We start from the raw sequence: 72,089 nt of genomic DNA on the forward strand, positions 1-72,089 counted from the left end.
TGACACGCTGATACTTAAATAAAGCCTAAATGATCAACTGTAGTTACCTACATGGCTTAAGCCCTAAGAATACAAAATCCTTTGAAGTTAATGGCAAAGTATCATTTGACTTCAAGAAAGTTTAAGTTTTCTTTCCTCCTGTTGAGACACAACGCAGCAGTATAGCCTGATGTCAGTGAAAGCAGTAGGACGCTAAGGGAATGCAACCAGCTCATGCCCAGACTTCCCCTTCTGGAGGTCTGGAATTAATCACTGATTGTGGCCAGAACCAAAAATGAAATGTCACTCCAGAGAAATTCAGGTTCAGACTAACAATGGAGTTTACAGGTTTGGGAAATAGCTCCTCACAATATCAGCTTCGTAGTACGGATTTCATCTAAATATATGGAAAGTAACTCAGTAAATAGTTCTCTCATTTAAACGCTACTCAGAAAGTTAACATTTTAAAAACAACATCAAAAAAATTGCTTTAGAAATGTCAGAACCCCTTTTCAATGTGTGTACCTAGAGCAAATGGAATCAGACACAAAGAAATTTGAAACTAACTTTTTATTGGCAACCTAAGGCAGTACTAATCTATATTTATATACTGCTCTCCAATCTGATCTTGATGAACAGTTTCCTAGGTACAACAGAATAAGCTACAGGGAAAAAAAAAAAATTGTATATACCTGAAGATGTTGTTGGGAATGTCTTCTTTGAAAGCAAGAAGCACTTTTATCGAAAGCATTTTGAATTGCTAGGCTCATCCTTTTTTTACCAAGATGCTTCTCCCTTAGTTATGCCTGTGACCCTGAGTTCAGTAGTCCACAGATCTCTATACTTATTTTCAAGCAAGCATCGTAAAAACCACCAAAGATACAAACAGCAGTTTCATATCGTAGGCTGCAAATGTGATCCAGTTCTGGAACTCTATGTGTTATCTTGATGTTACAAGGAAAGTCCATTTCTTAACAACGAAGCATGGAGTTTATTTATTGTGTTGTTAATGTGATACATGGTTCAAATGATAAAAATCTGACTTCACAAAATATCTTAAGGAAAGAGGAAAATTGGAGTTCAGTCCCACAAACTCCATATATTTCCTACTTATTTTAGGAAGTGATTTGACTGTTAAAAAACTACATGTGAATCAGGATTTCAAAGAATCTCTCCTTATTTGTTCCTTTTATGTCATTTGGAGTATCTGTATGTTATTAGAAACTTTCAATCACATTTATACTAGGCTACATGTGACAAATTAGTTTTATAGTGGCTGAAACTTGTAAACACAATTCCATAGTTTTAATGCAAAGAATGAGAGACAATACATTTCAGAACTTTCATGTTTTAGCAGCAAACACTCTTTATGCGATCTGTGTGATTTAATTTTCATTTTCTTGCTATTAGATGTAACATGTCACCAGATCCAAGATGTTCAAATGTAACCACATTAGACGTGCATCAAACATATATCATTAAGAAAAGATTTTGATTGAACAAGTCCTAAGTGAAAGCAGGGGTAAATCAAAAGTTTTGAAGAAGCTGTTGTTGAAATATAATCTTTGTTCGCTCTAAACAGATAAATTTATTGTGGCATACATAATTTCAGGATGGATTTTTACCTCTTGTTTCTGTATTGCAGTTACGTTACTGACCACACCAGCTTATTTTCATTTTTTAAACCGTAACACCACTTAGGATAAAAGAAACCTCAGATTCTTACCAGATAAATGTGTCTTCTGTTCTCAGCTTTATGCATTTCTGCATTGATCTTATTTTACAGCAGCAAAAGAAACAACACATTTTAAGAGTCATGATCTCAGAAAGAACCAAGTAGTACAGTATTTCCAAGCTTATCTCCACAAAACCATAGTTTCTTCTAAATTATTTCTAATAATTAGCTAAATGTGTGAACCTAAAAAATCTTCATGAACTTCTGAACCTTTCAAAACTGGAACAAATGCTAGTCATGTCGTCAAATCACTAACATCTGCTCTGTTGTCATCTAAGCAATTTTTAAGGAGAATCCAATGAAGCTTCTACCCGTTTTCTGGAAATAAAACAGTAGGAATATAAACATAATTTGGAAACCTGTGCAGTTCACAACGTAAACATTTCCAAATGTCATGTCCTCCCAGGATCTGTAGCTGGATTGGGGAGCAAGCATCATGTTTCTATGAGTAATGCATACAAAATCTAAAGATTTCCAGCTATTTTCGGATACATTATCTTCCACTACAGCTCACAGGAAAAACAGGTCCAGGTTTTGCTGGAATTGCTGAGAGGTATGCTTTTATGAAACATTGGCTTTGACTTATTGGTGTTTTCTCTCAAACATCTGCTCATCTGAAAACTCAGAGCCAACTGTAGCCACTTCATCAGCCCTGGTGCCCTCAGTCCTATTACTCTGTACTGGTTCACTCAGTACTGAGTACTAATTGTCTCCTCCAACGATGAGTGCTCAGGGCAAATTTTCTGAGAGGGATAACAGCCACCAAAAAGCAGTCTAGTAACTGACAGAAAATTTATCATGAAAGCATACTATAGTTTTTATTAGGGCTGTGTGCTTCAAGACAAGGGACTTCAAGCACTCACCTGCCTACAGAGACTTTATCTGCACTTTCTGTTTTGCAGAGGCTTCAGCAGATAGGATATCCTTACATTATAGTATCAGTGTTTAACCTGAGCTAGCAATATAATCATGATAGCCAATTGCTCACTTCCCCTCTTCCACTCCTGAATATGGGAGAGAATCGAAAAGGAAGAGAGAAATTTGTGTTTTGAGATAAACACAGTTTAATAAAATAAGAAAATAAGACCAATATACTACTAGTAAGAATCATATATATATAAATAGAAATAGAATATAAAATAAAAGAACGCAATTCCTCATGAACTCCATCCACACTGAGCATCCAGTTCCAGGAAGCAGCAGCCTGATCCACAACAGCTGATCCTGGAGAAAGAAGAGAGAAAAAGGCAAAAAGGCCCAGACATCACTGCAAAATGGTAGGATGGCAAAATAACAAATTACAGAAACTGCTGAACAGAACTCCCCCAAACAGGTCTCTGTCCCAACTCCTTCCATAGCCAGAAGATCCTCTAATATGACACATAACACTAATGATATGGAATATTCTTATTGATCAGTCTGCTCCATCTATGCCCTTCTTCCTGGCTGTCTCACACCTGTGGGCAGAAAACTCAGAAGGTCCTTGGTTCCCAGACAACAGCAATTAAAAGCTTTAACTCTGTCCCAGGATGTTATCTTCCTATTCTCAAACTAAATCCAAACAATGACCGTGCTAGCTATGAAAAAAAAAGGTTTCTAAATGCGTGAAGAAAATTAACTCATTTTTAGTCAAACCCGCACACATAGAAATTTTGAACATTTGTAAAACCTAACATTAGTCTTAACAGCTATACTGGGAAAACATGCTGAACTTTATCTCTGACCATGGCAGGAGAGTTGGAACCTTTTAGAGCCTTTTCTACCCAAACAATTCTGTGACTACATGATTCTAACTTACTGTTTTCCCAGTAATGTTACAAACCCCTGTGCATCATTTACATTTTTGGTAACCATTGTCCTGCAATAGCTTGGATCAATCAGTTTGAGTGATATGTTGAATTATTTTGACAGAGAACTGGTCTGTCTTCTGAGCTCATGGGCAAGATGGTGAAAAAGATTTGGGGTTCTCAAAGTACACCTGTAACCTTACAGCAAAGCATTTACCACAGAATACATACTAAGAGTCAGCACCCAATCTCTGGTATCTGTATTTAAGTGTGTCAGTGTCAGTTAGCCTGCACTGAAAACACCACTAAACCTGAAGAGCAGCTAAAAGTGTGTCAGCAAGTGAGGAAGGGAGGGGAAGGGAAGGGAAGGGAGGGGAAGGGAAGGGAGGGGAAGGGAAGGGAGGGGAAGGGAGGGGAAGGGAAGGGAAGGGAAGGGAAGGGAAGGGAAGGGAAGGGAAGGGAAGGGAAGGGAAGGGAAGGGAAGGGAAGGGAAGGGAAGGGAAGGGAAGGGAAAGGGAAGGGAAAGGGAAGGGAAAGGGAAGGGAAAGGGAAGGGAAAGGGAAGGGAAAGGGAAGGGAAAGGGAAGGGAAAGGGAAGGGAAAGGGAAGGGAAAGGGAAGGGAAAGGGAAGGGAAAGGGAAGGGAAAGGGAAGGGAAAGGGAAGGGAAAGGGAAGGGAAAGGGAAGGGAAAGGGAAGGGAAAGGGAAGGGAAAGGGAAGGGAAAGGGAAGGGAAAGGGAAGGGAAAGGGAAGGGAAAGGGAAGGGAAAGGGAAGGGAAAGGGAAGGGAAAGGGAAGGGAAAGGGAAGGGAAAGGGAAGGGAAAGGGAAGGGAAAGGGAAGGGAAAGGGAAGGGAAAGGGAAGGGAAAGGGAAGGGAAAGGGAAGGGAAAGGGAAGGGAAAGGGAAGGGAAAGGGAAGGGAAAGGGAAGGGAAAGGGAAGGGAAAGGGAAGGGAAAGGGAAGGGAAAGGGAAGGGAAAGGGAAGGGAAAGGGAAGGGAAAGGGAAGGGAAAGGGAAGGGAAAGGGAAGGGAAAGGGAAGGGAAAGGGAAGGGAAAGGGAAGGGAAAGGGAAGGGAAAGGGAAGGGAAAGGGAAGGGAAAGGGAAGGGAAAGGGAAGGGAAAGGGAAGGGAAAGGGAAGGGAAAGGGAAGGGAAAGGGAAGGGAAAGGGAAGGGAAAGGGAAGGGAAAGGGAAGGGAAAGGGAAGGGAAAGGGGCTCAGAGTGTGCACAGCCTGAATTGTTGGCCTGAATATTTCACTCAATTTTATTTTACCTGAGGTGAGTATGTACTGATGTTAATTCTGGCTTGATGACATTAGCGTCATGCTTCATATTTAAGGAGAGTCTGGATCTTCTGGTGTGTTGCTCTCCAGCTTTTCTCTTTGCTCTCAGAAACCTGTTCAGAGGAGTTCTGTTTGCGGCATTTAGTTTGGCGTTTTTGCCATCCTGATGTTTTGCAAAGACCTCTGAGCCTTTTTGCCTTTTTCCTCTTTTCTTTCTCTGGGATAGGCTGTTTGGGACCAGGGTGCTTCTCCCTGGGACTGGATGCTCAGTGTGGACGGAGTTTGTGAGGAATTGCCTTGAGTATCTTTTATTTTCTATTTATATTTCTATATATATTTCTATATATATATATATTTAATATATATATATTTATATATTTGTTTGTTTGTCTTAGTTATATATTTATATTTATATATATATGCATATATATATAACTAGTATTTTGTTATTTTATTAAACTGTGTTTATCTCAATCCAAGTTTCTCCCTTCCCTTTTAATTCTCTCCCCTATTTGGGGGGTGGGAAGGGGCGGTGAGTGAGTAGCTATTGTGGTTATATTGCTAGCTCAGGTTAAACCATGACAGTAATAAGTTATTTCATACTCTTGCAAAGGTGCATCAACGTATCTTTTTCACAGATGGTCATGAACAGAAAATTTTGCATTTACATATATATCCTTCAGACTTTTAGAACTATTTTAAAACTAAATCTATTCTCCATTAACTGTTTTCAGGCAGCAGTGATGGCTCATCTGTCCTTACACATTGTATAGTCTGGTCCATAATTTGCCCAGCATTAAAATCCTTTCAGTTATGGCAGCATTCAACTGCCAAAACTCTCTTTCCAGGATCCCCACCTGTGAAGAAAATGGACAGAGGATAAAGGAACAGTCTGTAGCACTTTCAGTCATTGTTTTCATTGATTATGTCTAGGCTAAATAATTGGAAGTATACCTATGCCGACACAAAATACAACCAATAGCTTTGCATTTCACTCACACCCTTAGAATACACCAGTACACCCAGGCGTCTCAACATCATTAACCTTTGCAACATGTGATAGCAAAAAGTGGCCTAAACAAACAAAATGTTGATCTGCCTTTTATTAATTTCATTTTTTATCTTCTTGTATACAGACGTTTGACAGCTGTGACATTCATGGGCAATGCTTTTGAAAAAGAAGACATAAATATTCAGAGACATATTAGAATGCTGCTCAATGTAAACACCTGTCTACTTAGTGTTGACAGAAAGTCATTTACTTTGCTTTATGCATGTTCTCTCCCGAGACTACAGAGGTCCTCTTTTATTTAAAGAGCTGGTCCCAACATCAGTACTAGTTCTTGAAAATGCAATAAATACAGCTAATTATATTTATTAAGGAAACAATTTTGGTTTATATTTTCAATAATACTTAAACAATTTTTTCAACCTCTACTTCCGAATTTCCTTCCCTTGGGGAAATGAAAGAAGAAAGGGAAAAAGGAATGAGGAGTAGAAAAGGTATGACCCCAAGATGCCTTTATTTATGACATCAGAAAATATTATATAGAAAGCACAATATAATGAAAATAATACAAAATATGCATGATCAAAAAAGGGTGACTGCCCATTCTTCTTTCAGTGGACAATGCTCATATAAATAGTTCCACTAACGTTAAGAACTGGCATAAATATAGCTCATTTAAGTATAAAAAATAAGGAAAATGGGTCCTCCATGGGAGGGTATTAAAAAAAAAAAAAAACCCACAACAAAAAAAAACCCACTACGTAAAAGACTACTTAAAACATTACGAAATGTAGATATTTCCCTGCTTTTTGATATTGTGTCAAAAGACCAGTGGAAAAAAAATCATCTGATGACTGGGACTGCTACAGTTCTCAAAACAAACAAACAAACAAGAAACAAAGAAACAAAAAGAAACCCTCACAACCCTCTGTCCTGAGCAAAATAAGCACACACATAAAAACTTTGGAAGTCATGAGTCTTAAGCCTGAGAGAGTATGACTTCCACAGCATGTTCTGCCCCAAGGAGGGAAGAACATTTTGCAAAATAGTTGCATTTACCAAAACACAACTCAGAGTATGATGATTGCATGCAATGTTTGTACAGATGCACTGTGTCACTTAATCTTGTGTTTTTCTATTTCTTATGAAGATGTGGAGGTTCTGGTGTATTCACATGAAAATTATCTTGAAAGCCCAGTATCCAGACTCACAGGCTAGAATAATAACTGTATTGTGTTGAAAAATAAGGGAAGGGAAGGGAAGGGAAGGGAAGGGAAGGGAAGGGAAGGGAAGGGAAGGGAAGGGAAGGGAAGGGAAGGGAAGGGAAGGGAAGGGAAGGGAAGGGAAGGGAAGGGAAGGGAAGGGAAGGGAAGGGAAGGGAAGGGAAGGGAAGGGAAGGGAAGGGAAGGGAAGGGGAGAGGGGAGAGGGGAGAGGGGCTCAGAATGCGCACAGCCTAATTGTTGGCCTGAACATTTCACTCCATTTTATTTTACCTGAGGTGAGTATGTAACGGTGCTAACGCAGCCCTGATCACATCGCGTGGGTGAGTGGGGGAAGTTTGAGAAGAGCATGAAATTCCGGAGAGGCGGCTCAGACGCCACTAACCCGCCAATGCTGCCACCTACGGACCGACGACGACAACATCAGCTCCGCAGGGTCCGTCAGAGGGCCACTCACAGCAAACAAACGCGGGATAAAAGGAGCGGGAACGTACGGACAAATTCAGACTCCCGCACGTGGTTATTTCACCTGGTGAACTGACAGAGCAGCTACTTTGGTTTTTCTAGTTCAGTGCTTTAACATAATTTAATTAGGATCATCACAGAGCAACCTAACCTGTCTACAGAAATTATGAGCTGCAAGTCCAGACCCCATTTGAATCCTTTTGCTCAATTAAAGCTAAGTAGCTTTTTATAGAAAGATTTTTTTTTTCCTTAAAGTGCACACAAGGAGCAATGGAGCATGATATGCCTTTTTTTTTTTCACATGAAGGCAATTATGTAAAGGCAGTAACATTGAAAATATTCCCTGAAATCAAGTATTTGCACTCCTATTGCAGATATTCAAACCTGTCATTTTTAAAATATTGGCACAATTTTGCTATGCTATGAAGAAACATGGGTGATTAGACCTAGTGCCTTCAGACATCTTCATGACACTTTCTTAATATTAGCACTTACTACTAAAATACTGTTAATAGTCTAGAAAATTAATTTCTAAAATATGTTTGGAAATAACCATCTGTATTTACACCTATGATTTTCAACAGTGTTTCCATTTATACAGTATATATTTTTCATATAATAAATCAATATTGCCATTTTATTGTCACTTCCTTACTAAGAAGCTAATTCACTCAGTTGGAGAAAAGTAGCCTTTTGAGTGTTTTACTTCTCAACTGTGTAAAATAAAATAAAATAAAATAAAATAAAATAAAATAAAATAAAATAAAATAAAATAAAATAAAATAAAATATTCCTCAGCCAATCTGCTAGTGCTGTACTGTTACACAGCAAACAAAGCAAGATATATAGAGCAGAGTGGAGGGCAAGTGGGTAGGTTGTTATCTATGTAGATGTGAAAGGGCTGCAAATCACAGAAGGGTGAGAAAATCCTATGTGCTACTCTACTCCAAAAGCTATCTCTGCATTTTGCAATACAGTCACTGAATAAAAGGCAGAAGCAGCTCCCTGACAGCATTCAAAGTAGATGGAAATACTGCTGGCACCCAGGCTCCAGAAAAAGGTAGGATTTCTGACAGCCTTTAAGCTATTTGCTATCTGTAGCTCCTTGGAGAAACTACAGGGTTTTTTGGAGCATCTTTCCAAATCAGCTGATATTCCTCACATGTTGTATAGGAACATTAAGGTGAGTCAAGATGCTATTTGCCACGTCCATGTGAGGCCCTTTAAAAATTTGCACCTGTGGAGAGGGGAGGAGAAACAACATGAAAGGAAAGGAGGATAAAGCCAGGTCCCATGGCTGTGGCACACCACACCACTCACCATCTGTGCTTTGGGTCTTCACTTCCACGAAAGCCTGGCCAGCACACAGCTGGCCCCAGGGAGGCACTGTGAAGATGAGGCTTGAGATGAAACTTCAAGAAGAAAACTTCGGTAGACCATGGATGGCATACACGTTTCTGCGATTTAGGTTGTCTCCTCCATGCATTTGGAATGAAATTGTCTGTATTTTTTCAGACCTTCCTCTCTATATCATGTCCTTATTTCAATGTTTTCTGTCTAACTGCGTATCTCAAGCATCAGTCTATGAAACAGTCAGTTCTACAATTTCCCACATTTTCCTTCTTTACCATCTGAGCACTACTGAGCTAGCTTTCTATGGAACTATTAAATCTTCAGTACCTGGGTAAAACATTAATTAAAGGAAATTTTCTTCTCAATTATTTTCAGACAGCCCATGTACCAAAGGAAAGGTCCTGATATAGCTAACAGAAAGAAGTTGATATTGGTAGACGATGTGGACTGGAGGATCAGTCCTACAAACTGAGTAAGAAGTACTTAAGAAAGTTCGAAGATCTTCTTTTATATTTTCTTGAAATTTATATCAGAGTTATTTTTAAACATATTCATTAGTAGCTTCTTATTTACTATGCACATGCATAAATGTGAGAATAAGAGTTATCCTATTAAAGTCAATAGGAGTACTCCCATGATTAAAGTTTCATTTATTCTGAAAGAGGGCCTTATATTCTACATACACTTCTATTCAATATGTGCATGTTGTGAATATTAAATAATGTTAAATTACTCCCTTTTTCATAATAGAATCATCTTGACAGTTACAATGTACTAAGCAGCACATATTATGATGGCAGATCCCTATCATTCAGTAATTTTCTTGCTTTTAATATTCTTGAATTTTATCTCTCACAAGGAGAGGAAATGATCCTGTCTTTGAGAAGGGATTTGGTATTTTCCTTAAGACTTTAAATCTAGTCAATAAGACTATACTTTCTGATGTTTTGTTGTCTTTGAGTAATGTGAGTTTGTTGAGATTTGCTACTTCTTGCTTCTCTTTCGGAGCACAGTGAGTTTGGAGATATTAATTCATCCTAGACTCCCCTTTGAGAACAATGAACAAAGCCATTGTCTCCACCTTGGCCATCAGCATGGAACCATTATGTTTGCTTCCACTGCAATGGAGCAGATGGCTGGAATGAGTTCAAGAGAACAAGGAGTCTTGTCTTTCACTTCCTATTAAATACTGGATGCTCTGCTTTTCTTCTCAGTCTTCAAGAGCACAAAAGGTGAGGCAGAACATATAAGGAGAGATTTTTACTGCATTCTTCTTTGGCCCCAAGACAGCACTAATGTCTCCTTAAGCATTTTATGAAGTTAGGAATCCATAGATTTAACAGCAGAATTAAAGAATTCCACAAATGGTGATAGAGCTAGTAGATTCAGAATATGAACACACCTTTCTTTGATGAAATTTCATTAGCATGAAAGGCAAAGAAAAGGAGAACCATGCCAGCTCCTGTACAACCCTCCTTTAGGAAGCACCCGTTTGGGCACACAGTGAGGCCAGAAAATCGAGGGCAGGGTCAGACCTTGTGCCTTTTTGCTGGAGATGGCAGGATCTGTGCGCAGCCTTTCAGGAGCACAGATTTCTATGGGTGTCCTATAGCTAATTTAAAAATCCCTGTTCCACAAGGTATAGTTAGAAACTTCTGCCTTTCTGAATGACAAAATGCAAAGATGAAATTATTGCATTCCTTCCACCTGAGGGCTAGTACAGTATTTCTGTGACTCAGCAATAGATCTTATCTCTAAACAATCTGAATTTGGAAAGAAACATGCATTACAAAGAGAAAAAAGAATAGACAAATAAGAAAGATGGGGTCGGACTTAGCAGGGCTTGCTGTGATAGTACAAGGTATAATGGTTTTAAACTAAAGGAGTGGAGATTCACACTAGACATGAGGAAGAAATTTTTTGTTACAGTGAGGGTGGTAAAATACTGGAACAGGTTGTCCAGAGAGGTGGTAGATGCCCCATCCCTGGAAACACTCAAGGCCAGGCTGGACAAGGCTCTGAGCAACTTGATGTTGTTGAAGATGGCAGGGGGGTCGGACTAGATGACTTTTGAAGGTCCTTTCCAACCCAAACTATTCTATGATTCTATGGTCCCTGTGTGACTTCATCTGATGACTCATGGGAATTTCACAATAAACAACAATCCAAAGAGAGCAGTATATTCATAAACATTAAAGATAGAGAAGTCTATTTCTTAATAACCATTTCTTTGGAGTGTATGATTATACTCTTCACATAATAGGCAAGCGATTACTTCTTATTTTAACTTTTTCTCCAAAACTTCATTCTTCATAGATTTTAGTCTAACAAACCTAAGTTAATTCAACCTAATTAATAATATAATAATTCTGTCATTATCATCTTTATCAGAAAAGATTACTTCATTGGATTCCAGAAATGTATAACTATATCAGACTTAGATTAAGCTAAAAATACAGAATGATCAAAAGGAAACATTCTTTATTAAAACCTGAACACTGTGTTTAGGAAATATGGAAAAAGTAAATTCTTCCAGTTATGACTTGTTTGTAGGATTAACAACTCCTTTAAATACTAGTTCGATTTAGCTGTACCATGTGTGTTGATGTAAATACAATATGATATTCCTAAGGGGAATTGCAATTTAAAAATAAAATAAAAAAAATCCATATTTACTACAGTAAATGATATGCTAAGAAATTTTATAGCTACCAGAAACATAGAAAATACTACACCCAAAGCTAGGAAACTGCTCCAGTACAAAGCATGCCTAATATATAGCCTCCCAAATACATAGTATATCCCTAGTAAAGCTGTAAATTATGGTTGCAAATGAGGCCACAAACAAAATTTGCTCAAGGCATGAATCATAAATTCAAACAATAATAATCTCCTGCATGAGGCAGAACTACTTTGTTTACTTCTTATACCCTGTTTCCTAAACATGAAGATGAAAGTAGGTCAAGTAAATTTAGCATCTTTTCACATGAAGTATGTTATGATAGCGGGTGGCACAGCCTAAATTACAATTACATGAGTTTACATGAATATTAAAGTATGTGTTTTCACTGTGCTGTGTCATTACACATATTGACATTTTACCTAACAATGACAGAGAATCATAGAAAACAGTCAGGACTTGGAGAATGGTGGGAGCAGAAAAGAAGAGAAATATTTACTACAATTGTAGCCTGAATTAGATTTTGACATGTTAGGAAAGAGCTTCATACGATGTTGAATTATATTTTTAAAATTAATTTTTACTATTTTTTTTGAGGGGGAGGGTATACAGGCATATTTATATGATGAGTTGCAAGGGGAGAAGAAGAAAACTGGGAAAAAACACTGGTTTCTATTACTTCTAAAATGCATCCATTTTATTGAAACTGTTAATCAACGAAGAGCTTTTCCGAGACTATTTCAAAATGCAACAGCTGTAGACCTTCTTAACATTGGATGGAAATGTAAAAGAAACTTAAAATCAGAGGCTGGAATCAGAAATGTTGTTGTTCGCCATTCTACCATGAAGTTTTAAATACAATTCACTTAGGAAACTTCCTTGAAATAAATAAGTGGTTGGTTTTATTACAACTACTTTATTTGATGAAAAGCAGAAGGATTTTGGTATAGCCCCTTTTCCAACAAACTATGGATTTTCAATTAAACTTCCAAAACCTCTGAGATCGCATACAAAGAGTATGTAAGAACATTATTTCTGGAACAAATAGGGTCAAAAAAAGTTTTTCATCAGTTGAGGCCGAATATGTTGTTGAGAGATTGTCTGTCAAGATCAGAATCTGAAGGTTTTGCTAAATTAAACCTGCTTATTTATCCATCTTTGTTTAATGAAACAAAAGTAACTTCAAGCAAAATAAATTCTGTTTCCAAAGTAGCATGCACATATGCACATATATGAGGTTGCATACACATACAAAATTGATAAAGTAGAGCAGAAAAAGGGAAGAAGGTCACATATCAGGTAGAAGTTCCTCCCACATAAATCAATAATCTTACCATATTTGTTGTAGAAAATATTTAACAAAAATGATGGGTTCTAATACACATTCATACAATCACAAGTCTAGCAGAAACTGAATAGAGAGTGGATTTCCTCTTGAGCTACAGAGCTTAAAGCTTCAATTCAACAAGCTACTTTGAAACTAACGCATGACCCAGGGACTAAGTTCCATGTCTGAGCTAAGCATGTGGTTAAACACTTTACTGAGGTACATTCTGGATGAGGGCAGAATTTGGTTTGTCATCTTTCCAAGAGTTCAAAGATTACAAGACTACTTTGAGGCTATGGATACAGACTCTAAGAGTTATTTATACTTCAAATAACACAGCCCTGACAGTCAGAAGTGACTGAAATAGTCTAGTATTTTTAATTAAATACAAGAAGCCAAAATTTGGAACACCAAGAATAGAAGGCAGAGCACTTACTAAGAGGAGAGGAGTTAAATTATCCAGTTATTTAGTCTAACATTTCACATTGCCTGTTGTGTTGTTAGAAAGTATATTTGTACTGCATGGTAAAAAAAAAGGAAAATTAAAAAGGTGATATCCATATGTAGAAAGAAATCTCTCATACTTATACTTAAATATATACAAATATAAAGCTGCCAACATTTATTCATGACCCAGCCACAGTAATTAAAAGTCAAAAAATAGTGAGGAATGGAAGAGTCATAATGTGAAAGAGTTGAAGTTTTTAAATAACTGAATAATCTTAGCTGTAATGAGATTCGAAATAACAAGAGTACAAAAAGCAGACCAAGATAGAAATTAAATATAAAACAAATTATTTTGAAAAATATTGACCAGGAGTAGAGATTATGGGCACTGCTATCCATAGGCTGTAGACTAGAAGAGAGCAGAATAACATTTGATACAAACTGCTCTATTTCCAGCTGCAATTTAAACTCAGAGTATTAGGATTAACAGTTTTAAACTGTTCACTCTTCCATCCTCAAAAATTGTTTAGACACATACTACTTTGCTTACAAGAGGAGAATATACCCAAACAAATGCAATTTTTTTATTAACCCCAGAAAGGAATAAATTTCCACTGGCAAATTAAAACAGAGTTGAGGGAAAAATGGTATAGAATTATGGAGCTGTCCAAAGATGGGATTTGAACATAACAGAGCAAAAATTCTTGCTTTAACATGAATGTAAAACATGAATATGATGTCAAGAGGGAAGTAAAGAAAAACTGAGACAGAGACAACCTAGTTTCAATTTTCAGCAGCATACAGTTTACTAACTATGGCATAAAGGTCTAAGTTCCATTTCTTTGGCCAAATTAAGACTTCGTGTATATCAAATGCGTATGTTGAGTACTCAGGTACAACTTTCAACAACATAACTAGCACACCATAATAACTAGTTTTCACTATTACTGCCAGACAGGAGTTTCAAAAGTCTTTTCATTCTCCTGAGAAAGAAAAAAGAATTATAGTTAATATTTACTCTATGTTTAGTAGATACGAGGGGAATCTTCATTATCTCAAATTCAAGGAAATCCTGTAGCAAATAAAAGTGTAAGCAAGTTTATAAACAATAGATTACCTGCAACAGCTACTCAATGAGGGTTGTAATGTTTACTTCAATAGAAAACACATTATGGTTTTAAGTTCACAAAACCTTTTTTTTGACCAGGCAGTGGCAGCTTCCAATATTAACACAGCCTATCTGTTAAACAGCGCCAAATTGCTGAAGAAACTTGTCAGTATGAAGAGGTATCCCATTCTAATTAGGCTTCATCACAATTTATAGCAGTATTTGAATATGATACAGCTATCTGTGTGTTTTGAAATCTGGAGTGAAACATTTTCTCGCAGGCTGAGACCTTGTCTATAATTTCAACCCAGAGCATTTTCTTTTTAAGTCAAGTTATAAAACACTGAAATGAGGGAATTATAATTAAAGGAATCACACACACACACACACACACACGACTCTATTTTTTTCTTATTTCAATAAAATAATGACAAATAGCTAGTGAGAAAAATAACCATATGTTTACTGTGTTTACCACTGCAGATGCACCAACACGAATTAGAATCAAGGAAGTTTTGCTGTCTTTAAGACCTACCCAAAGACTACGAGCCAGAATTTAGAGTTGGAGGGAGTAAAGAAGCTCTGCTATAAAGTTAAATAATATTACACAATTGCTTCATCTTGCCAGTGTCCAAGTGAACTTCAGTTTGTAAATTAAAAGTTGCTGAAATCAGACATGTAGTATTTCGTAATACCTATCTTAATCAAGAGATTATATGATGGGCTCCTTCTTTTTCCATTTGCAATTGTTTTACATGTCTGTGGCCACTTCAACAATTACTTACTAAAAAAAAATGCACCATTAGAATGTTGTAGTTTTACTTTTTGTGGCAACAAAACAGCTGAAAACAAGGAGAAGCATCAATGTAAGCTGAGCAGCCACTGCCTTTTTGGACATGTTCTTTGCAAATCACTGTTTGAAACTCATAAATCCTAGTGATTTTTAAAAATCGTCAAAGAATGTACACAACATGTACAACACTAGACTGGCAGAAATAAATCATACTTTCTAAGTAGGAGAATAAGATCACTAAACAGTGAATAAAGTCATTCTAAATAAGTGTATCAAAAAGCTGCAGAACTCTATGTTGAAAAATTATAGGGCATAGTTGTTCATCAGCTGCAGTTTATCCCAAGTTATTTTAAGGGTAGAGAAAAAACAAATCTCAGTTTTCTTGGCAGTATGTTGAAACACGTATGCACTCCCCCAGGCAGTCTCACTGTATTAAAGGGGATGTATATATGCTAAGTACCTTGACAGCCAAATTCCTTTTGAGCTTTTGCATGCAACAATACACTCAAATCTACAGCCAAACCTGGCCCTGGTCAGTAATCCAGGAGGACAGATTGTTTGCTGCAAAAATCTGCTAGTCTGGGCTAACCTGCTACTGGTTATGGTGTAATGTCATTCTGGAAAAAGTAATATACTCCTTCAGTCAGCTTTCAGGTACTTAGAGAGATTGATATCAGACCTCGGTAAGATTGTGTACCAGAGGGATCCTTTCCTACTGGTAGAAATTTTCCTTTTTCTTCATTTAATTCACCGAAAGTAAGAAGGATCTAGATCTCCACCTTTAAAAACCAAACAACTTCAAGAAGACTTTGTTCCTCACAGCAGATTAATGTTGTACAGCTAGCAGCAGATCCTAAAACCAGAATCTATAGTGTCAATTGTAAAGAATGTTTCATTTTGTTCATATGAAATATAACTGCCAAATTCCATCTGGCTTTTTCAAAACAGGTAAGTATCTTCCCATAGAATGAAATACAGAAGAACAGATTATTACTTGACATTTCCATAAGAATCCACTTAAGGATCTCAAAACACTTGCAAACTCCTTTTGTTAGAAATAATATCTCTAGGCATGCATTCATCAAGAGTGTTGTTTTAATTTTAGGGGACTAATCCAGAAAATTCTTCCTGGTCAGGAAGTTACACAATGTGAATATGAAAGTTCCATCAAATGTTACTTTCTGCTGTCTTCCCCACATCTACTTTTTTCTTCTTTTTTTTTTTTTTTTTTTTTTTTGTAAAGACCAGGGTCTCCCCGTGCATTTTGTTGTAAAGACCAGAGTCAAGATATTCTTTTGCAGAGCTACATATGAGTAACTGGCAAGCAGAGGAAAAACTAACAAGCAAATATTACATACCCCAACTTTATTATTTCCAAGCAGAATCTTTATTGATTTTAAACCAGAATAACAGGTTGGGTTTTTTAATTAATATGCTTAAACTCCTAGAGTTTTCTGCATTTCTCATAATCAGGACACATAACAACATTGCAGTTCCTTCTAGTCAAACAGAAGGGTCAGGTAGACAGTGATGCCCTGTGCTAGTGTAGTCACAGACCCAGCTAAGACCGAAGTATTTTTAGGTCGAACTATCAGAGAAAGCTGATGTTGTAGTATAGTTATTTAATATGTTTTTTGATTAAAGCATGTCCTTAAAATCAACATTTAGATCACTTATTGATGTGTAAGAAGTTATCATTCATGACCTGGCTCCTTTCTAAGAGTGTAAGAATTGCCATCTCATGCCAGCACAGCTTTGTAAGGAGAAATAATGAAAGGATAAAAGGAAAATAGAGATGAAATGTACAAGACTTCAGTCATGACATATCTAAGGTTTTGTTATTTGTAAAAAACAAGGAGGTACATTTTCAGTGTTTTCAGAAATGTTTAAGAGATGGGAATCAAATCAACATAATTTCTGAAAGAAGCATAGTTAGAAAATTTCTCGAGACAGGCGTTTGCTAACAAACTTTTGTAATTACTCATTTTGAAAGTAAACCAGTAGAGTCATCTAGTTCTTCTTCTTTTGCCCATTAAACTGTTCTACTTACTTTAGTAAAATAAAATGTTGGTAAAGTGCTAAGTCTCACTACTACCTTCAGGTAAGTTTTGAGCTTTGAAGATTGCATTTACCTAAATAATAGCAAGCGAAAATTGTAACATACTGAGAATTAAAGTGGATTTTGTAACCCTACAGCTAAAGGGCTTGAAAAAGGCTGAGTGATCAAGCCCTTGTCATGACTCTGCAGAGGAATGAAAGCAGTTTTTCCCACAACAAAAGCAGTTGTTACACCCTAATATCTTTAAAGCTTGTATTCAATTTTTTTTTTTACTCTTCCCTGTTTTTACAGAAAACCCTATGAATTCAATGAATCTGATTGCAATGAGAAATCAAAATTGTCTGAATATCACATATTTTAAATAGCAGGTCAGCTTTTGTCACACACCAGTCACCCTCATTACCTGTGTCACCAGCAATTTACACATCATTCACACACCTGAAGCATAATATATCATGTGTGGTGTCTTTTAATGCAAATCTGTCTTCAGTGTAAAACCAAGGCTTCTGTGCTGTAGGTGGAAAAAAGGGTGAAAAACACTCTACCAACAGATAACCATCTGGCATATTCTCTTTCTCTCTCTGCTATCTCCATGTGATTTTTAGCACTTTACAAAATGTCATTAAGCAAACAGAGAAGACCACAAGCAAACCTCTAGTGTCACAAAATCATGTTTTATAAACTGTTGAGAAACACTGACATGTAATGAAACCCTAATCCCTATATGCCTTCCTCTGTAAATTATTTCCTTCTCTCTGTTCATATATAAATAAACAGAAATAGGTCTGTATATTCACTGGTGGTTTTTTTATTTGGTGGTTTTGTTTGGTTTTGGTTTGGTTTTGTTTGGTTTGGTTTTTTTGTTGTTTTGTTTGTGGTGATTTTTTTTCTTCCTTTCGTCATCAAAATCAAGGGCTATTACAGCAATAGATCTTATCTCTAGAATGGCAGTACCCTTGCACCTTCAGTTCAGATTTTTGTTTATGCTTGGCTGCAATTGTGGCTGTTCCTGATAGTTTTAGGTCAGCCATGACAGACTACGGGTGACACTAAATAAACAAACTGGGAGTCTGGGACCAGGAAGGAATGATACTGTTGTTTCAAGTTTGATTTTCTCTGGATAACCAACATTTTTATACAGAATAACCCACTGTGTAAAATAACTATCTGAGTATGCATATTATATTGTAAGGCTTAAAAAAATAAAAAAAAAAAAAGTAAAAAAGCCCACATCTCACATAGGTAAGCAGAAAGAACAAATCATGCTCAGTCTTGTTTTGGGCTACATTGGACTACGAAGATTGGTTTGTTTCATTTATGTTCAGCCATTTCTTCCTGCTTCCTCCCTTCCTTCTCTCTGCTAAATTCCACGGCAATAAGTTGATCTGAGTACAGTCTGGCATGGAGTAGATAGGACACTTCCTTACAGCATGCTCAAGGGAAATAAAAAATTCAACGACAAATTTACTAACTATACTCAAGGAAGAAGGGGTAGAATAAGATCCCACGAGAAGGGGTAAAAGATCACATCCAAGTAGATAACTGTTACAGCTCTCTTGATTTTACTGTCAGTCTTTGAAGATTTTAAGCATTTCTTAGAACCCCTTTTTCTATAGTAATATCATTATATCAGTGCTTAAACTCAGTTTTCATGTGTTTATTTTAACTGTATCGTTTGCTCTCATGGTCATCGAGGAAACCTTAAAAAATGTGTACCCTATGGCTGAAATGTCAAAGTAATAATAAAAACCCTTTCTTTTTATGCATTTATTTTTAAATGTCATGAATTTTAAATCAGTTTTGTGATTAGGAAGAATATGAGAACAGAATCTTTTAAAGCTTGAGCTACCCGCGAACATTAAAGAGCCACCAAACCAAAGCATCTGAGTGCCCTTTCAAATGTATCTGAGTAGAACGAATATATTATAAATTCAAATTTCAATATGGTGCTTTTACTGCACACTTGGAATAATAAAGATTCTTAAAAATCCATGTGAATTACCAGAATAATAAATTATTTTCATGTAAACTTCCACTTGTTTAAAATTTGACTCTGAAAGTGAATAGCAGCTGACAGTTAATCACTGACCTACCCAGGGCTAAGGAGTGTCTCATTGCAGTTTCTAGTGCACTGACATTCCTTTCATAAAACAAAACAAAATATCACAGTGCCCATCTTGGAAAAGCCCCACAGAGAAGCAAATGGTTAGAAAACTTACTGTGCCTTTACTTCGATAGAGGTGGACATTCTGAAACTAGATTACTCATGTTATGTACTGGTTAATAAGAAGAAACTGTTGTGAACAGACCCTTCAATAGCATCTTGAAAGATGTCTGGGTCTTGTTTACTGTGTGAGCAACTAATGTGGCTCACTAAACTACCAACTAAGCTAATTTTTAAGATCACATTTGTCACAGCAATGCAGCCCAACGCAATGTCTAGTAGCTATCTAAACTAAAACATGGAAGTGTATGGAAATACTAGTGTATGATTTTCTTGAGCTATGCTATGCCTCCTGCCAGAGTCAATCCTGATCTCTCTGAAAATAATCAGGTTACCAAAGTGTCCAAGTTTAACACTGCCTAGGGTTATTTTATTTTCAAATTGCTTCTAGATCCACCAAATTCATCTCAGCTAAGTCTATGACAACCCAGGCCTTTAGAATCAAACCTTTGCCAGCACTGCTACAGTTTAATTAGCTGCACATTTGCCTCTTGGCCAGATTCAAAAAATATGCATGTATTGGCATAGCTGCATCTCAGCATGCATACCTAATTAAAAATATTTCTTTTGATGCTCTGTCAATCTTGGCATTCGTTCACTTTGCCAGAAGCTGCAACAAATCATGTAATACTTGTCCAGTCTTCATCAAAATGTACAATCATGAAAATATGCTACTGGATTAGCTCCTCACATTACATGTGTAGTAACTTAAAATTCATCGTGTTTGCTCTGCAGTTACAGAGAAGGATGCTCCTATGTTCCTCATGACTTCCCATATGCCAAAAAAAGCTGAATTTGGTCAAAACAACATGTAAGTCTTCTATTGATATTAGTTGCTTTCTTAAGTCCATACGTAAAGTGCTATTTTCATAACTACAGCTGCATTTTTTAGTTACAAGTTGCAGAATGAATTTGTTTTGTTTTCTCCACTTGATATCAACAGCTTTATGGAACAAAGACCTCACTAGTCACTGATGATTAATTATTAGCTATTTTTACTAAATGAAGGGAAATTGGAATGTTATACAGACTTTTTAAAGGACACAGTGTGAGGCTGAGAAATAGTACACATTTTTCTCACTATTGACCTCTCAACGCTAAACCCCAGTCTAGTCAAAGGAGCAGAGGAGAGAATACCTATAGATGGACATGCATCCTTGTCATATCAATAGGAATTTCAAGCACCTTGAAATGCTTGAAAGAGCAGAAGCCATGAAGGTAGGACTCATGTTTCTGTTTTACGGACAGCCTGACCCACTGATGATCAACATCGGAGAAAAGACTCACTGGCTTCAGTAATGAGTGGATCAAATGATTCTTATCCTGTTCTTTTTTCAGACAGTATATTGGTACCAGATGAACAACCCCAATTCTCTCAGCTTATCTTCATAGGAGAGGTGCTTCAGTCCACTGATCATCTTCGTGGCCCTCCTCTGGACCCACTCCAACAGGTCCATGTCCTTCTTATGTAGGGGGCCCCAGAGTTGAACACAGTACTCCAGGTGGGTGTCACGATAGCAGAGCAGAGGAGAACAACCACCTTGCTCAACGTGTTGGTCACACTTCTTTTAATGCAGCCCAGGATATGGTCCATTGGGTCACTGAAAGAAGGCGGCAAGCCTTCTCATTATGATAGTTTTCCATTGAACATTGAGAAATGGCCAGATAGCTGTGACAGCTTCTTCCCTTGCTTTAGTGGATTTCTGTATTAAGCAACACATTTAGGAATCTCACAGTGTGTGTGGGTGGTGAGAGGTAAGCTGAAGAATATTAGGGAAAATGATCAGAGCAGGTGTTGCACTGGAATTCAAAGCACTTTCTCTTTTCCTACTGAGATACCATGGGAATTCAAAACATCTCTGCTTTAAGTGACTGACTATGCTTCAAGTCTATGCTGGAAATGTACCAGCTGAAAAGTCCTCACAATGTGTGCTATTAGAGAGCATGCAGAGTAAGCAGATAAAATCATCCTTTCAGTAGAAGGTTCAGGTATCATGTTATTCTTTCTGAAGTCTGCAGTGGTGGGTTGGTCTGTGGTTTTTCTGTTGGAAAAGCAGAAATTCAGTTCCTATTTTCTTTCACCTCCATCTAGTGTGAGCTATTTAGGAAAGATCTTCCCAGGGCAAATATCACTGATATTTCTTTGAAACTTGAACCAAAGTCCTTTCCAATCATGGTTTTCTTGAAATTAGGGTTTGTATTAGTATTTTGGGGTTTTTTTTGTCAATTATTTCCTTTTAATGAACACACAAAACTCTCTTCCAGAAACATTTGCATATCAAGCCATCAAAATATGTCATTTTCTAAATCAAATAGGGTCCAAATGGCTGAATATGCATATTAAAATCCTTTAAGTTTATTTTTATGCAAACACCAAAAGTAGACAAAATTTCTACAAGGCTTATCAGGAATTCTACTTGCAGATTGGGGAACAAAAAATCTTTATTGAAACCATTAGCTGCTTGTTTGTTTTTTTAATCAGAACACAAACAGAAACGAGAAATAAAATCTTTCATTTCATAGCAGAATTTTCAGTCTACAAAGAAACAATCCCAGAACTCAAACCAATTTTATGAAGCAAGATCTGCTGAGGTAAAATCAGAAGACAGAAACTTTCATTGGTCACCACATTAATTAGAAATTATAATCAAGATATGTTCAAACATATTTTTAAAAAATCTGTTGTAGCACTCTGAGAATACAGCCTCTATTAAGTAACCTTTGCTTTAAATCTTGGGTGTCAACATAATGAATGGTTTGCTGTACTCTTAAACAACAACTCTTTCAAATTTAAATTCTACTTGAGAGAAAATATTTCACAGTAAGACAAGTAGAGACTTAGAAATATCAAGGCGGAATTCTCAACACCAAATTTTCCTCTGAAAATTAAAGTCTATTATGAGGAAGAAAATGATCCACTTGTATAATGGCCAGAATGTTATTTTCTGAGAAGCACAGTTGGATTAATTACTACAGACTGAACTTGATTTTTCAGAGTAGTTAAGCTTAGAGAAGAACTCTTCCAAACAATAGAATAGGAGTATTTCATATGTGCTGTGTATAACTGTGAACCTAGAACATATATTTTTAAAATGTTCAATGCTTCTCTACATGTGGTGAAATACTAAATTATGATGGTGGAAAAACAAGCTATCAGCTTCAAGGGAAACACCAGGATTTCATGGCAGTTTTTCTGCTCCAAATTAGAACAAAATTCCCCAAATTTAAAATTTTTATAGAAAATACAATTCCAATTCAGGATCATTTTATTATTATAAGATTGTTTGTTTCTCATTAATACAAACACAGTGTAATCATAAATTCTTGACAGTATTTTCTCTAACACACAACACACATCAAATGGATGAAAAATACTAATTTTTTTAAAGATAAAATAGTAAAGGGCAAAAATACTGGCTTCATCCAAAGAGAACTTATGTGAAGGAGGTACGTTCCTCTGAAATTACTTGAAATGGGTTGAGCAGCATTTTCCATTGGAAATCTTCCACAGAAAATTTCTCAACCAAGGCTACAACAGGTATTTTCTCTCAACTATTCTTTCCATGTTTGGGTTGATTTTGCTTTTTTGGTTTTGTTCCTGAAACTACAAAATAATAAAAGTAATCATGCGTTCTTCAAGAATCCTCAGGAGGGTATTCAGTTAAACTGACAGCATTGATACCGCTATTCATGTTGAAATAATTAGCAATTCCAAGGCTATTAATGGAGTATTGTATCACTATTTTAAACTGGCTAGGACGGAAGTAAAAACCTTTTGGTGACTTTTGCTCCTACTAAAATTTAATTAGCCTTACTTACTGACCTCATGTTTTATGTGACAGTACACTCCAAAATGACCTCATAAATGGCTACCAATATAAAGGTAAAGTCTTCCTTTTTTCTAAAAAACTAGTATATCATAAAAGATGATTTTTTTAAAGTTTTTTAACTACTATTTCAAAGTATTCTTATAATTGCTAACATTATACATTTCAGCATTACCTGGGGGACCAACTGACTTTGAATTTAATTGAAACAAGAATGTCTCATTTTGACAAGGTCACTTTTTAAACTATAGCATTGCAGAGGCTTTTTGATTTTTCCATTCTGAACTAGCTTTAACCTGTAAAATCATTGATAAATAATTATATCTTTGCCATGAAATATTAGTAATGATTAAAAGTGAAAATGTTACCATTAATGGACATAAAATTAATGGATTATGATGATCTGTACTAAATCCGGAAGGCTGTACCTCATTAGTGAAAAAATGTAACTGTGGCCAATGAACACCAGTGTGCAGAAGCTACTTAACACTAGGTTTTTGATTCTGCAAATTTAGACCTGTAGGGTCAAATTGACTCTTGATTTGACTGTAATCGGAATAGCTGAATGTGCGCTGTTGGTTTACCTTCACAAAAGAAGGAGGGAAAACTAATCAGATGAAAAGTTCTAATCAAACAATTTGAATCTCAAAATAAAGATAAAACATATTCCCTTCATTTAAACACACTAAGACAAATATAAAAACTAACAAATACGCATTGAAACCAAAGGTCTCAAGAAGGAAATGAGAAGGACATTTTTAGCAATAAAGCATTTAGCTGTTCAAACATATTATCAAGGATGAAGTGAATTTTCATCACCTTAAACAAATATTACCAAACTCCATCTGACAGAAGCATAGCATCTGTGGAAGTATCTTACAGTCTTAGAAACTGGGAAAATAGAACATTTTACAATAATATAAATGACTGTTTCTAAAAGCTTGTTTCGTAATGGAATCTGGAACAACCCTCCATCTAATATGTAAATAGAAGCTTAAAGATGTTTTTAATTTTTGTATGCATTTTTTCACAGTTCTCTCTTTTTATATTACTGCTTTTGTTCATTTTGACATTATAAAGAAAAAGGATAACGAACAAAGAAAAATCACTGGAAAAAACATAAATCAAATTTAAACCTGTAGGGAAATGTTTTGCATACAATCACTTTTCTGAAAATGTGGCATACATTGTCACATTTTTCAAAATGAAATTTTTAGGAGGATTTAAAAATAGAATGATATTTCAGAATTACAGTGAGTGGCAAACACAGAAACAAATTTTCTAGTTATTTTACTAGAAGATATATCATGGAGAGATTTTAATCCCTTGGGAAGGTGTTTTCTTAAAGTCAAAGAGTTTATTTCACTTAATAAATGGCAACTGAAATGCAGCTTCTGAAAACATGCAACTAAAACCTATTCTTTTGCTAATTCTTACATGTAAAAATAGAAGAGCAACAAGGCAAACAATGCCTTCAACAACAAAAACCTCAGTCTTTAAACACACATCAGTAGCATTTTTCATTCTTTCCTGGAGCACATATATTTCAATATAGCTCATCTTCTATGCATTTAAATCAGAGGAAGGCATGACTACTTTTTTACCTTAAGGGAAAGAATTTTCTGTTGAAAAGATAGAAATAGCAAACATCAGACATTCAAAACTTTTTCGGGGCAATATTTTTTTTCTCTGGACCTTTTACTGTGTTTAGCATGTCACTGCATGTTTCTGATGTATGTATGTTTGTCAGCAAGACAGGAACATTTTAAATCAAACAAATCAGAGGACATAACTAGTTTTTGACACATATTGCAAGCTATTACATTCCAGCACAGGACTTCTGTATTCATGAATCTTTGAGTCATATTTTCATAGATAAAACAGTTTTCTGTGCATTAATATATGTTTTTGGGCTAGTACCCATTAGCGTGTTTACAAATGCATGTTTTGCCCCACACAAAACTTTGGTATGCATTGATACTTCTCTTGAACAATATGTGGACATTAATGTCTACCATATCTCTATGGTATGACTAATGATCAGAACATATTCTGTAAAAGATGGTCTACAGACACTTTTTGTAGAATGAGTAAATGTTTGGGGGTTTTTTTTGATTGGTTGGTTTTGAGGTTTTTTACACAACTGCCCAAAGGCATTTAAATATTTCTGAAGGGAAAAACAACAGAGCAAACCTAAATATTCCCACAATGAGCTACACACACACACACACACAAAAATCCCAAACTTTCCAAGGTATCTTAATGAGGGTTAAAGGTCACTGCTAAATAAAACTGAGAAACAGAAAGGACCAGGATCCTGTTTCCATTTTAATGTGCCTCATGTTTATGTTTTGCTTTCAGCAGGGGAAAGGCTGAAACAATTCCACTTACAAGAAGGTTACAAACAGGCTGAGTATTGCAGCTGGCTAGAAGAAAAAGATTGTGCTCCACAGGGCCTAAGGTGAATATGAGTTCACACAGAACCGACACATGTTAAGCACACAGCTTATAGCTGACACTTCTGCTCAAACCCTTGCCTAAAAATTACAATCTAGGCTGTGGTCTGAATTCCAGTTCCTTTAAATTTTGTCCCAAACACCAAAACCAATAACATTAACTTTTAATTTTCATTTCTTTGTCACTATTAAAACTTGTTTTTTATGGAAAAAAGTTCAATTCTAAAATGTGTGATGCCTGCAATTAGCATAACATTAAACAGAGGAAGATCTTAAATTCAAAGATCCCTGGAATAGGGAACAATTGCCAAGGCTACTCATCAAAGCAATATGGTGAACCCTAACCTTTGTTTGATAGCTTCTGAATTCTAAGTCTTAGAAAAAAGCTTGCTACTTTTCTGAATTTCGTTTTAGTGGCTTGAAAACAGTGTTATAGTTCTAAGGAATTATTTTCATCTTAAAAACACATATACTGCTCTGCTAAGAATATTCTGTTCCTACTCTCCACAAAAGTACGTGCATGACTAAAAGAATGTGTTGTATAATAATTTTTGGATTCTGTCTTTAAACAACATGTTCACCTCAAAGGTATAAAAACCACCAAAAATTCTTATGTGACATACAGGATGCTTTGGCATACTAGTTCTCAGTATAGAATAATTCTTGGCTGAGATCTGGATGAGTTTGAACTCAGCTTCTACAGTGATGGCCACCCTTAGGGATGAAAGTCCAGATATTTTGCTGAAACATGCAATAACAATTACATTATTTGACATGACAGTTACATCCTCTTGAGATGAGAATAGGACAGACTTTCCTAAACTGACTGATATACATCAACAATAGAAGAGAGTTCAGTGATCACTTTTCCAAGGCCAAAAGTTTTAAAATGCATTTCAAAATGGAAGAGGTAAAATATGACACCACCCAACTGTAATTCTTACAGTTGCAACTCAAGAAAGCCCATATCCCCAAATGTTCCATAACTACTTGCTATTATTGTAGTTAATGAACGAAAAAATTACTTGTTCTGAAGGATAGTGTAAAACTCTATTTATGCAAGCAGGTTATAATCTTCAAAGACTACTAAATAAGGTGTCTTTGGATTTAGGAAATAATATTTTACTAGAGAGAGATTGCCCTACTAACTACAAAAACTTAAATCACGGGAGCAGTATTTTTGTCACCAACCATGAATGTTTTTATTCATAAAAGAAATATATTAATCAAGGGATACCCATGTCAGTTTATTTCTCATTATGTTAGTGAATCACAGTAAGTAGCTTGTGGGAACTTTGGAACACTAATTTACAATTCAGACATTCCCTTATTTTTTTTCCCTAGGAGACTGTAGGTGAAACTCATGTAAGCTGCACTGTACTTAGTGTTCTGAAGTCATCCTGGGAGAGGGATAGACACAACTACCTTGTCTGACATAAAACTAAATTGCTTTATATATCACAGAGAAAAATTTCAGTAGACTAGTGGATAAAAGAGCCACCAGAATTTTTATTTACACAGACAATGTGTCTCAACAAGATGATAAACTCAGGCACCACCTATTTCTAGAGAAAGGTTCTTATGTTCCTGTTTTACCTTGTTTCTGTCTTGTCTAGCCTGAATTTAAGTTAGTGTGTTCTTACGATTCTACCGATATTTTCCAGGATCGGCAAGTGTCTACTCATAAACAGAATGGTCTTGAACTGCTCTCCTAGGTTAAATAACCTTTCAGTCTAGCAGATTGTCAGAGCCCCAAGCACACCAACCCTTCCTCCGTGTTTAACTCTGTGCACTCAAGGGCAGCTATTGGGGCAGCTCTGAAAGCAGAGATCTGTCTGAGAGGTCTCAGCTGGCCTTGGAAATCTTTGAGGAAAAAGATGACAGAAGCTGCAGCAGGAGTTCCTATGTCCTTTGGCTGGGAGATGGCTTTAAGCAGAGGTTTTCATGATTGGTTCATGACAGAGCTGCCTTACAGCTATTGATCTGGACCTTGTGGATTTGGATTCTGAGCCTGACCCATGGACTGACTTCCTGGCTTGACCTCGGACATGCCTCATTACAGTAGACTTGTCTGGAGATCTGGACTCCTGTCTGAGCCTGCTTACTGTCACTGGGCCTGCCCCGTTTGCCTCACTCAAGTGCTGTGGGACAGGACCTTTGTCAGTGAGGCAACTGCCTCTGCTGGCCTCGTTATCTTGCTGGGCCGCTGGGCACCCTCCTTTAGAGAGCAGCACCTGCCTTTGGTGCTCCCTAACACAGATGTCCTTTATCAGAAATACAGACCTATATTTAAATAAAGGCAAAATCCAGGCAGAATGATGTAGACAGGATACACAAATGAGAAGTTTGAGTCATATTTACAGCATTGAATTATATCTGACTGTGCATTTGTATTAGCTTTTGAAAGGACACACTCAAGGTCAGATTTGCTGTTTGTTCAAACATCAAGGCCAAGCTAAGTGAGTTGTGTGGTGCTGGTATCTCTGTGCTGTGTCTAGTATCCAGACAGGCTGCCTGCAGTATGCCAGTGACAGCTCTTGTGGAAGACAGAAAATAATGTAGACATATTCAGTGACACAGTTATTTAGTTGATGTAAAACTGTCATAGCCATTGATTTCAATAAATCTTTGACAATACACCAAATCCAGGAACTTCCCAGTGTTGTTTTTGGTATCCTGTTTTGTGGTCATCACATGTTCACCACAAAATCCTGTGAACAACCGGGAGATAATTTCTCTTTTCTTCATCAAACATGTCATTCTTTTGTTCCATGATTTTCACAGTTCTCAATGAAAAAACACCCTCTGGATCAAGTTCTAAATTCCTGAAGAAATAACTAACAATGGAAAGGACCATAGTCACCACAGTGAAAAAGCACTTTTGCTCACACTCCTAAAAGTCCCTTTACCATGTACTCCTACTTACTTTGTAATGATTGCATGTTTTCCCTTCAGGCCCACTAAAGTATTTAATTGCAATTACACTCATTTACATAGCAGATGAGGCTAATTGCTGGTATTAGTTACCAAATGTATGCTTGTATTGTGAGAGTAAAAAAATGCCCTACAGAAATGAAAACGACTATGCCTCTAATTAAGGAGCTATGAGTCAAAGTGAGCTTGTTCGGAGATGTAAATATAGAATCAAGGGCTTTGAGAGTTCTGCAGTGCATTTTATTATACCACTAGTTCCCATATTCCAGAGATAACACTGGCAGACCTCGTAGTACATACAATGAACTATTCTCATTTTCTCAGAAGCAGGGATGATGGGCACCACATAAAAGCTCAGACAGAGATTTAGACTTCTAAAATTTTTAATTAGAAATAAATGTCAATGTCGTATTAGGAAGGCTCTTTGTGTATAGTAGATACACCGAAATTATTTTAAGCAGTCCCATCACCTATCCTTTTGGGCTAATTCCCAGGAAAAGCTTTTTTTATTTTATTCAGAGTGCAAACTGTTCTGCATCAATGGGCTTCATTTTGCATGCAATTCTACACAAGGAGTTTTAAGATAATATGCTGCTAAAGTGAATGTAAGAAGCATCAGGCCAAGTAGCAATCCAGATGAATAACAATGACAGGATTTGGAGCTAGATAACTTTCCTAATATAAAAATTCGTATAAGATTTGCATCTATACATCTATGTATCTATCCATACACAGAAAGAGAGGGCTAGTACTGGCTGGTGGAATGCAGATCTGTTAATTTTAGTTAGCTTCAAGAGGTCACAGTGAGAACAGAAATGTGCCCATCAGTATCCCTTGGACAGGGTTGAAAAGCTCCCCATAAACATTTAAAAATTAACACTTTATCAAACTATGCCTTAAACTTCTCCTTTTCCTGGAAGTCTACCAAATCTTGACAGCAGTTAAGCTGTGGGTGTGCAGAAGCCCTACATACTATATTTACTACTATCTTCTCTTAGGTTGTTTCCCATTACTATGTTTTGCCTATTTTTGAAATTAAAATGCTTTTGTTTTGGGGGTGGGTAGCAGGAAGCATCTTTTTCTCTCTGTTTATGCATTACCTAAAAAGCTATCAATCTGACTGAGCTCATGAAAAGGGTTCCCATATGTTCTGGTAATACACATTAATAGAAAAATAAATGAACAAGGTGTGTTAAATCAACATTTTTTTTCCCTAGCCTTTCTTGGATTTATATCTCATTTTTCCCATCACTAAATCTAGTAGTCATAACTAGTGGGAGACCAGCTTATCAGGTGAATGAGGGCCGTGAATTTCAAAATATATCACAATGCCACAACCATATAGTTCTAGAAAGCCCCTGATCTACACCTCAGCTACAGAGAGCACAACACATTGTGGTATTTACTTTATAAAAGCAACTGGTATAAACAAAAATCTAGCCCCCTTCCCCATTAATTTTGTTATTCCTAGATGCTGCTTTATGCTAGTATTAGATTCACTAGTATTTGGTTACTTACACAGATCATTTCATAAAATGAGCCTGGTTGTGAGGCACATTATCAGACATTCCTTATTTTCTTTCTGAAAAGAAAATGAAAAAAAGTTTTTAACAACCTGAAGTACATTCCATGGATGCCAAGGCCTCTCCCTTCTGAGTGCCTATTCTTGTTAAATATATACCTTTGTAGGACTAATCCCAAATGGTTTGATGACAGAGGTCATGCAAGTGTCATTTTTCAAACTTGTGTGAAAATCCACTTCAAACCATTCTCCCCTCTTATATTTCACCTCATTTCTGGAGCACTCACGCAGCATAATTACTTAGCTAGAGCACAAAATGTAAACAGGACATCCTCTCAGATAGGAGATCCCAACATGTTGAAAAGTATATGCCTTAGTTCTTACTCAGTTCTGGAAAGTATCCCAAGACTTCCAGCAAAAGATACTGTTTCTGTTAATGTGGAACATAAACTTAGCCCTTAACATAAAACAAAACGAAACAACATCTGTCCTTACAGTCTGATTGTTTGTTCCATCCTAGTATAATTATTCTTGCATGACAGCAGCCCCTGCAGGCTACAGGCTTGCTTAGTCTACTTTGCCCTGAAAGCACATCCAGCTTTAAGATATGAAATCACTGCATCAGAACTGCTAGTGAACATTTACTTAGAAAGACTTAGTGCTACAGCACAATCACATTTCTATAACTATCTGGGATTTTTAAATAACATTTTGCCAATCCAAGTCAACCAAGAAATATTTGTGTTTCGCAAAATCTCAAGTCTCTGTCAAATCCCTGGAGCTTCCAAAAGGAAAAGTGATCAAGGTGGGCAAGACATTTTTCACTCCTCTGTTCCTTTACAGGAATGAGAAAGATTTCTTTTTCTTATGTTTGGTCATTATTTTAAGGCTTATTTGCAGGTTTCCTACCCACTGGCAACAAAATCTTAAATTGACATAGTAAAAGGGAGGATATGCTCTTGTCACTACCCCTGCAGATAGTGTGGGGACAGGAGAAAGTAAAAATTGTCTCGTCCTGACAGAAACCACATATTTTCTGCCACTGTGACCAAAAAGGCAACAAAGAAGATGAGCTCCCAAAACTGAAAAATGACTCAAGGAAGGTGAGTACACAGCAGAGAGGTGTCGCGTCTCTAATTCTAGTAACTTTTTCTATATTTTCCGTACATTTAGCGTTAAAGCAACACATATTTTATCTGCATTCCTGAACTAGTATATCCCTGGCTGAACATCTAATTTTCTCTGGTCTCTGTATCTGCAGAACTCCAGCAGGGCAGTAGGGCTTTGACAAAGCCACCAAGCTGTTTCCTTCTTTGGAGAGAGATATGTGATCTGCTTCGAAGACTGTCATATCTAGTTGGGTGTAAAAATACCATTTTTAAAACTTAGTGCTATAGGTATCACCATAATTTAACCTAATCTAATCAGAAACAACTAAAAAGAAAGATAGAGATTGTGTCTTGTCTGCATCTTCTAAGTAGCATAATTCAAAACTTTGATCACACAAGCCTTGGGTAAAATTCACATAGAAAAACCTGACAGTGGATTATCATTACTATCTGCTTTTCTGATCATATAATTGCAAATATTTTCTGCTACAAACATCATTATGATAGTAGTTGTAGCCTTTTACTACCTTTTTCCATACTACTCACACATCATGAAAAGAGTGACACCCTTTTGTTTCGTGATAAACATGAAAGTTCATTGCATCAGTCTAGTTTTCAATTGATAAGTTTGTCTTTTTTGAGTACTATATGCTTGGTGAAGTGGTTCTCTGAGTCAAGGTTCTCCTCCCATTTTCTACAGTATTTTTATTCTGAACTGTCCACACTTTCTGTGATCACAGAAGCTATGATTTATTATTTTCTTTTAGAGATCAGTTGCATAAACATTTCAGGTGTATTATTTCATGAAGTAAAACACAGTATTTTCAAAAAGAAGAAATAATAGTTGTTTCAGGATCAGTAACCTGATCCTAAAGTTTGCTTAAGTTTAAACAAGAAAAAAAGTTCATTGAAACCAGAGCCAGATTCCCATGCATTCTGTGTGCTTGAGAAATTGCTTTAGAGGAGCATTTGTTAAGGGACCAAATTCTCTGTTTTCGTATAGAAGTGCACAATAGAAGACTTACCTCTAAAGACTTATGGCTCTTAGGCGGATTCCTTACGGTCACCATTCCATTAGTAGGAGAGGCACTGAAAAGAACAGAAGCTGCAGCTCACAGTGAGCAAAGACAATAGCTGCAGAAGTCTTTGCCAAAATTATAGGTTCATCAGCTAGCCACTACTTTTTTCCAGAATAGGCCAAAAAGTTAGAAGTAAATTTTATTAATTCAATTCCATGCCTTCTAAAGGCAGTGTAGATCTTACCCTTGTAATGTGGAAAGAGTGCTGTCATGAGAAAATGTTCCTCGGCTTTTTCTTTCCATTTGTCTATGCTCAAAACCAGATCTTAGAATTTACAGGGCAGATGAACCACAAGCTGTAAGTTGTAGCTCATTCACTTCCATATGAGCTCCGGCCTTAACCATTTAACATTGCTATAGTTGCTCTGCGATGTGGAATGAACAGAAAAACAAAGAGCTAGAAGAAGGTAAAAGATTTGGCACTGTCACCTTGCAATTGGTTGGTAGCTTAAATGTCATTGTGCTTTTTAATGAGGATTTCTTTTTCAATCTTTGAAACCTCTTGTCTCCAAGTTGCGCTATTGCAAGAGTTAGCCAAGTTGAAACTCCCCTCTTTGTATATTATTAGTAAGACTACAACACCCTAATTCAGCTGCTGTTTTAAAAGTGCCATTTGTGAAAGAAAGAAAGAAAGAATAAAAGAGCAATTTGATTGATTGTTTATTTAATCAAATAGCCTAATTATTTTAAATTTCATGTTTTTAAGTTCTTTACTTATCTGTCAAGTTTTCATCAAGGGAATTATCCCTGTCACATCTTCACTATATTTTTGCTATCATTTCCACTCATTGGTTCATAAAGAACTGGACACACAGCAAACAGCACTAGTAACATCGAAGCATCTTCTAATTAGCAGGGGAACCATACATTTTTTGTGTCTATGCCAAACATCTGAGAGCTGGAAGTGAAGAGCTTTCCTTGAGAAGGCCTTCAGCACCAGAAATCCCTTACAACCAATAACCCTGAGATACCAGAAAGTGCTAGCACAATCCCCTAAAGAGCATAGTACTATGTGTAAAGGGATGTGGGCAGGGCAGCCAGGGGACACACTGATTTAGATGTCTCTCTTGCAACTTCCACTCATAGAACTTCTATGGACGTCCCAGTGGTGACTAAACGTGTTGTTCTGTTGTACATCTCCTCAGGAGGACAACTGCGGAAATGTCCCTCCCCTCTGTAAAATAAATCACCCCTGGATAGAGTGGGTGTAGCTGTTTGTACACTTCTTATCATACTAAGGATGTGCCAGTATCTTGACCTGTAAACCACAGGACCACCCAAGACTCCAGTAGCTAAACTGAAATGATTCAGTTATGATTTATTTTGGAAGGTTTCCTCAGCAATGTATTCACCCTTGAAAGAGATAAAGAAAACACATAAATTGGCCTGTTTAATCTATAAATGAAAAAAGTAGATCAAGTATATTACAAAAACTCTCAGAAATTACTGTGGTACCTCAAGGCATAGTGTCCCAAATTCCATACTTAGACAAAGACTGGGAAGTACACAGAATAATGCATAGTCACTTGACCTGAAAGGAAGGTTAAAGACTCAAAAATGGAAAGTAGAAAAAAGCCCATATGAAGAGCCTGGGGGAAAAAAAAAAAAAACACATAAAAATCATCAGTCCTGGCAAGAAGGCTTCGTATGTCTAGACTGTTTCCCCCTAGTGCAGTCTTCCAGACGAACAAATTTTGTGGAGTCTAAATCCTCTTCCTGGTCAGTCAAAAATTTTCTCTTTGGAGATCAGCACCCAAGTAGGACAAAAGTTTTATGCTATGGCTAAAGGTATTCACATAAACTTGTGAAGACAAAATTGTTGGAGACTCTACTGTGAAAAATATTCTACAACAAAACCTAAAATTATTTCCATTTTCCTTTCCATTTAGATGTCAATGAGGATTTCTGTTCACAGCTAAGAGTATTTCAAAAAGCCAGAACAGAATGACAAACTGTTTTACAAGTTCTGAAAAGTTCTCATTGTATGTAAAGTTTCTTTTTGAATTCTAAGTGTATAGTAAACTGTAACTGCTTGCAAGAAGCAATCCAAACCTATAATTTCGGATACTACAGTAAAATATATGCTCAGAAAGTAAAAAAATATTTACATAACAGCTAACAACAGATATTTTTCTAAGATCTAGCAGATCACACAGTCAGCTAAAAGGAATATGATGGAGTAACCGATGTCTTCTGATATTTCCCAAGAATACTAATGCCATAGCTCATTAGTACTGCTTTTTACACCAATAGCTGAAAAATATATTTGGTGTACATCATGTTATATTTGAAGGAAACCAGAAGGTCTATTTTGCCTTATTAAAATAAAATTAGAAGTCAGAAGTCCAAAGAGTCACTCCATATTCCCGCTGCTACAGAATATGTGAGAACTGTTAAGAAGAACTACATGATTCTAAAGGGAAATCAAGATTCATAAGGATTTGATAAGTACCAAGCAGCATGACTTACGCTTATCACAAGATCAATGTTAAAAATACACTAGTCTAACACGTTGTGGGAGCAGTGTTTACAGAACTTTTGAGTACTCAGAGAGACAGTTAAAGTCATTATGAGCTGCAGTGGTTGTTTCCTGAAATTCAGTCACTGATAGTGTAAGCCTCTATCGGTCAGGGATCAATAACAGTTTAACAGGCATTCAACATCAACCCTCTTTCAGAAAACCACAAATTTAAACAAACCCACAACATGTAGGAACCTTTTTTTCTCCTTTAAATGTAAACTTTTAAACATATGTTTTTAGCCAAAATGTTTGTAGACAGACAGATCTTGCCAGGTATCCACTAAAAGTCGGATATTTCCAACAAAGTGTGTAGAGCAGTTTCCAAAGTAGAAGACAGCTCTTGGACAAGCTGTACTGAACACTGATTAGACAAAGGGAGATCTCTTAATGTCAGTAGCTCCCAGGAGATGTCCAGGATCAATAGGTCAGAGCACCCTCATACCCTATTTAAAAATAGATAGCTACAACAGCTTTTCTTCTTGGCTGCACCCATTTAACTGTCTCTCTGAGTACTTCCAAGTTCTGTAAAACCTGTTCCCACAACACATTGGGCTGCACACAATCCACATTCAGTAAGCATCAGGTTTGTACTCACTATGCGAGTGGCTGATAAGGCAAAATAGGCATTTTATCCTCTGGTGTTTGTTTTTGGCATACGTTGAAAAATTATTCACCTTTCCTCAATCCACTTAGAGCTGCCTGTGTACAGCAGGAGGCGAAAGCATGTGACAAAGAGCTTTGACAGATGGGCCCTGGCAGATCTTTCTGCATTGATGTAAGATTTTACCCGCAGCTGACTGCTCTATTCTTTGATATAGCTTACAGTTCCTATAGAAGAGTCAGTAAAAAGCAATATATATCCACAACTCAGCCTGTGGCCATCTTAACTATTTTCTCTGGTGGCCATGCTAAGCCATGGGCATATATCTGATTTTCTTAACATCTTCGGTCCTTAACCTTCTGCAGAAATAGGACACAGGCATCCAGGGGTGATGATATACAAATTATTATAACAAGAATGGCCAGAGCTTGCCTGACAAAGCCACAAGATTAAGTTCAGCTTCTGTATAATACCAGATACATTTGCTATCTGGGGATTGCAGATATGTCCTGCATTGGCAAATGGACAGACATCTGTATTCTAATAGTTTGTTTGCACGTCTTTTTCCACATTAATTGCCTAAATAAAGTAAATATGGTTACTGACAGGGAAAGAGAGGGACAGGAATAGAGAGAAAGAGAGAGAGGCATGGACAGACAGGGAAGGAGAGAGGAAGGAAAAGAGAAGGAGAGGGGACAGGGAGAAAAAGCGAGAGTGGTATATTGCATGAGTATATATTGTAATCCAATATTATGTAATAGCTTCAATAACTTCCCCACCCAGAAGATGAGGAATGTAATCATTGGTTTCCTAAATTGACAGTATTTTACCTGAAAAAGGAGAAAAAGGCATTTTTTCAAAGTGGTCACAGGATTCTTATGGGACATTGTCTTAAGTTACATGTAGAGCCATACGTCTATGTAAACCGCAATTTTAAAAACCATTCTGTTCACCAGCCCATTGGTGGACGGAAGGAAGGAAAGAGATCAGTGGAGAGGAATGTTTAAATAGTTTCTTGTTTTTCACTCACAGGACAGATGGCGTGCAAACTAATGAAAAATAAACCCCCAACTGACATTGTACAGCAGCTGTGTAGAGTGTCAACTATAGGAAGAAATGTGGCCCACTGGATAGAATGTTTACTATAAATGAGGGAACTTGGGTTCTAAGCCTGGTTTCCTATTCCAAAAATACCTATACTTTTGTGAAAGGAGTCTCTGTGCCTCAGTTTCTTTTTCTGCAGAACAGGAACGGTTAGACATTTTACTTTATGAAGAGAATGGCAGAGAAATGATGAGAACTTCCTTTTTGTGGGAAAGCCCATTGAAAACACAAAATATCATACTTAACTAATGAGTGGTCACAGTGCTTACATGAGGAATACTGGACTCTTTCACTGCTCTAGATTTTTTTTTTTCAGTGATCAGAAGTAGTATGTTGTGATACTGTTAATGAGCCTAAGATTTTACCCACAACTCAAAGAAAATGAGATTCATAAACTTCAAGGTGGAGCCCTGGAACAGAGTCCATAAGTTGTTATTAATTTCCTGGGGAAAGCTTTACACTATTTTTCCAGAAGGCGAAGGTTTTCCTCTTTACATATTTTTTGGCCTGTAAAAATTTCTTCTTTAATGTGGTTGTCTTTCTTCTTTTTCAAGTTACTGTGCTAATACTGTTCTCTTCAACCTGTGTCTTTATGTGCCAATCTTTCCTCCTTTTAAGACAGCTTTTTCATTGTCCTGAAGCCCTGGGAAGAGTTCATATAACCACTATGATCACAACTTAGTCTGGGAAGACACAGTTGCCTTTCTACTTAAGATAAGTCAGAACACAATAAAATTGATGTGATTTCTGTCAGTTGCCAAAGGATCAGGAGTAGCTGCAGGGGTTACCTTGATTTTGATCTGTTACAATTTTTTCAAAACAGAGCCGAAAGAATCTCTCCCATAGCCATTACTTTTTTTTTTTCCTATCAGGCCCTTATGAAAAAAACACATTAAATTTTCAGAGGAGCAGTGAAGATAACATTGTGCCTCTCTCCAATGCTTTGGAGGCTATCAGCTTTGAAAGGAAGCATGTGCAAGTTTAAAGTTGCAATGATTGTACTCAACTATAGCTTCGTTGATATACCAGATATTCTGTTTATCCACTGGATTTGTGAGGGTGGAGAGGAAACACAGCTGTGATATAATTCAAGATGGTAGATATTAAAGAGTAAGATATTTCCCACTGCATTCTCAAATTCTCCCCTTTCTCTACAAGACTTCAGGAGTCATTCTCTCTGTGGGGATTTACACCTGAAGGAAACACCACCCATGCTATGGCATTCTCACAGGTAGCACTGTATATCTACTTCACTTAATATAGCTCTTTCTGCTTATTAATCTAAGGAAACAGTTAATTTCCCCTGAATATAACAGTTAAGTATTATGAGGTTTAGGAAATTTCTATGCTGTGTAAGATTTGTGCTATAAATTAAATCCTTATTAACCAGCTTGCCTAATATGTTCACAGCACTAAAGGACATGATGTCTTATTATGTTATTAATGATAACACAGAACAACATAGATGTCTTCTTAATATTACCCTGTGAAATAATTCCATCACTTATCTTGCTATCAATATTTAAGACTACATAAGAATATACATGATACTGGTCATATACGTAACTGTAAAGCACATCAGATTAGTGAATATAAAAATAACTGAAGAAAACTTGTTCATTGTCACAGTAGTTGTGGAAGCGATGAACTGGCAAAAATGCAATGTTAATCATACTGTACACCTTAACAGCTATGATTGGGCAGAAACGTTTCTCAGTTAAACTGTATGTGTCAGAGAAAAAACTGCACCAAACAACAAAGGAATATATTTTTTTTTCCATCACTCTTTTATCTTTTTTTTCTTCTTCTTTTGAACTAGATCCCCAGTGTAGCCCAGAGGATACTTTATTTATGTCCCTGCAGTTCAGGGTCTACAAACCAATTAATCATCTCCTGCCTTGTCTCATCTGCTGCAAATGAATGACCCCTCCTGCAATTTTCTTAAGTCTGTTTGCCATTATGTAGATTAATGCAATAAATACATGTGTGTACATGTGTGTGTGAAAAAACACATTTATAGAGTACATTGTGTTATATTCCACAACCAGCTTCATCCAGAATCTGTGATTTAGCATTCAGTATGTAGAAATGATTCTCCAAAACTACTAGGAAACGTGTCTGTGTTCTATTAAGAGGCATATCATTTTTTTACTTAAAAGCTCTAAATAGGTACCAGCTTACACTCTCTTTTGCATGCAATAATTCAAGTCAGATTTATGGTTTTATGTTGGTTATGTATTCCCACCATTCATACATGATGAGGTTAGAAAGTCTGAAATGAAGCAGCAGACCTGGACTGCTTTAGGTGTCGTCTTTGATGATTGCATCAGAAGCCAATTCTCTACAATTCCAAGTCTTTGTGTTTTACAGTTGAAAGTGTTTTGTCAATAAGTATGTAAAAAAATACTGTAAGTTTTTCAAAAGGTTAAACAAAAGTACTGTGAACCAAATTATGTAAAAAATCATTTTCACAATTAATATTGATGGACAGTTTAATCACTTGACTTGCAGGTTTAATCATATGACCTTTCCTGCAAGAACAGGATAATTTTTACTAGCACAAATAACCTCTCTGGCCTAAGTGGAATGAGTTGAGTTTGTGAGTATTTAACAGGGGATTTAATATTTCCAGGATCAGGCTCATATTCTGAAACTGTTTCATTTGTTGGCTGCTGAGCAGTATGCTCATATTTTCAACACAAACAAGCAAATGGGGTAGATTCCTGTCAGTCTTCAATATCTTAAGAGTTTTAGTTTAAAAAGCCCCAAGGAACAACAACAGAAAGAGCCCCAAAGAGGTTTTTTCTTAAAACTTTTGGCTTTTAAAGTCTTTCATGTCACTGTTTGGAACACAGTCATTAAGGTTTGATTCTGTAGATATTTTCCATACCTAGTTTAAGTCATTTGGTGAATAAAAAGCTGGAAGAAACAAATACATTTATAGAAAAGAATGGTACAGCATGCTAACTAAATTGAGCTAAAGAAAGGAAATAAGAATCCCTTAACAATTTCAGCTGCTTATGTCTGGTCCAGAAATTCAGTTCTTTGCTATCAGTTTTGATAAGCAGCCTTCCTCACCGATGAGGCTATAAGATGATAATGTCATTCAATAACTCTCACACCCTTTCCTGCTATTTGTCCAGTGCAGGAAACTAAAAGTTTTCTTGTCGTGTGGACACAGAGGAAATATCCAGCAACCAAATACTGACCCTTGCATGCAAACAGGTCCATATCCTCTTTCCGCCTGACAACTTCCTTCCTGCCTGCTAGGAACAAATCTACTCTTCATTTTTCCGGAGTTCTTTAGAGAGGCTACTCAGAAAGCCCTTGGGTAGGGACAAACATTTTATTAATGTAAACTTCATCTAACAGCTGGATACTTAGGGCAGACAGGCCCAAATTTACCATAGAGAATTGTTTGGTTAACTATAGTGTTGCTGCTGTTGAGTCACGAAATGCTCTGTGTCAGGAACTAATAAGAAGAGTTTACTGCAATGTCTGGCTTTAGCTTAACAAAGACATATTTGCATTTCTGACACTTTGTGAAGACTAGACTTAGGTAAGATGAATCTTGTTGGGTGTTTCCATGGCATTTCTCTGCATTAACGAGCAAGCGGAAGCCTTTTTCTGGCCATGAATGGAAGTTTCATCTCCTGTCTGACTTCTCTAAAGGCAGTCACTAAGACATAAACGCTGTCTTGAATGATCTTACTGATCATTATCATATATCTTCTTCTATAAATATTTAGTAATAGAACCTTAGTATAAAGTATGGTCTCAATTTTAAATGATAGCAGCAAACTTTTATAAGTGTGTCCCTCTGGTATCCACTGTCAGTGTATCCTATAATTTAATCTAATTTTAGACCTTATTTTGTATTGAATTATGACCAAATTATGAGATAAAAAAACAGAAAACTTGTATGTTGATATTCACTAATCTGTTATTGATGACCATTGGTATTAGAAATGAAATTGCAAAAGCATTATAATTACTGGCATCAATGATTATTTCTAAGTCTCAGTAGTCTCAGAAATTTCAAAGTGAAACAGATGAGCAGTTTTGCACACTGGGTTATGCAGAGGAAGGATTATTTGCCTAACCTATTAACTTTAAAAACAATATTACAGGTACCTGACAACTGGATACTTCAACTGATTTCTGTTCTGGCACCTATGTGCCTATACCAAAGATCAGATGGGCTGTGCATCAGCAAAACAGAAAAGCTGATTTTTTTTCCTAATGTGGCAAGCATCTTTACATTTTATTTTCCTCAACATTGCCTGGCTTCACAGAAAGCAAACGTGTGTTGGTTGGTTAGGTCCCAACAGGCATCAGCAGGCCGAAGTACTGCCTCTACCTCCTTCTGTTTGATTCTGATACAGAATAGAGACAGGTAGCATTTTTTTAGCACTGGGTTATCTCATTCAGCCTTGTTCTTCTGTAAGCAACATGGCAAGTCTGGACTTTGGAAACTCTAAAATACGAATCAAAAGAAGTCATTTCTGAAGTGTCAAGTCCTTATGTTTATATATCTACAAAGAATTTCAGAAAGAGCACCATGCATCAACATCATTTTTTTCCAGAGATTGAGATCAATTCAAGTTTGCAAGCTATATGGACAACCCAGAGAAGGCAGCAGTTTCTCTCTTCTTCCTGAGTTTAATTATAACCCTGAGTAACTCACAAGTAATTGTGTTGCCATAACATTCTGAATAATGAACTAGACAGAATTATGGCTGAAAACCAGATGAAAGTCACATCTAACCAGGCATCACAGAGAAAAGGTCTGTTAATCATCGTATCGCAAGTAACAGGGATGAAACTCTGACACTGTCGAATCCAGTGGAAACATTTTCATCATCAGGGTTAGGATTTCTCCTGAGTTTTTAATACCTTACTACTTATATGAATCTCACCAAAAGACTGGCTAGCCATATTTAAACTTTTTGTTGTTATTGCTTCAAAATACATGAACAAAAGCCATGTCACTGTGTATTCTGATTTAAAAATTAATTAACAAGTTTTACAGAAGTTGGTTTGTCCTCCAAAATTCTCCTTTGAAATCATAAAAAAAATATATTCAAAAAAGTAATACTGCTCATACATTTCTTATTAGTACTTCATTTTTTTTTTTTTCTGTATGTATTTTCCATTTTCTGATCTTGCTTTTAGTGTTCTATAAGATGATATTGTTACTGATCCAGTTGGTAGCTTTATGCCACTGCCAAACTATTAATACTGGCCACAGTCACACCTGTTGGAATTAATATTATGAAATCAAAAGTACTTTTTTGTTTGACCTTGCTAATCTTTTTGCAATTGTATCTATACAACTAAAGCTTCCTATTTTTCTTCCATTTGTGTAAACCACAAAATGAACACAATTTCAGAGGGAATTCAGACCGATGTTTGTTAACATATTTTTCAAAAAGCAATCGCAAGAAACAAGAAGATCACCTTACCAGAATATGTGTAAAATGAGTTAAGAAACTTTCAGAACTTTTATTGTGAGACAATATATATAAAAATACTATTTAAAAATACTGTCCTGTCTCTGGGTCAATCTGATATGCAGATACTTAATTATTGCCAAGGGCCTTTTTCCTTTGATGCTTACGAAAGGAAAAGCACAATGGCAATAAAACCTACTAGTTAGATTCTTTTTGCTAGAACAGAAGAATAGTACCATTTATTGGCCTGTAGTTCCATGTACTCTTTTAGTTGCATATAATGATCTTCAATTCCTGTGTAAATTGTTTTCGCATTTAAACAGCTGTTGACTTTCACCATTGAGGTGGTTGCATTTCAGCATTAAACTCTGGAGACTTCCAAGTAGAATGCAATTTATATATACATCTATTACTGCTCATCACTATCACTTTATCACTTATGTGCAGTAATAACAGTTAATATTTATGTTGGGGTTGAGCCTGGAGGAATCAGTCAGATGATGGCAACAGTAAAGTAATATAGATGGTAAGTACATGACTGTTACTCAGACGAAGTGCAACTCAAATAATATTCAGAAATCTGTTGTTTTCATGATACCTCTATGCACTTTATGACAGTAAAAGAACAAAATTAACATGTATTTTGCTATTTATAAAGTAAAGCACTACAGTGGATAGAACAGAGTTGCAATTTTCTCTTCTGTCAAGTTTAAGAGTATACTTACAATTGCCTAAAGGCAACATACTTTGGCGTTTAGTGGTGCTCAGGAGAAAATCTGTGATTTTTTTTTGCAGTAGATTTTATTTGTGCTCAAGGAAAAAAAAAAATAAAATCAAATAATAAGCCCCAGCTCTTAATTTAGACTAAGAACTACACATACAATATCACTATATCTTAATATTACTTAAATATGTTACATAAATATCATTCAATGGAAGAAGATGTATGACAGGAGGATTCTTTTCTGTAGTTTATATTATGTTGTAATTCTAGCAGTGTCATTATAAGATTTGAAAATAAAATCATAAATCATTAAGTCTTATACAAAGATGAATTCATTTATAAGTGAAAACATTGCCAAAACAAATTGCTGCCTTTAAATAAAGAATAAAATTACATTTGCAATTTTGTTTTTCAAAGCTATTCTATTATAGAACCGAAGACTGACAAGTCACAATTTCACTTTGTCTTTCTGATACTATTATTGTTATTGATTTTAATACACTTTGCATTGGCATACACCCCAAGTTAGGACAGTGCATTTACAGAAGTTTGCTGTCTTTCTATTTGATCAAGCCACAGTTGTCATCATAATTCTACCCTTACCTACATATTGTCTATACATTTTGAAAATCTAATTTCTTAATTCTGACTCATTTTTTCATCTTAAACAATTTTTTCTTTCTAGCCTTCTTCACATCCATACTTGTCTCATGTATCAATAGAGAAAATTGATGTTAAACATTTCACTTTGGCTATCCCACTAATTGTAAAACATCTGCGGGCTGCCACATTATGTTGTATCACGCTAAAAGCTTTCTTGTTTTCAAGTACTTTCATGATTCAACTTCTCTCTCCTTTTATCCACTGCAGATGCCAAAGACTGTTACTGTACTTCCGCAATTCTTTTCTAAGGACTTAAGTTTTCCTTGATACACATTTAATAAATCTGCTATATGACAAAAAACTGATAAGAAAATGGTCTAAACAAATTATTTCTTTAGCTAATAGCAGAAGAACCTTAAACTGAAGAAAATTATTTCCACTTTCCTCATTTTTGATTGACAGTCATCTTTGGCCAGGAATCTTTCTTGGGTATCTAAAGGGCTATTAACACAAATAACCAGCTATAAGAAATGGTAAGGTTTATAAATGTAACCAGTAATCAGATCTCTTAACAAAAAAATTATTCAGTGGTGAAGATAGATATTTTTACACTTCTAGAACTTTATTTTGTTCCATATTATTCAAGTGTGTCAGTGATGAAGCATGTCAGTGATGAGACTTCCCATTCTCCTATTTTCTTGTTAAAAAAAAAAAAAAAGAGAATTAAAATATATGGATCTTAAATCCAGGCTCCCAAATAGCATTGATTCTGTAGATAGCACTTAGAGTGAGACCATGAAGTCAGAGAGGTTTATCTGTATTAGCACAAAAAGAAGTCTCTCCTAAACTGACTGCAGAATTGAGAATGGGCATTTATGTGTAAGAGAAACTTGTGTATATCTGCTCTGTGCATAAGTAAAGTATCCATGTCTTGTATTTAGTATATTAATCTCATTTCTTTCCCTTTTTAGGAAAAAGAGGAGGGGAAGATTTTTTTAAATAATATTAAAATATGTACAGTGTATACAGATATATAAAACTGACTGAAGTTTTTGTGTGTGTTTGTGTAACAATAACTACCAGTAACTCTTTTCCTGAAAGTATCAAGCACATTGTGTCCATAATAAGTGTCTCCTGTAAAACCAACAGCTCTCACTAGCAGTGAATCAGGGCCACAGAGTGATTCATACAGTAGAATTTTCCAGGAGTCTCCAAAAATATAATAAAAAATAAGATAAAGAATATATTTTAAAATTCTCTTTGGCAAACAGATGCATTTCAATAACAAAGATAATACTTTTTAATTTGCCTTTCTAAAATTTGATAAACATGAATTTCTGCATTGATTTGGTTTCTAATGATCAGTAAGCAATCTTTATTCATCTTGAACTGAAAGGAAATGAAGTTATGAATTACAATGATAAAAATTGATTTCTGGCACACACAAAATTGTTTATCTTTATGGATGATATAATTAGACTCAACACCCACAAACAATGAAATTACATTTCAATACATTCTCTGTACTGCTTAGGTCATGGAGTCAATCATAAACACTAAGTGAAACAAAACATTCCTTTGGTAAATCAGAGGAAGTACCACTGAAATAACATAAGCAGCAGAAGAAAGCTTGGAGTCTTTCCACACTAATGTCTGATTATGTGGAACAATGTCAAAGAGCTCAACAGAGCACTTGTCCAACTAATGCTTCTGGCCAATTTTATTCTCTCAAAAATATTTAAATATAACTGGAACAACTGACATTTAAGAAAATTCAGCACATTACAGGACTGAGTCCTTTACTCATTGTAGAGTTTAGAGAACTTTTAGAGACTATTATAGATGCCAGAAAAATCCATACAGTCATTATTAACAGTGTTATATGGTGATACGACATATTGAACTTCCAGAAAAGAACAGTAGACCGATAAGGTTCATCAGGAATGCTACAGGCCTGAAGGCCTGTCATTGATAGCTGTGCAGAAAATGGCACTGGCACCATATTGTTTCTTTCCAGATATGGAAGCTGGAATCAAAGATATGTACAGCCTGTCTACATTTTGATTCAACCAGTGTGTTAATTGTACCTCCTCAACAGCTATCATCAGCTTTAATGTGCGACTTTCAACTACTCGGTCTCATATCAGAAGTTGTTTTGCACCGAGATCACTGTTGTTTATTTTGACTTTTTGGTAGTGAGAAGAGATGGTTTGGGATCACAAAGGATATGATCAAAATTCACCTTTGGTGGCATGGTCTACTTTTGTATGAACTATTACCAGACATGTAGAAGAGAAGTGGCAAAAGCTATGGTGACACAATCAGTCACCCATCTGTGCTGTTCCTGCTAATTTGATGTTATGACTAAAATGGAACCTGATCAGTGTGAGAAGATCAACACTTGCATCTGCCATGTTCCTGGCTGTTGGGACATCTTATTCACAAGAAGCATCATCTCTGGAAGGAATCTTATCCACTAAATATATTTGGGTTAATTTTTGATGAAAATGTCTCCAACTGCCAACACAACCTGATGCTAAGCATTCATGACTGATTGCTTTTCTAGCTGTCAAGACAAGCAGGGGCCTGCAGTGCCATTATAGAAATCCACAAAGATAAGTCTCATGTTCTGAAGCATGTAAGTGAACATGGTTTCAGATGTAGGGTAGAATGCAGTCAGAAAAAAAGCTACCTACGTCTGCTCACCCTTCACATCAGCAGCTTTCTGAAGGGGTTTTGAGTCACTAGGAGGATTCTTCAGAAGAACCACACTTTCAGGCATGAGATTGATGAGCCACTAGGAGTCTTCGATGTGCGAAGATTTCTTTCACCTACACTCTCTCCCCAAGGACATCTGATGAAGGAAAGACCATTTTAATTTGCTATAAACATTTCAAAGGAATCAAAGAGAAAAGATGCATCAATGGGAAATGGCTAAAGTAATGTCCCTGCAGCTTTTAGAAGCAAAATGCTTGCCAGATACATGCCTCCGAAAGTGAAGTTTGTTTTGTGCCCTTAAATGGATGACTTGCATCATCCAGAGAGATTTGAATGAATCTGGTGTCTTGTATTCAAAACACGTTAATTCATCCTTACTATGCAGTGTTTAAGAAGCTTACTCCTATGCTTTGTTTCTTGGTCAATACCTTCAATACAATATAAAATAAAAATGAATGTTTAGCCTAGTATGTCAGAGGTTTCCAGAAAAAGCTTGAAAAATCAATAGTGTAAAAGCATAAGAAACTTGCTTTAGAAAAAGTGTTTCTTTTGTGGCTCTTGGTAGAGAAAAAAACAGTATGATTTGTTCTTCTGAGAGTCCTACACGCGTGATAAACACTTCTTTTACTAACACATCATGTCACTTTTCTTTCAGCACGATAGGATGCACAGCTTATTTTTGCTAACTCTGTTAAACCTATGAATCTAAAATAACTACTGCTGCAAATTGGACCACTGTGATAGATTTTGTGTAGCTGCCAGTAAGACAGTTGCTGCCCTTGCAGCCATCATGCACCACCACTGTAAGGCAAGTGTAGGACTTTCCAAGAGAGCCCAGAATGAGATCGTTGGATGCATTAGGATCATGCAAGTTCAAGCTTCAGAAATCAGCTGCATAGATCAATTCTTCCGAGCCTTCTGAGAATGCATAGATGCACAGTGCTTCAAAAGACACTGAGAACTGTGTTCTTTGGAACCAGGTTTTGTGTGGTTGCTAGTAATTTTTCCTCAGTGAAAGTCATTACTCATTGATATACACGTGGACAAATTTGTAATAACAGATGGACTCAAATAAGCAGTGAAAGAAATTACTGTCCTAAATTAAAACATGGTATTCAGGATTTCAGTTTCTAGAATCAATAAATAATCTTCTTTATGTCTAAAACTACAATATATACAAAGTCATGACCAATAAATTTTTTACATGTAAAATGATTAGAGAATGTTATTTCTAATTCAATTTTATGTTTAAATACAGCAAGTTTTATTCAAGTAAAGATTTTGTAAAAAGCTTTCATGCATACACTAAAGTATGTGTCATAGCTGGACTAACATAATGGAGTGTTATGAGCTATTAAATTAATGAGTCTTGCCTAAGGAAGATGTACATCAAAGGCTAACACACTTTCTGATATGCAGGCATGCATTATTGTGTTACTTTAGATGCTTAGGCACATGGAAAGACAAAAATCTGCCCCAGTAATCTTTACTTGTAACATGCTTGTCTTTGGGCAAGGGAGGAGTGACTCCTGGTTCAGGTCCAAAGTTTATATAAACAATTTAACCACCAGGGAGTTGGTCTAAATGGTTGAATGACAATAGAAGTTACTCTAGCTGCCATGCTTAAATGCAAAGAGGGATGGAGTTGTGAACGGAGAAGAAACTAGCCAGAAGAGTATAAAAATAAGTAAAGCAGAGGACTTTAACTTATTATGTGTCTTGCTCTTTATTTTACTACACACATATCCTTCTGGTTTCATGACATCTGAACAACATTAGTTATCACTCCCATTGATATACTGATGAGCTGATTACAGCACCACTTTAATTGTCTCTGTATATGGCCAGAGATGCATAACCTTCTCTGTAATATACAGAACTGGTGTCTGATCCTCAAATTTATTTACTGAAGCAGTGACAACAGTCTTGATTCTTACTTATAAGTTTATTTTCACTAAGGTCATGAGATAACTAGAGTCAAATATGTGCAGGTTTAGGATCATTCTTAATAGTATGTTCACATCCAAGTTGAAGTAATCAATGAATGAATAAATACATGCTGGGTAAAGGAAGAACACATACACAAAGCATATATATTTTTCTCTTACAGAACTGAACATCTCTAGGAATTGTTGTAGTCTGCCACAGACATAATGCACTTTAAACATTTTCATCTCCATGTTTCTCAGTGCTACATTTTCCTACCGCTAATATACAACATGGCAGACTTGTATAGTGCAAAGAATAAAAAAAAAAGACACAAATACTGAAGAGTCTGTCATTATCTAATCACAGCTCAGTTGTTTATCTGGAAGGCATCACTGTTGAGAAGGGTGATGAAGGAAGGATTCATGTGTTAAGACATGTTATTGGGAATCTGAGGATCTGGCTTCTCCTTCTATTTCTTCAAAAGATTTCATGCTCAATCATCAGCATATCATTTTGGGTTTGAATCAATGTCGAAGATAATGACAATCTTTATTTCTTGGTGCTAGAAGTTCTGTGTAATAGAGATGGGTAATGGTGATGAAATTGCACCAAGAAGCTGTTATGCATTTGTTGTGATGTGCTTTCATATCCCCAGATGCCAGAAAATATAGCAATCTAATGTATTTGTTACTGGTGTTTTTTCCCATTTTGTCATCTGCAAGTGGACATACTGAATTTTAAGAAAGGCTTTGAAGGAGTACAGTAAGAATATCCGTAAAAAAAAAGAACTAAACACTGAAGTACAATGCTAGATCTCAGCATATTTCTGATACCTGAAACATTTCTTAGACACAAGAGTATTAATCATTCCAATATTTTAATTTTATGAAAGAAGTTTGACAAAGAAAAATACTGATACTTTATTTCATATTCAACTTTTGGTAGAAATACCATGGTGTGATATACTGCATAAATACCTAATATCAAATAGATTCTTGAAACTTACCAGTTATGTGTTATCATTCAACCTCTGTCTTTCTACTTGCATAGGAAACAATATGATGATCATTCATGGAGTAGAATAAAGTGGATAATACCTATAATATTTCCACTTTTTATATTTTGAAACTTCTTTCAGCTTAAGAAAATATATGGAGTGGCTTAAAGAATCCTTAAATATATTACTCTAAAACATCCCATTCTGTTCTCAGTTCTCTAGAGCAGGAAAAGCAGAATCTTCTATTTCTATGGTGATGCATCAAAGAATTCCTAACATATTTGATGCAGAAAATATTTATAAATGGAAATCCTACCATCACCCTCTCATGAGGTCTCATACACAGTTGCATTAGTAAAACAAAAGAAAGGAAGGAAAACTGTAGAAAAATACTGAATTAATAACTCTTAAAATTAAAAAAAAAACATTTTCAAAACAAATAACGCAATATGTATTTCAATTAGAGTGATGTAATTACAATTTCCCAGTATTCTGTGAGAAATCAACTACCAAAAATACTCTTAAATATATGAAAGTAGTATTGGGAAAGGTATACATGGCTACTGTTGACTTGCTGCTTAAAACTGTCATGCACATGGGCTTTCCATGCATAAAACTGAAGCATAAAAGACAACATTATGAAAAACCTTCTGACAAATTGATTAATAATCTTGAGCTGCTGAAGTTCAGCTGAGTGAGCAATTAAACATTCCAAACAGCAATAAACCTTCAGAGATAATTTATGATAATTTTATGCACAAGAGCTCAGTGGCTTTTTAATTTGATAGAATGTTAGTAGCATAGATTTCTAACAAGGGAGTTTCAGTGCTCCATACATCACTGAGATTACTTAAACATTTCAAATGTCGTTGATGAATGAAGTTTCCTGAAATGTGAGGAGATACAGAAGGTGTCAGAAGGTTGAGATTATTAATCATATCAATTATTGAAAGTGGATGCATTGACATCATACTCCCAGCTCATATTTTATAGCCATTATAGAGACAGAACAGAAATAGCAGACTTGGTGGACTGCAGAACAGTCAGGATACCTAGTGTCTTCCCTCTCTTATTCCAGCATTGTTTTTTCACCATGCAACATTACCACTTCCAGGTGTTTCTCTGAAAGTCATTCATAATATACAGCAGGAGAACAAGACCCATTGTATATAATCAGCTAATACCTGAAAAACATCCCATGCAGATCAAGAGAGAAAAGGCAGGGTAGATAAAATGAGTCTAAACTCGGGTTGCGAGAAATGCAAATACTGTGTCATTTTTGCTGAGGGAGAGCAGGTTTCCCTATATTCTTGCACATAATGTATTGCCTTTTGGTTGCTTTCAAAAAACTGCATAGGGTAGTACATTCAAACAAGTGAAATACTTTTAATTCCTAGAATATTTTTGCTTTGTTCTTTTATTTCTTGCTTTGGCAAGTAAAATGTAATGTTTTAATCTTGGATTTTTTTATATCCCCATGACAGTTTGAAATACACTAAACTAAACTAAAGTAAATTTTTACCAAGCAGAATCACAACCCTGGACTTCAGTAGGGGCAACTTTGGCCTTTTCAAGCAATTGCTAGGGGAAATCCCATGGGAAAGACTGCTTGAAGGTAAAGGGGTTGGTTAGCATTCAGGGACTGCTTCTACCAAGCTCAACATCAGAGCATCCTGACACGTAGGAAGCCAAGGAAGAGAACCAGAAGACCTGCGTGGTTAAACAGTGAATCGGTGGGCAAGCTCAAGAGGAAGAGTTTACAGATCATGGAAGGAGAGGCTGGCCACTTGGGAAGAATATAAGGCTGTTGTCAGAGGATGTAGGGAGGCAACTAGGAAAGCTAAGGCCTCCTTAGAATTAAACCTTGCGAGAGGTGTCAAGGACAATAGAAAGAGCTTCTTTAAACACATGGCAGATAAAACTAACACCAGAGGCAATGTAGGCCCACTGATGAATGAGGTGGATGCCCTGGTGCCAGAAGATACAGAGAAAGCAGGGTTACTGAATGCCTTCTATGTCTACACTGCCAGAGGCTGTCCTGAGGAGCCCCATAACCCTGAGGCCCCAAAGGAAGTCAGGACAACGGAGGAGTCTGCCTTGGTTGATGAGAACCAGGTTAGGGAGCAATTAAGCAATCTGAATATCCATAAATTCATGGGTCTAGATGGGATGCACCCGTGGATATTGAGGGAACTGGCTGAGGTCATTGCTAGGCTACTCTCCATCATCTTTGCTAAGTTGTGGGAAATGAGAGAGGTACCTGAGGACTGGAGGAAAGCAAATGTCACTCCAGTCTTCAAAAAGGGCAAGAAGGAGGACCCAGGTAACTATAGACCAGTCAGCCTCACCTTCATCCCTGGAAAGGTGATGGAACAACTTATCTTTGGCACCATCTCAAGGTATATCAAGGATAAAAGGGTCATTAGTCAATATGGCTTCACTAAGGTGAAGTCATGCTTGACCAACCTCATAGACTTTTATGAGGACATAATGAGGTGGACAGATGATGGCAAAGCAGTGGATGTGCCCTATCTTGATTTCAGTAAAGCATTTGACATCCTCGCAGCTAAACTGAGGAAGTGTGATCAGGTATTGAAGTGGATTGGGAACCGGCTGAAAGAAAGAAACCAGAGAGCTGCGGTCAATGGGGCAGAATCTAGTTGGAGGCCTGTATCCAGTGGAGTCCCTCAAGGGTTGATAGGGGGAACAGGACTATTCAATACATTCATCAACTACTTGGATGAGGGAATAGAGTGCACTGTCAGCAAGTTTGCTGATGACACAAAGCTGGGAGGAGTGGCTGACAGGTCAGAAGGCTGTGCTGCCATCCAGCGAGACTTGGACAGGCTGGAGAGTTGGGTGGGGAAAAATTTAGTGAAATATAACAAGGACAAGTGTGGAGTCTTGCATCTGGGCAAGAACAACCCCAGGTTCCAGTATAAGTTGGGGAGTGACCTGTTGGAGAGCAATGTAGGTGAAAGGGACCTGCGGGTCCTGGTGACAGCAGGATGACCATGAGCCAGCACTGTGCCCTTGTGGCCAAGAAGGCCAATGGAATCCTGGGGTGTATTAGAAGGGATGCGGTTAGTAGGTTGAGAGAGGTTCTCCTCGCCATCTATTCTGCCCTGGTGAGACCGCATCTGGAATATTGTGGCCAGTTCTGGGCCCCCTCAGTTCAAGAAGGACAGGGAGCTGCTGGAGAGAGTCCAGTGCTGAGCCATGAAGATGATGAAGGGAGTGGAGCATCTCCCGTATGAGGAAGGGCTGAGGGAGCTGGGTCTCTTTAGCTTGGAAAAGAAGAGACTGAGGGATGACCTAATTAATGTTTAGAAATACGTAAAGAGTGAGTGTCATGAGGATGGAGCCAGGCTCTTCTTGGTGACAACCAATGATAAGACAAGGGGCAATGGGTTCAAACTGGAACACAGGAGGATTCACTTAAATATGAGAAGAAACTTCTTCACAGTGAGGGTGACAGAACACTGGAATAGGCTGCCCAGGGAGGTTGTTGAGTTTCCTACTCTGGAGACATTCAAAACCCATCTGGACACATTCTTGTGTAACCTCATCTAGGTGTTCCTGCTCCAGCAGGGGGATTGGACTAGATGATCTTTCGAGGTCACTTCCAATTTCTACCATTCTGTGATTCTGTCATTCTGTGAAATAATGTAAAGTGGCCTTCTTTATAATATGAACAAAGATAAAATCTCTACTTTGAACAGAACACCGAAGCACTCAGCACATGTTTAAGAGAACAACCAGTTGGTGAGATTTTATTTGTTTTTTACATTACTATAATGATTCTGACAATAAATCATTTCACATACCCAAACAGTTATCCTTTCATGCATGCAAAGAATAGAATGCTGGAAAATGGATGCTAAAGCTTAGTAAAAAAAATGTTGCTAGAAGCAGAACAACAGCCTGTTACTTAGACTCCTTTGAGTGAGAGATCACTTCATTTGTGTAAAGCATTATTAGTTAAAATACTCCCCAAAGCTTAGGACCTATGCAGACAGTTTGGAGAGTAATAGGTGGGAGAGTGGGAGTGTTTGCACAGACCTTGCAGCTTCAAATCATACTTCAGACTGGAACTATTAGTCTTAGGTTAATGAAAAGAGTTGTCTGACCCTTTCTCTTCTGCTTCATTGTTTCAAGAGCTGACTCCTGCACAGCTCTGAATGCAGTATCAGCTCCTTCAAACAACTGAAAATCTCCCACCCTTGTAGAATGAAGTCAACATCAGCAGAAGAATCACAGAAGTTGATAAAGAAGTTTCACAAGCATGATGATACTGGATCTCCCACTAGACATTACTGAACAAATGCAACAGGGTTAGCAAGCAGCTTCCATGCTCGCCCAAGGACAAGTAGGTATGAACTTGTGGCATTGAGGTTCTCTTCCTTAAAAAGCTCCAGCTGAGTCATTAGTTTCACTCCCATCTAAATAAAGAGAATCCTTTTCCCAAAAGGATATTAAAATAGGTCCAAACAGCAGTCATGGAGGAAAATTCCCTGGAGAGAAAAAGAAAGAACTCCAAATTGTGCGAACAAAAATAAATTGTCAAAAAAAACCCCACAACTTAGAAAACTTGACCCAATTAAAAGGTTAAGAAAGTGGATTTGTTTTACCTTGAGAATGAATTGGAACAGTCCTAAAACACAAAAAAGTTAGTATAAATAGCATTATATTATTGTAACCTCTAGTACGTTGCCACAAAGTGAAATATTGAAAAGCAAGCAAGCTGTTGAGAAATTTCTATTATTAGCGTTGTTTAACAAAAAGTTACTCAATCAGATTTCATAAATGCTAAGAACATCTTCAACCCTCTCTCAGAACTGGGTATTGACCTAGGTAACTTTTCATGGTCTGTGTCTCTTTGCTTCAATTTAATGACACATAATACATAGTTAAAGCTGAGAACATTAAGTATTATATAATTCCAAATGAGATATCAAAAGGCTAAACCATTTACTCTCTTATGCACTGTTAGTCATTTGGGTGGCTTGCACAATCTTGTAACCTCAGCTTTTCTGGATTATCAAAATGGCACTTGCCTGACTTCCTGTGAGCTTCCTCAGGAACTGGTCAGACTGGTAGGTAGGAAGAAAGCAAAAACTGAGGTGATCAAAACGTCATCCTTTCTAGAAATCTCTGATTCTCCTAACTCTTTCTTCTGAAATAGTTTAGTTAGTTTTGTTGGTTTTGTTGTTTTTTGTTTGTTTGTTTGTTTGTTTTTTGTTTTGGTTTTTGGTTTTTGGTTTTTTTAATCTCAAATGGGTCAAATTGTGTCACTAAAAAGTTATATACCACATGTATGGTTCATGGCCTGTTCAGTCCCATGCTCACAGATCTCTGTGACAATGCTTCCTGGAATGCAAAGCAGCCAAAGTAGCAGTAACTCCAGAATATATGGAAAGTTTGCACATCTAATTTTAATGCACTCAAATACTAGTACCTAGTAGAAAAAATGGTTCACCAGGCAGTCTGCTGACACAGGACAACATTTTCAGTCAAGTTCCACCAGTTCAGTTAGTTAGTCTTGATGAAATTTCTCTCAGTTACTGAGAAAAAGCTTCAAAACTTGTCTCTCTTCAAAACACCAGAAAAAAATGGGTATCTCTAAGACTTTGTGTATGCAAAATTAAGGGAGACTATTTTTTTCCTTTTTTTTTTTTTTTTGAGTTAATGTGTATGGAAAAAGAGCACTTGACATTTTTTTCTTCAAAATTATTTGAAACAAAATAATCAGAAAAAAAAAAAAGGAAAAGTGCAATTCTCATCTGAACATCTGTCTTGACAAATTTGGAGAAAAATTTAAATCTCTAATTGAGAAAGTTTAGTCTGGCTTGGTTTTGGTGGAAGTGTCAATGCACCGTTACTTACAGAGATTCTTCTGATGCTTCCATAATGTGCCAATCAATGTTAAAAAGTACAATTATTTGTTTGTATTCTTGAAGAGAGACATATAAAACAATTTTTAAGTCCCATTTTATTAATATGTGGTAAAGAAAAAGAAATACTAATAATTTAGTCAACTGTACTATAGATATGAAAAGTAGTGCATACCTAAAACTTGTACCTATAATACTCTTTCAACACCAATACTATAGTTCGGTTTTGGCAGCTACATTTGTTATTTTTCAGGCAAAGTTGGCAATAACTCGAAGTCATGGAAACATTGGGCAAACTCCAACAGCCCTTTCTTAGGCAAGATGTCTATTTAAATACAAGATTTAAACTACCGTTTAATAGGATAAAAATGGATGACCTGGATGAGCGGAGTATCTTCAACTTCCTGCAAAATAGGATAGTCTTCTCGTTTGCAATATTTAATGTTTTGATTTCCTATTCGTTGCTGAGGCTGTAATGAACATCAGTTATTACACAGTGGTTCAGCTCCAATATAAATCACTTAACCTCCCCCTCTTTATTGATTTATATTAGCATTTGTAGATGGCACTCATTGTCTTTATGGGGCCTGAGATCTCACAGTAATTAAGTTCAAATTTAAAATAAATAATGTCATGCAGTATGGGTTGTTGAAATATCATGCAAGGTTTCTTGTCCAATGCCTACATTTACTTTAGACCTCATCTCATTCCCATTCTAAAAATTCTAACTAGACAAACCAAATGAAAGCAAACAAATAATCACAGCAAAAAAGAACAGCAGGGAAGGCATGCATTTAGTCTTGAAATGACTACGTGATGGATATGTCAAAATTGTAGTGTCAATATCATGTCAGATGTCACTTTTTTTTTTAGTGGTGGTGGTATTGTGTGTAAGCTTATCCAACTCAGTTTTATCTTTCTCCTGAAAATATTTTCATCATAACTGGAGAGCATTATATTATGTTATGTTATATTATATTATATTATATTATATTATATTATATTATATTATATTATATTATATTATATTATATTATATTATATTATATTATATTATATTATATTATATTATATTATATTATATTATATTATATTATATTATATTATATTATATTATATTATATTATATTATATTATATTATATTATATTATATCTCCAAGTCCTCCAATGCTAATAGCTTTCATGTAATTCTCAATTAATTCTGTTGATTCAAGACCACAACTACCCTTAATAGTAAATGGTAAGCATTGTGGTCAGTAGCATAAATATGGACTGCTGTGAGAAAACATTTTTCCAAGCCTTGAATGGCAATCTTTATATGCTGCAGGAACTGACACCAGTGCTATAGTTCTTTGTTAATTGGATCTTTGCTAAATTATTACTTTCATAACAACTATCAAGATATAAGTATTATAAATATTATTTAAAATGTTATAAATATTACAAAAGTATTATTACATAAATATTAGAAATATTATTTTTACATGTTCCTCCAGAGCATTTTTCTAATTTGCATAGAGCATGCAAAAATTAATTCAAATTGGAAGCCCTCACACAACTGAAGACTTTCAAGGAACACTTTATAACTTAAACTGAAAATCTCAACTGGATGTATTCGGAGAATTTAAAAAATGTAGGAAACAACCACTAACTGTGCAGCTGAGCCTTAAAATTCTTGCCTAAAAAGAACATGGTACCTGACTCTCCTGCTCATAAATCAAGCCTGAGCCCTAAGCCTGGGCAGAGATTTCTGTCAAGGGATGTGCTGAAGCCACAGTTTAAAATACTAAGTGGGAGAGAGTTCCTGTGCCAGCCCACAGTGCTGCTGTGGCATGGACACCTCTTTGCAGCCTCCCTCTTTTCATGTGTCTCGTACCTTTTGCTTGTCTTTTATGCTTAATTCTAAGTGTGGGTGGACACTTCTGTAGTGGGACATGCTGAAGCCCCTAGTGAAAAGGATGTGAGTGGGAGGATTCTCACAGAAGTCCCTACTCTTTTTCCTCAGACTTTTTGCAGCACCGCTCTTCCTATGGATCTCATCTCTCTGTCAGAGTACAATAAAGGCAGTTGCTGTTCAGCAGGGAAGCCAGGATGTCAGCCCACGGGTCGGGGTCAGAGTACAGCTCAACAGGGTACAAGCCCAGGCACAGGCATGGCTGCAAAGTAGCTTCAACGCAGCCCAGGCATGAGCCAAGTATCAGAGCCTCTGCTGAATGCAGCTGCAAGGCAAGGAGGTGGAACACCTGCTGCAGCCTCTTCCAGCTCTTCCTTGGAGAACTTGAAGGCCAACTGAAGCTACTCAAACAAGTCTCACCTGTCAGAGCTATCCTCCCAGGAGCAGCTTGGGTTTTTCTCCTAACTAAGCCTGAGCCTTGCTGGAAACTCCTGCCATCCCCAGGGGAAAGTCTGAGTAGAGAACACCTCATAGCAGCCCATGTTTTGCTTTGGCTGCCTCTTTCCAAGGGCACCAGCTTTCTCCCTCTCCCTGCCGTAATTCTAGGCTCAACCCTAAACCCAATCTCAGAGGTTTTAGTACACTGTTCATTAAGTCTTTCTGTTATTCCTCGAAATGTAATTGTGCTTTTAAGAAAAACACAACTAAATGAAAGACTCTGCTTTTCCTTATCTACATTATATTTTATTATTGTTTTAAATGAAACATTATCTATGTTTATGGTATAAGTGTGTCACATGTGAGCTTTATTTCCTGGTAGGTTATGCTGTACTTCCATTATTTTTTTTTCCCTCAGAGTGGTCTGTAGACTAGTCTTTGAGATCTCAGTTTTCAGAATAGCACAAATTTCCTACTGTGATTCAGTAGTTTAATGTAAAGACCATAATATTGATCTTATTATTTTTAACTGCTTCTGCACAATAATGAGGTAGTGTAAAATAGTTGTATAATTGTATAAGCCGAAGCTATATTTCTAATTTGAATTTTTCAATCTCTTTTTAGACTTTATTTTAGATTCACATTTGTCTTTATCATGATGCTTCTTTAATCATTTATACTGATTATCTTACTTATAGTTGTAAATCATTTCCAACCAATAAGTTATTCTGGATTTTATGGCAAGAAGAGGGGACTTATTGCATCTGATTCAAAGCCATTGAAGTTAAATGAAAAATCCAGCTTTAGGACTAATTAGAAATTGTCATTTAACTTCACGACTGTTTTTGTGATGCTGCAGATTGATCCCAAATCATTCTCTTGGACATTTTTGATACTCCATGTGAAGGAATTGAATTGTGCTGTCTAATTATTGTTGGTTTACTAAGTGGCAAGGCATTGTTTCTGTGATAAGTATTCTGACAGAATAAAACTGTTACCGAATTTTACAAATACTTGTCTGAATGTTGTATTTAATTTCAGCACACACTAATGCCAGTGAAGCTTGATTGCCTCAGTGTCTGCAGGAATGAATACAAAATAACTGCGAATATTTCTGAATCCGGTTCATTTTCAAACTAGCATGACTATCGTACAGTTAGCTTTTTGTACTACCAGCCTATCTTTAAATATTATGATTTTTTCAGTAAGAACTGGCACACAGCTATAGTTTTACAGCCTCAAGCAACATTGTTTCTATTTTGAAATCCTGATTAAACACCTTAAACACCTGAGCAGTCTTATGTAGACTGATAATTCAACTGGCTTCACTTTGAACTCAGCACTACCCTTCTGAGTGATGTTGCTCAATATAAGCACTTAGAAGACTGAACCTTATATCTGTTGTTCTGAAGCAGTTTAATTCCTGATTTTACTTTATAATTGCTTAAGGAAAATTTAGTGAAAATACTGCATTTTCAATCAAAAGATGAAGAAAATGGCTTTGTTCTTTCTTTTAACAATTAGATGTATTTTATAATGTGTATAGAATGGATTTTATAACGTATTTTTATATAGAGTACATATAGAAATCTAGAAAAATACAGACTATACAGACTATAACAGTTCTGTAATTGCTAAGATTACTGAGCAGAGAATGACAGAAATCTTCAAAGCATTCTTTTCAAAGTACCAAGTGAATACATGGAACAAAGCATATTATTTTGTATGATATATTCCTGATGTGAGACAGAAGAAAAATATACAGATATCAGTAACGAAACTTCTGTTAAGCTTACTTCTTTAGGGATCAAGTCCTAAATAGCAAAAGTTTAATTTAAAAAAGGTGCAAGAGGGTGTTTTCCTTCATTTGGGATGCTTGGCAGAACAATCAAGAAGAAAATAGTGGTAGCCAGAAGAGATTAAAAAAAAAAAAAAAAAGGTTAAACTATTTCTCATATGTTAGTAAACAGAGTGATTTCAGAATGGACGCTGGAGAGGATGAGGAGAGAAATTGTATTACGGACTTCCAGAAAGAAAAATACAAACAGCAAAGAGACATGATGGACAATTTCCTTCAGTCCCTGCTATGAGAATTTGAGATATGAACTGATGTTTACAGATAAAATTTAAAAAATATTTAATCACCATACACATATCCAGACCTCACTTTCAGAAAACATAGTGACACCAGCTGTACATATACATACAAAACCACACCTGTTAGTCATACACTAATTATTTTTCATAGTGTATTTCTACTCCTGGATCCTCATTGCCTGCATTCAGTTGACATCTCAGAGTGAGATGTGCAAGCTGAGAGTGAGACCCCAAAAACGCACCTGTTCAGAAGATGTCCATACAGTGGTTACCTTGGCAACGGACATGCATGAAAACTCTCAGAAGCTTTTTTCTCACATATTCATTTTTTCTGTTCAGGGTGTTGGTTCGTATGTATATGTAGGTTCAGGCTACAAATTTTATCAATCAAACTGCAGCTGCAGATTCAACTCTGACTTTTGTTGTTTTCTGCTCTCCAGCAGCTTATGATGAATGTTTGCTGATGAATAGAGAGACTGGTATCTGGCAGAGCATGCTGCTCCACCAGAAATACACAAATCTCTGCCGAAACTGTACAGATCACTGACATGAACTTTTGCAGCATGAAAAGATTATACTACTGGTGAAGAGATGCCTACATACTATTGCACATGGAGAACAGCCTAAATAAGAAACCCCAGATTGTATCTTCCCACACTTTTCGACTTAACATACATATACATGCATGCTTAATATAAATAGCCATACTAGAATTTAGATTATTATTAGAGTTGAAGTACTGTATAGTTCTTAAATATTATCATCCCTGTTACAGAGGCACAGAGAATGACCCCAAACATGTAATATACGTTACTTGAAGCCTCCTCATTTTGTAATCAACCAAATTTGAAATCAATTTTGAATGCTATAAATTGCTGCCTTATTACAGCAAAAATTTATAACTGATCACATAGAAGTCTGTTTAAAACAGTGGATTGTATTGCTTATCATGTATTAATAATATATAATAAAAAAATTACAAGATTAAAAAATATGCTCATTATGCTTGATCGAAAGTCCAATTAGGTGCAAGTTTGGAAGGTCACCTTTTTTCACGTAGGCCCCTTACAGTTCTTCTTCCAACTTAGATTGGTTGGACACGATTATGCTCTTCATCACATTTTACACAGACATAGCTATTTCATTTTCATTGATACAATAATTAGTCTAGGTGCAAATCTAAAGGCCACTGCATTTATTTGGTGATCTTATCAGTATCCTCAGTGAGTGAAGAAGCAGTTCACATGATACTTATTCCCTGTTTCATCCCCCTAGCAGAAACAAGACCTTGTGACTCTAGTGGCCTTTTCAGCTTTGGAAGGGACTTGTATATATATTTCAGAACCAGAATCAGGAGCTTTTTTGTGCCTTCACCGCAGGGCTGCTGATACTGGTAGCTGATGATGTTAGTACACCTCATCCTATGTGGGACATAAAAACATGATCTCCCACCTGTTCTCAGTAAGACCACTGAGGGCATAAACTGGGACCTGTTGTATGAATGGAAAGGGTCCTGTATTTTAGCTGGCTTTGAAATAGGTTTTCTACTTCTGCAGTTTCTACTGATTAATTACACTAACCAGTATGCATTTTTTTCATCAGTACTGGTGAAAATACAGAAAAAAAAGAATACTGTCTTCCTTATAACTTTGGTTTGAATTCTTAGTTCTCTCCCTGTCTCCCTTTGTATTAACTTTTTTTTTTTTTAAGTATTCATTACTTAGCTGTAAACCTGACCTCTACAGTGTTTCTGCACTGTTTTATTTTCAAGCACAATAACCATGCTAACTGTACAGTAAGGCTAAATGTGAAGGATAGGTAATAATTTGTCAGTGTTTCTAGCAGAATTCAGGGACATTTCAAAGTGGTTGTTTTTTGTGTGTGTGTGTGATTTGGGCTTCCAACTTTAAAATGTGATGTATAATTGACATTTTGATACTTCGAGGCCATGGTGTATTCTCACACTTTCATGAAAAAAAAACCCAACTTGCTGACACAATCAGGAAACAGATGGTGACAAAGATCTTGTATTTAATATGCCAATCATTATGCTTTACTTGCATATTATCATCTCATTCATGAGGCCACTATATGAAGGAATTTTGCTATGCCTCTGCAAATCAATCAAGAAGTATTTTAATATTCTTTTAATACAATTTAGGTCTTTCTTACCCTTTCTACATTTCATTATATTTGGGGTGGAATGTTTATGCAAATTTACTACACTTGAAAAAATGCTTTGACAATCCTGTAGCTAGAATAGATGTCAGCAATGAAATATTCACTATAGATAGCTTCAATAGAGAGACCAAGAAATGACTTGGCAACTGAAGTATCCACATTTTCCATACTTTGCTGTGGTCCTTAATCCAAAAGCAGTGACACAGTAAGATACTATGAAGGATGATGTCGAGTAGGAGGATGGATTTTGTAATGTGGCCTCATATTTGGACCTGGACTTCAGTCAAAATTTCTGCTCAAGAAAACCACAGATGGCAGATTACCAATATATTTCAGTCAGAACTAGCACCGGATTTGAAATCACTGAGTATCTGAGCCAAGTAAACCTCTTCTTCAGCTCTGAAAGTAGGAATTTTCTTTGGAGAGTGTCTGACTCAAAGCCCCATAATATAGGAGGGAGTTTATCCACTCACAAACTGGGCAAGGACCCTCCTTGGATAGCCTGAGGTCCTCTGAAGATGTTTCAGACCGTTATTGCAAGTGGTGAGAAAAGGTTGGCTGTTTCTTCTTTATTTCTATCCTGCAATGTCCAGAAAAAGCTTCTTCCTTAATAAGTGCCAAACACTCACATTTAAAGGGAGCTGGAGTATAGTTAGCACCATTTTTTTCTGCCTCACTCCTACTTGCTATCTGTAGGTTCCCCGGGTTCTAAAATATATATTTTTCCATTTAAAGAAGTAAAAAATATTTCTAGTTTTCTGCAAAAGGAACAACACAAGCAAGAGGACATAGCACGTAGCTTGACTACTCACAAGTGCCTTGTTAACTGAGATCGAACACGCTTCTGATCTGGGTATAGTTCGGTAGTTATTTGAAAACTTACAAATTCCTCTTGAAGCAGATGGAAATACACACTGGCTTTCAGCTTGTATAAGATGTGGGGAGAAGACAGTGAATGATTTTGTACTGAAACTTAGAAAATAAGCTATTACTGGAAGAGAAAAAGGAATTTTATGCCATTGTTCGATACAATCCAATGCCATTCCAGGCACAGTACACTTCAATAGCTATTTCCATGAGAGAAGTCTCATAAGATGCAAGGTGGTCCTAAGTACAAGAAAAAATTATTCACAGAAAGGGTTGTCAGGCATTGGGACACGTTGCCCAGGGAAGTGGTGGAATCACCATCCCTGGAGATGTTTAAAAGGTGTTTAGATGAGGTTCTTAGGGACATGGTTTAGTGCTAGAGTTAGGTTATGGTTGGACTCAATGATCCTGATGGTCTCTTCCAACCAAAATGATTCTATGATTCTAAAAGTGAGCCTATGTTTCTTTCATACATGTCACAACGCAGAGTTTATGGTAGCCTTCCAGCATATCACTGTTTCTTTCCCCCTCTAATTCCCCTTTGCTACTCTCCAGCCATTTCAGGCTAATTGCAATGTGCTCTAACTCAGACTGGGAGTTCTATGTCATCTGTATTTTTTTCTGTTCCCTTCACTGGGTAGCATTCTTCATTTATCTTTTCCAAGCAGGCTTGTGGTTTATGAAACCAGAAATCCTAGAAGCTGAAACTCTGTGTTCCTTTAACTGACTGAGAAAAACAAAACAAAACAAAACACACGAACACAACCCACAAGCCCAACAGAGCATTGTGTAACAGATGAGCTGCTCTTAAACACAGGGTCAGATTTATTGTTTGTTTCATTACTTATCAAAGACAGTGGCTTACACACCTTGCACTATCTAGACAGCAGTCTCTTGGGATGTCAAAAGTCAAGGTTACATCAGCTCCTGACTTTATCCAGGCTCTATGATGTACAATGTCACCACAACGGAGCACTTCCTCTTTGTTCTGGGAGAACTTGATTCATAATGAGCCCATCTAGGGTGTACTCAGATTGTGATAAAGAGGCTCCTATTTTAGAGAAACAGGTGTTGGCTTTGATTAGAGTAAAATGACATCATCCAAGGAAGAGGAGCAAAAAAAAGCAAAGGGAAAGGAAGGCAAAAATAGAAAAAAGTGGCAACCAGACACAAATACATTTGCACATATAAAGCTGTTCTAATGAGAGCCAAATTGATTTGACATTCAGTGGCAGTTTGAAGCCAAAAAAAGCAAAGCAGCCTACAAAAGGCCCGGCTCATTGTTTATGGAGTGTCATACTTCATCGTCTGTGAGACCAATAACAGTGATGGGAAGACCTTTCGAAGCAGGGAGTTTGCACAGAATGACTGTGTGGATACCACTGATGTCAGATCCAATAGAATGATTGTGAACTATTTCCTGAATTGAAATCATGTTTGTCAGATGAAGTAGATGTTCTCTACAGATTATATCTTTTAGAAGAGGATTTGCTACATTGTTAGACTTCTTTGCTAATTTATCCCAGGCAGACACAGTCACAATACTTATCCAATGATCGTATTGATCATCAAACTGCCCTGAAGAAAAAACATAGGAGAGAAAAAAAAAATAACATAACATGCAAATGCAGCTTCCAGTACATGAAATTTAATCTCTTTAAGAAAAAAGAACTTTGCACAAAATCATGCAAATCAATGTAGACATCCCTTTCATAATTTTTATTTTCATAGATAACTTTGTAAATATTTTTACAAACACAATTTTTTACATTTTCCTTAAAATAGTGGACCCCTGTCATTAGTCAACTCTAGAATATATTTCATCCATCTCTGCTTTCAGTTAGAACACCTGGTAAGGAGTGACATGTTTATCAAATGTTGGTGAATGCCAACATGAATTAAATAAGCCTTCAAAAAAACGTGAGAGCCTTGTACAGGAAAGGGTATGTGTAGAAAGCAGTCTCTCTCTTCCTGCCTTCTAGCTGTGAGCTCAACCTAGATATCACAATATTGATATTAAATTCTGATACCAATGTTTCTGTTTAGATTTCACTAGAAAATCTGTCTCTTCCTTGGGGGGAAAATTCAGGAATTTCAGCCTCCTGGGTCTCAATTCTCTAATGACTTGATAGAATACAAATAGACAGTGATTTCAAATTAGCAAATCCTTAATCACATTTTACATGTAGTATCTAGTATGGCTTCATAACACAAAAAGCACTATCAGGCTATAATGGATGGCACAACTATATGCAAAACCATTAAGAGAGACAAGACACATGGAGGTAGGCCTAAATGAATAAATGAAACATTTTATTTCATTCATGTTAAAAAGAAAAATCAGCTTAACCTTTTTTTTTTTTTTTTTGTGAACCTTCCATTCTGCTTCATGTAAATATTTGAGTCTGTGAGTTAATATCATGACCACCCATCAAAATAAATAGATCAAAATGTTTAAATATTCACAAAAAGCCAACATTACATCTCTATTAAATACTGTATTCTGTGACATATGAAGACAGTGTACATTGGTTATGAAATATATATGCAGATATAATTTCTGCTGTGTTAGCTTTATGTTGTAAATCATATGATTGAGTTTCTTTTGTCATATTTAGGAGAATTATAAACCACACTGGAATAAATTATCAATTTTGAGTACAAGATAGGTTTCTAAATTCACTCTGTGACAGAGATTCAAGGCCATTTCAATTCTACCACAGCCTTAGCTTCCATTTGCAGGAGAAATGGGGTTGCTCTGTGTCTAACACCCACTGGTTTAGTAGTCAGTCTAAAGTCCTGCAGTCACGGCATTTAATTCTGTTGAATTAAATATTAAAATGCAGTCAGCATGATAAGCCCTTCAACAAGTGGCTTTTACTTTTCTCAGGCTGTAAGGGTTCTCATAGACAACCACATTGTAGAAAAAGTAAAGAGAAAATCAGTTACTGCAGACTGCAGAAACGCATTGCTACCAAATTTTGTTAAAACATTTAAAATGTTACCTTTTAGGATTCAGTGTCAGAATTCTAACACCACAGAAGTGAACGCGAGCAATTTACATTTCCCTTAGAGCTATTGTTTCACACTGTCTGAAGATTCAGGCTATGTCTTTCACTGCTGAGAAACGATGTATTTTGCATCAAGCAATGTAAACTTTCATAAATTAGTGAAAACAAGGAAAAGACAAATTTTACTTTAATGTTGTTAGTCAAGGTTAAACTCAGGCTCACATCTGCCATTACACTGACAAAATATAAAGACAAATCACATGATGTCAACAATGAAAATATAGCCTTTGCAAGAGAACACTGTATTAATTACCCACTGCTCAAACTGGAATTTTCCCTTCACAGTTCCACACTCACAAAGTCTGAAAATACCTTCCATTTTGGTATTTCCTTCCACATCTGTGAAAAGTGATCATTATTATATTAAATTCTTCCGAAAAAGAGAGAACCAAAGTAAGTAGGCTCAATTTATAAACTTTTGCACATATATTAAAATATAATAATAATTTATTGGTACAAATTACAATTAACCACTTATATTAGTTACAGTCAAAATATCTTTTTCATTTGGTCACTGTCTGCTTTCTCTGCTATATCAAGACCAAATATTATTTGTAGAAAAAAATTCATAAGTCATCTTGAAGAATGAATATGTCAAATTTCTAGTCTGGTCATGCAAACTTTATATATTGACATTCACAAAAGTGACATTCGCAAAATAGTTTCTCAGTTTGATTTTTCCTACCAGACAGACATGTGTCATTAAGCTGAAAAACTGTTTTCAAGTAGTAGATTTAGGCAGCTGATTCTTTTTAGTTCATCAAAAGGATGAATAACACCTGATTAGGATGTGCAATTTCCAGGTATGGAACAGCTGTTTCATCTAGCAAAAAGAGCAGACCAAGTCACTAAAAGCTAAAGATAAGCTAAGAAATAAAGACTTTAGTTTTACTTTGTTTGCCTGACACAGAGGGTGATTAACTCCTGGAACAAATTAACTCAGCAAGTGGTAATTTCTCCATTGCCTGTAATATCTGCAGCAGAAGTGGATATTTTTTTCTCTGAAAGACACAATTAATCCACGTTTGGCACAAAATTTATTGCCAGAGATAAAGGTGTGGCAGCTTGCCTTCTCTGATAATTTAACCTAAGTTTGTAACTTCTCATAGCGCTTCCTCGATGGCAGGCTGTGGATAGTTTAGATAGATGGCTGCTGAGCTGTTCCTGACACAAGTTATTCAGCTCACAAAAAAGAAACGAGGTAAAATTTTATGTGCTTGGGTTATTTGAAGATCTAATAGTCTGGATGACCTAGGGATTTCTTTAGTCTTAAAACTGACAATTTTCTATTAGTATCTCTAGGACACACAAGTACACACAAGGAATAAAATGAAACCCTACAGGAGTGAAAATATTCCTCTGATCTATTCCAAAAGTGGTTCTTTAGATTTTTAGACCCTCAAAATATTTAATCTTATCTGCAATATTACAGTGAAAATAATTTTATTTGCATTCTTTTTTATTTCCAGTGTCCACAATCTGTTTACTTATATTCCATACAGCTACGTCTGACTGTACAATATTTTATTCCATTTATCTACCTTCAGCTGAATTGTTTAGCAAATTCCAGCTTGCTGCTCCTTTCCCAGCTCAGTAGAGTCACTGAGCCTGCATTGGTGTACTGAAATCCTCAATGACAGGGATAATCTCTACTGCTGATTGCAGAAAGACTAGAGCAGGGTTATCAAACTCATTTTCACCAGGAGCCTACTCCTATATTTATACAGTCCTAAAATTACATTTGGCCCTTCAAAGGCAACCATGAGGCTGATGTAGCCTCCATTGAAAATGAGTTTGACACCCTTGGACTATAGGATGGCTTTAAAAAAGAAAAAAAAGGCAGGATTTACACTTAGATAACTAAGAGAACTGATGCTAGGCTTGTGAACAGAGCACGTTAAATACAGACATGAAGATAATATCAAGTGTGACTACTGACTACAAACTCTATTCCTTATAGACTAGTTAAGTTTTCAAGAGAAAATGTTCTGCTTGGGAATGTTGTAGGGAATTATTTTCAAGAGGAAGGAAAGGAATAGGAGTTATCCTGGCAGAAAACTAAAGTGCAAGTCTCTCTTTTCCTCGTCTTTCCTAGCACTCAGTATGCCACTCTCTTGTTGCAGTAGGCTGTTTGGAGGCATATTTTCTAAAACAGTTCCCAGCCAGACAACCTTCACTCATGCCAAACTGCTCATTTTAAAGCTGTGAGTTCCCTAACTGAGGCTAGACTTAGCCATCCTTACACAAAACTAATAAAGGCTACAAGTTGTCTCCTGTGTGCCATTAAACACACCTGTTCACTCAGGAGGCTCTTTCTAAGTAACGATACCAGGTCTATCTGTGCAGCTGGAAATTACTCAAATAGTGCTGCAGCAACCTGCAAAAGTTGAAAATGAGTAGTTCCTAGGAAATAATGTTGCAAGAAGTTCTTATGACATCTGTTCCCAAGAGATAAGCAGTTCATGCGCCATTACAAGCCCATCAGTTTCTTGAAAGGAAATGTATAGACCTATAGCATAGCACATACGTCTTTTGTGCAGGCTTTCACTAACAGAAAGTGGTTTGCATATATATCTCCAAAACTCTGGTTTTAACATGTTTTAAGGTGTTTAACTGCAATGTAAGCACTCATTGCAGTTCAGTGGCTATTCTCTGCAGTTCAGAGTGAAAATCTAACTTAGATGCTCTGAAACAACCCATATTTCTGGACATGTCTGAAGTTGGATGAATGTAGCTGCTTTTTTGAGTAAAAAAAAAAAGTGGGGGAGAACAATGCAGACAATGGGAAAAAAATATTTTAACTTCACAATTATTAATTGCATGCCATCCTTTGTGTATTGCAGAATTTTTCTTGCTCTGAAAACCAAGTGATTTTAATTTGGTAGACAACCTGCACATGACTGTTAGAAGAAAAATCTCAAAACCGGGTATGTCAAATCCCTTTTCATAAGGAAACTGCAGCATAGAAAACTTTGCATTATATGTATCAAAGAGGGAATATGTAAAGTGTAAAAATGAGTTTGAGTGTCTTTTGGTCAACTGTGAAATGCCATTTGTAAATGGAAGTAACTTATGTTCATTAGGGTTTCTTTTCCCCTCTAATTCATTGCAAGTTTGCTTTTATTTATGAAAAGAGATTTGATCAGCTAATCAGAGTGTAGAGGTAGTGTTGACTCATTCAGCCATATTCGGCAGTTTTTATTCACTTTTATACTTCATTCCATTTTCACTCTCGGAAACTCATTTACATAATCTCCGTATGGTCATTTCACAGTAACTGTATGTGACTCTGGATATGCCAGCTAATAATTACTCTAAGTTATCTAAGAATCCCTAACCACATAGTGACTACACAGTAATTTCTTAATACTCAGACTCTAGATGGAAAGCCCTTTGACTGGTCCAATTCTATTAAATGTCAGGCTGTTTACCAACAACAAAGACTGTGCCTCTGCTTCTCAGCCCCTGCAGCTGAAGCAGAAAATGCCAGCATTTACTTAAAGAAGAAGGGTAGAAAAAACCCTTCTTTCCTCTATGCTGGGTCCTGTGGTTGTTGGAGTGAATAGTAGTTTTTGTCATTGATTTCAATGAGAATTGAATCTGACTCATACTTTTCATGCCCCATTCTCTTGCTTTTCAGGAAAATACTTTATTTACACATTAATTGTCACAAACCTATAATTTCTGTAGATGAGATTCTGCTGTATTTCCTCATCTACTGACTTAGTTTAGGTTTTCCATCATCTCTTATACAGAGACACGATGTGCATGTCTGTATATCTGAACATGTAATTTCACTAGAAAAATAGGAGAGGAAGTAAGAATTTTCCCTTGGAACTTTTGTAGGTCTAAATCTGCAGGCATTTGCACTATAGCATCCCAGCTTCCCTGAACTTTGGCCACTACTTTCCAGCATTACTGTGACACAAGTTGGTGTATCATGAGACTGCTTCCTTTTTGTCAGTGTAGAGCTTGGATTAAATGACTATGGAAAGGGGCAAAGGCAAATTATGACAGGCAGGACATTGCACCACTTCCTCCTTAGCAATTGAATTAAAAAATGCCACTGACTTTAATCACCAGTTACAGGGTATTGAATTGTCCAAGGTTTTAGAATTTGGCAGAAGAGGTGAAAAATTTCTGAATGGGGATGAAGGAAAACAAAAGAAAAGCCTGTATAAAAATGTAGGAGAAAAAAAAAAAAAGGCTGTTTTCTTTGATAACTTATAGAATACGCAGAAATAACATTTGGATAATGATTAAATAATACTGAGAAATTCTACTCTGCAAACAAGGAATTTCTCAGGGTTGTGTATGTGTGTGCTATTTAATTGTTTTGGATTTTTGGTTGAGAGTTCTTTTCAAAAAGAATGATGTGATCTAAAAAGAGAGGACAAGCTTGGTTCAGTTATAGCTTTCATATAATTACTACAAACTAATGCAAATTAGACTGTAGGTCTGCTCAATGTACATTTCTGTGCTTGCCAAATTATGTTTGGCACTGTGGTCAAGCAATAACAGATGCACACTGTGCCTAGTTTTCTCGGGCTGTTCAATAATTAGGAGGGCCCTGTATTATAATAAACCACATCCCCTTGGCTGAGATTTGGATGCAAATTGCACACTAATTCACTTCCAAGTTTTTTGGAAGCATACCAAAAGACATGAAAATTAGGGAAATATACTATTTACTCCGGGAAATGTGTTTAAAACTAAATAAGGCTCATTTGTAAGCAGTGTTCATCTATTCCATCCTTGTAAAAAAATTAACAATAAGTTCCCTTTCCTTTACACTATTTAGCTCAGCTTTAGCACAGAGCAGCTCATGTGACACCTCTGCAATGTTCATGGCATCTCTATTATTCTTGTGCTGAGAGAGTACAATATAAGACAGTTACTCTGCTTTGTGTTTCTCTAAGGTATTGCTGAGCCTGAGTGGATGATATCAGTTCAATGAAAGACTTGAATTGCACTGCAATCCCAGTTCTTTGCAATCAGTTGTGTTGTAATGGCATGCTGTATATAGCAGAAAATTTGTCTCTTGAAAAGGCTGGAGATTCTTTATCGTTAGCTATTATACAAAGGCTGAATGGACAGATTCAATGAAAACCAAATACTTAACGAAGGAAATTCTAGGAAATCCAGCAATGTAATGTAGTTACATGTGCAGATGTAACCACACCTGTCTCCAATTTCTGGAGAAACAGAAAATTAAAATAATTGTACTTTTCGCTACATGTATTAACAGGTAGCTAGTTTGTCCTGAAAGTCATTTAACATTGAGCTGCTTTGAAGTAATAGCACTCTTAAACAGAGAAATATAATGCAACCTAAAAGCGGTGTAATAAGAGATACATCTCCACAGATTAGGACTATTCTGTACACGCTCTATACAATTACAGAAAAAAAGGCAGTTAAAATGGTAGAAATCAGAATGCTCTCCTGCAGTATTATTTTGTTTGTTGGTTTATTTTTTAAGAAGAAATATCACAGAACATAATTTTGTAAATCTTCCAAAGCATTTTAAATTTTACAGTGATGTTCAAGCAGTTCTTTGCAAGAAGACAATGAGGAAAAACATTGCTTGCCAAAAAATAAAACCCTCTTTCAACATATTCTACACTGCCTGCACAGTGTTAGTGACCACAGTATAGTTGTGACATGTGTGACTTAGTTATGAACTAATTCACATGGGGACCAACAGAAATCTCTATAGTAAAGCAAAAGTCAGTAGGCTTAACTATGAAAAAATTGATAATATAGAAATACAGGCACAATGACAGTAGACAAGTGTTCTAGGATTAAAACTGTTTTTAGGAGAATAAATCAATGCTGTGACATGCAGCTATGGCTAGACTGCTATGTATATCAGGTTTACAGAGTTTTATAGTAGGTGGGTTTTAGGTGTTTCTTAGGTGTTTATCCTATTTGGACGTCGTTGGTATTGTGACTATATAATCATAGACTAACAGAACAGCAAGAAAATTCTTGTTTCCAGCATGACGAACACAGACTTAACTACATGAAAGCAGTTTTGGCAGAAGTACTTTTCACTCTGCATGTTGAAATTGAAAACAGGCTATAGACTAAATGTGGAAAAGCAGCTGAAATTGTAAACTTATTCAAATAATTTAAAGTAATGGAATATGAAGAGCTTCAGGTGAATTTTTCAGAAATAACTGATTGAACAACTTAGATAAGCCTCAACACAGATAAGACCTCCCTAAAAGACATTAGTAAAAGCAGTCTAAAGCATTTATACATAATGATGTCTCCTGACTTAGTTGTAACCTCTCAGGAAAAAAAATCCAGGCATTACTGTAGACAGCTCAATGAAGAGACTTGTTCAGTGGTGATTAAAAAAGCAAATAAGATGTTAAATTGTGTTAAGAAGGGAATAGAGAATAGAAAAGAGAAGATTACAATTCCATTATATAAATCGATGGCACATTGATTACTGTATTCAGTTAGACATCTTATTTTAAAAAGACACAAATGAGAAGGTGAAATGAAGTACAAAGAAAATGACAAAGGCGTTACCTTATGTCAGCCTCTCCAGAAGCATAAGGGACTACATGGAAAATGTTAATCCCAATTTGAAAG

At 36.3% G+C, this 72,089-nt stretch overlaps 1 long non-coding RNA gene across 1 annotated transcript; it reads left to right on the top strand.

The window, feature by feature from the left end:
- The first annotated feature begins 30,954 nt into the window (after positions 1-30,954).
- Positions 30,955-58,216, top strand: LOC139828006 (uncharacterized). Its single transcript, XR_011739166.1, has 3 exons — positions 30,955-31,010; positions 31,228-31,308; positions 56,944-58,216. It is a non-coding gene; the product is annotated as an uncharacterized lncRNA (long non-coding RNA).
- Positions 58,217-72,089: the final 13,873 nt, after the last annotated feature.

This window comes from Patagioenas fasciata, chromosome 5, assembly GCF_037038585.1.
Source record: "Patagioenas fasciata isolate bPatFas1 chromosome 5, bPatFas1.hap1, whole genome shotgun sequence".
NCBI lineage: Eukaryota > Metazoa > Chordata > Aves > Columbiformes > Columbidae > Patagioenas > Patagioenas fasciata.